Source organism: Cyrtonyx montezumae, unplaced genomic scaffold (genome assembly GCF_038088225.1).
Source record: "Cyrtonyx montezumae isolate F1298 unplaced genomic scaffold, pur_monq_1.0 scaffold_2, whole genome shotgun sequence".
NCBI classification, from domain to species: domain Eukaryota; kingdom Metazoa; phylum Chordata; class Aves; order Galliformes; family Odontophoridae; genus Cyrtonyx; species Cyrtonyx montezumae.
The window spans coordinates 61,861,598-61,933,686 of record NW_027071936.1 but is presented as its reverse complement, the minus strand read 5'-3'; the positions used below and the strand labels follow the sequence as shown (position 1 = coordinate 61,933,686).

General features: G+C 40.5%; 1 long non-coding RNA gene across 1 annotated transcript; it reads right to left on the bottom strand.

Moving 5' to 3' along the window:
- Window positions 1-30,775: 30,775 nt before the first annotated feature.
- Window positions 30,776-65,790, bottom strand: LOC136048518 (uncharacterized). The gene is made up of 3 exons (XR_010622187.1): window positions 65,698-65,790; window positions 45,201-45,291; window positions 30,776-31,240 (listed from the first exon to the last, which is right to left on the bottom strand). It is a non-coding gene; the product is annotated as an uncharacterized LOC136048518 (long non-coding RNA).
- Window positions 65,791-72,089: the final 6,299 nt, after the last annotated feature.

The following is a 72,089-nucleotide window of genomic DNA, read 5'->3' as shown; positions in this document are numbered from 1 at the left end:
AGACAGAATAAACTACATTCAAGGCAAGACAGGCTTTCTGTGCAGTTATTCTTCAAGGAACTTTGCTAGGTTCACTTACATGTACCCTTTGCTTAGGAAATGAGAGGAAAGGAGCACCTAACAAATGAATGTGTGTAGCTCAGCAGCTCCAGCTGGCCCAGCTCCCAATATATTTTGTTTGATAAACAGCTAATCCCTGAGCATAGTGTGCCTCACATTCCTCCAAACTTATCATTAATCATGGAAAAACCCAAGTTGTCCTTGCACTGTGTTAGTGCCTATGAACAGCTCTTTTGATAAGAATGTTTTTACATGCCTGGAGGGATTTAGCTTTTTGGACCTCCATCCTACTAATAGGCAGACCTTCCATCGTGTGTGAGTCTGCTTTCATTGCTGGGTTTCAACCCATAGAAACTTAGAAAGGATGTTTAAATGAGAAGCTGTACTGTGCTCGTGTTTCTCCCTTGTATTTGTGCTGTTTCATACCATTGTAGCATGGTATGGTATTATAACTATGCATTTTCAGCAGCCAGAGGGGCAACAGGGGAACAGAAAGAAAAGGAAATTTCCAAATGGATAAAGGACAACATTAAATACTAGCTTTCAAGTGGCAAAACATTTAGTCACACAATTATGTTTTTTGTTAATAGAAAAGATGAATAGATCAACACAATAACCTATTTACTGTGTTATAGCTGCCCAAACAATGGGAAAGACAGACAGCTGCAAGTCTTTTCCCCAAGTACATAACAGATGGATTGTCTTTGCAATAGGTAGAATTGGACATAGCCATGAAGTACAGTGTTTTTCTCTTCATAATGACAGTAGTTAACAGCACATACCTACACTGTCTATGACACACTTTCGAATACTCTGGACTGTGAGCCAGGCCTGACATTGGGCATAGGAAAGAAAAAAATTCTGTCTGTGTGATGGAGGGCCAGCAACTTTCAGCTGATATAGCACCTTGTGCCTTGTACAAAGGTGAGTCAGTCCTGATCTGAAATGAGAAAACTTTCACAATTTTAAATGTGCTCTTTATTAAACAAACAAACAAACAAAAAACCATGAAACTCATCCCTGTTTTGCATTGTTTTAACCTCAGCTTTCAGTCTGTTACCTAACCATGCCTGAAGCAAAGAGCTCTCAGCAAAGAGATAGTTTTACTTTCTTTACCTATCATCTTTCTTCATGTTAGACATTGCAGTTCAGATGAATGATTTACAATATACAACAGCAATAGGCAGTGATAGATCTGAAGAAAATACTCTTAAGAACTTTTGTAATACTCAGAATTTTTAATTTTTTGCCTTAATTTTGGGCAGATTTTGTTTTAAAGATACATACCAGTGTGAGAGAACTGGTGGGCCCATTGCCCAGCCTTTACTTACATGGATGAACTTCCATGCAAGGAAAACTACTGAGGCCACATCCCAGGAAAAGAAAGTTCAGGGCATGATCCCAGTGAACAACTGCCCCTCCCTGTGCCCTCACACATATGCACATACTCCTCCATGGGCTATTTTATTTGTGAGCCATGGAGATGAGACAAAACAGTTGTAGCTCCCAGCTCCATTCCCATAGTGAGCCAGGAGCAGGACAAGGGCATATCAAGTGAAGGACTGGTGTAACTTTATCCCTCATTGGAGAGTGAAGGAAGCAAACATGATACTGCAGTTCTCTGAGGTCCAAGAGCAAGAGCAGTTTCTGAGCAGTACGAATACAGGCTGGCCCTTTCACATGGTCATTCTCTAACAGCACCAGAGGTCTTGGCTGCAAATAGACTGTTAAATAAGAAAACAAGGATGCTGATTTGCATCTTTTGGAGTCAAAGCAACACAGTATAACGCAAGGGAATAGACAGTAAACAGAAAAAAGTCACTGAACAAAATAAACTTACTGTATTTCTACAATGTTTATTTCCATAAATAGAAATATTTGAAGATATTTTCCTTACTGCACTACTGCAATGAAATTAACATATAGTTTAATTTTTACTAGAGTCATAAATACCATCCTCTTATCTTTACCTCCTTCTGAATAACTGAAATATATTTTTATCTCACTTCTTTTAATTTGAGGAAAGAATGTGAAGGGCATCTTGTCAGGTGATGCATGGACAGACCAGGTAAATACTACTTTAGTGAAGCTAGAATGAAACAGTCTTTCTGAAAAGGGATATTGAATTGAAAGAAAAACGGATTTTTCAATGCAAAATTTCATGTGCTAACTGTAATGGATTTAGCCATTAAAATTGGAAGAAAAAAGATATAAAGTATTCAGAACATCACACTGTAATTTTGAAACATTTTCCAAACGATAACTCAGTTATAAAGAGAAGAAAGGTCTACAAAGGCTCTGGTGAAAGAGAAAGATGTCCATGTCTGGGCCGAACATCTCTCTGCTCATGAAGTTGATTTCCTCCACTCTTGACTCTCCTCCTGCCTGAGCAGAGTGATGGCTAATGATAGTTTCCTAAGATGCTGAACTTCAGGAGGACTTTTTTCTCTGATATTTGGTGGCACAAACAGAAATGTTTGAGACTATTCTTTAACTAATGTTTTCTAATTTGCAGAGCATAAGCCTGTATGCATGATAAGGGAATGCAAAACTTCACACTCTTTTGCTGCACCACACAGCAATGTAATTATTCCTTCATAAAACCAATGTAACTAACAGAGCTGCATCCTTTGCCATGAGAACCATCACTTGCATAAGAGTGACCTTGAAAAAAAATTCTCAACCAAGATGAAAGTTCACTTTGTGCACAACAGCAGGCAGATGTGGGCTAATCCCTGCTCTCAGTTTCATGGGTTTTGGGCAGTATTCTTTGGCCCTTTGGAATTAAGTGGACCAGAGTATGTATTTGTTCCTGGGTATCTTGGAAGGAAATAAAGGCATTCTCAGAAGTATCCATTTCCTCTGGATTAATTCCTGAACCTTGGTAGACTTCTGTCAGCCAGTTCCAGGTTGGAATGTCATTTCAATTTCTTGTTAATTTTAGAAAGTGCTGGAACCTGTGACTTGGAGGAAACCAGGCCATTGCTTTGATTTGATGTCCAGCAAGTTAACAAACTTGTTTGGTTACTTAACAGCTTACTGAGAATAGTTCAGGTACTGTTTGTGCTGCTGAAATGTGTGAGAAACAAATGGCATCTCCCACTACTCACAAGCCTCAAACTCTGCTCTGTGATGGACCAAGAATGAATATCAGAACAAATGAAGCCTCAAATCTGCTGTTGGTGAGCAACTGTCAAGAAATCATTATAATATACTGCTACTTTTTATCCCAGAGTTCCTCAGGAGAGACTACATCACTCCCAGCAGTGCAGAGGTATCTTTGGGGAAGGTTAAAGACTTCAAATCATTCGAGTTGATTGACATATCACTCTTTCCAAGGATAGCTTAAACAGTCTGGATGTGATTTTGTTGTGGTGAGGAAAAGTATTTTTCTTAGTGTTTTATCAAAGTGATTTCTTTTCCTATATATTTCTACACACATTCATTAATTTATATGCAGTTTTTTCGTAAGTGTGTACTCACACGTCTTTATGTATGCCTGGGGAGATGGTGCAGTTAATATTCCTGGAGGTGTTCAAGAAACATGGAGATGTGGTGCTGAAGGGCATGGTTAGTGGACGTGCTGGGGATAGGTAGGTGGTTGGACTAGATGATCCTAGAGGTCTTTTCCAACCTTACTGACTCTATGATATATGTGTACTACATTTGCTTATTGTATCCATGCTCATGTGTACATGTTCAGTTTGGCTTTCTTCTTAAATATTATCCCTTTAAAAGGTGTCATTGGAGATGGATCATATATGTAGAAAATTAAATAAATGCACATAAACTAGTAAAAATAAAAACAGAGCAAATTCTGACTTGGATACCATAATGGAAATGCAGGCTGCAGTTTTATTGATGTGTGCTAAATTAGTGCCCATGTTTCCAAACAGAAGCAGAAGGGAAGCTAATCAAAGCGAACTATGAAACAACTGCTTTAGAATGAATTTAATTTCATCATAAATAAATAAGTGTATGTTAAAATTAACTGCATTTACAGAATTTTGTCAGTATCTCATGTTAGAAGGAAATAAATACCAGAAAAAATCCCTAAGTATATCACTTAATGAACACTCATTTTCCAAATACTCTCACAAGTTCAGAAGCTTTGTGTTTATGCTCAGTATTCCAACTATCTACTGTGCATACAGCACATATTAAAATGTGGGACTTGTTGCCATAAGGCATAGCAGGAACCAAACAGTCTCCCAAAAAAAGATTATACGGCTGTACAGAGAAACATTCTTAAACTCAATGGATCAGCCTGTCCCCAGCTGAGGTGGCCTTAAATTCCCATCAACAGAAAATCACTGAGGGGGAGGAGGGTGGAGGTACTGGTGAATATTCAAAATATTTCAAATATACAATTATTTTTGAAAGTACTCTGACTAGCTTTTGTATTTGCACCTTTTTTTTTTCTCTCACTGCTAAATCAAATGGGTCTTTGTAGCATATTTTACTCTTGGCTCCTTATAGCCATCGGATGCTGTTGGAGAGATCCATGTTTACATCTTGTCTCCTACCTGTGTCTAAACTCATGATCAATATTTCATAAATAAATAAATAGCCATGATTGGAAGGTAAAATAAATAATTAATTAAATAAATAGTTGTCTAAATTAGGCTTCTAAACCTGAATGTTGGCACCCAGATAACTGGCCAGCTTTCCAAAAGCCAAGCCCCTGGAAATTTCCAGTAATCACAGTTGCCATACCAACGGCTGTCAGCACTCTTGCAAAAACAGGTCATGTATGTAGGTGCCAAAATGTAGCAAGAGGGGTCTAATTTCAGGTTTCTTTTTTTTTCCTACCCCTCAGAAGATCTGGCCAGGAGAGCTGATAATAACTGAGCACAATTTCACCTCTGCTGCCAGCATCCAGTTGGAGTCACACAAGTGCTGTGAGCTAAGATAGAGATACCCCCCAGTTTGATTTGAGGGCCAGTATCCAAAACAGTGCAGAAATCAGTGTAGGTTCATTTCTTCAGGCTCTTGCCTGAAGCTGGGTATGACTCAAAACCCTGGATGGGGAAAGGTTTGCTAGCTTTGTGTAGCAGCCGTTAGTATGGTGGAGCTGCCACTCAACTGGGCGTGCAGGTGAGTGTTCACCCCTACCTTCATCCAGTGCTGGACAATTCGCTCTTGCAATCCTTCCAGTTTGGTTGAGATCATGTACTGACCCACTGGCTGCTTGAAGTTCCTCTGCATAAGCACCACTCAACATACTTAAGATGGCAAGGAGATGTGTGTCCCCATTTGGCCCCTCGTCTCCCAGAGGCTTTGGGCACAGACTCTGTGCTCTTTCTGCCTCAAGCAAATCACTAAACCTCTCTGTCTTCAAGGGAGAATTAAAGATACTTCCTTCTGCCTGCATTTGTCTTATTCAGCTCAGGTGTAAGCTCCTAAGGGCAAGATTTGTCTCCTCAGCAAGTTAAATGCCTATCAAAACAGAGCCTTGATCTCAGCTGGGGGCTTGAGGCATGACTGTAGCACTATTATTATCATTAATAATGATAATAACATGCAATCAGATCAAAGACAGTGACTGTATGAGTCATTTGGGGGTAAAGCAGTCGTTCCAAAGACCAATAGGTATATGTAAACTTACCCAGTGCCAAGGTTTCTTCTTTTTCCCAGCATTTAAAAATTTGCTCTTGGGAGTATGGGTGAGCAATGTGATCCAAAAGGTCTCAGCCCTGCTGGTGTTTCCATGTGGATAGGTGCTTGTGCTCACATGTCGACAGTTGCAAGGTTAATGGTGTAACTTGGCTCTGTATAATTCAGCTACGTAAGTACCCTGTGTGGGATTTTTGGATCATAGGTGAAACTCCCTTTCATATCAAGCCTTCCCTAAACTCAGTGAAATCATAGAATCATAGAGTGGCCTGGATTGAAATGGACCTCAATGATCATCTAGTTTCAACCCCTCTGCCCCTGTGCCGTGGGCAGTCACAAGCCACTAGAGCAGGCTGCCCAGAGCCACATCCAGCCTTGCCTTGAATGCCTCCAGGGATGGGGCATCCACATCATCTCTGGGCAACCTGTTCCAGTGCATTGCCACCCTCTGAGTGAAAAACTTCCTTCTAATATCTAACCTCCTCTGTCTTAGTTTAAAACCACTCCCCCTTGTTCTATCACCATCAACCCATGTAAACAGTAGTTCCCCCTCCTGTTTGTATGCTCTCTTCAAGTATTGGAAGGCCACACTGAGGTCTCTCTGGAGCCTCTTCTCCAAGCTAAAAAGTTCAGTTCCCTCAACATTTCCTCACAGGAGAGGTACTACAGCCCTCTGGTCATTTCAGTTGCCCTCCTCTGGACCACTGGAAATATTTTTCATTTTTCCTCAGGAAATGTTTGTCATTGACTTTTTTCATCTGGAAATGGACCTCATGAAAATCAAGAAAATCATAGAAAATGCCATAATTATATATTTTTGTGTGATTTGATGAATTTTTTGGTTGTTTGATGTTTATTTTTAAATTTTCATTTTGATTTTAAGGCAATAAATTTGTCTTGAAAAAAAAAAAAGAACAATAAGAACGAGTTATTTATTAAAAGCATTTAAGAGATTTTTCACCTAAGAAGAAAGGCCTGCAGGCAAACAATAGTATTACACAGGTGCAAAATGGGACACAAGAGGGAGCTCACATAATAAATAATAGTGATTAAATAAATAACATTTTGAAAACAGTTAAAACCTATAGATAAATGGAACAATAATTTAATATATTCTACCTTTCTTCCTTCTATTGGTCTTCTCATTATCCCTGCAGCTATTATCACAGGCTACAGGAATATGGTCACACTGAAGGATCTCGGCACAACAGATTTTGACAAAAGAACACAACAGCAGTGCCTGGTACCAAGAACCTGGCCCAGATTGGGAGGAGCATAGAAGAGGGACAACCAGATAGAAAATTACCTGAGTTTAGAACAGTTCCAGTATTTATTATCATATATTCAGTGCACTTAGTCATTTTAAGATACATTTAAATATTTATATATGTTTGGCATTTTTGGTTCTTTGAGACCGACTGTTCGTATTCAAGAGATAATCAAGTCTACAGAAAACCAGGGGATTTGAAGCTGAATCTGCAATCTAACAGTTACATTTTATATGTGGGATCAGAAGGAGTTGTATTTCAATGCCTCCAACTTCAGTTCACTTCAGCAACTGAATTCCAGATTTCTCATAACTTAGATAAACTATTATCTTTTGATAAACTCATCTTCATTTTTAAGTCTAAATCAGATCTGTCAAAGCTTTTTGACTCATAAATTTCTTGTAAAAATAAGAAAATATGTATTAGTAGATATATTGACCTTGATGTGTTGTCAGAGATGCAAGCCCACAGGTGTTGCAATAGTGTCAAACTTTTTTTCTGCTGTGCTGGGTCCTAGTCCTTCCATCTTCCTGATACTGCAACTGCATGCCCTCAGAACCTTTCCAATAAACTGACATATAAGTAGAAGAGCTGGATGGCTGCCCATTAAATTAAGGCCTCCCTCTTGCAGCAGACGTGGGCATGCATCTTGAATACCAGCTGACAGGATGTCGGATAGTCAACAGTGGGTCACTAGTTTGTGAGGATCCATGCACATGTCTAGAAGATGGACATTATCCTCTGAAATGCATCACCCCTTGACAAGCAAGTGTACCTTTACCATTACACTGGAAGGGACGCAGTCCCTATGCTGGTTTTGGTAGAGATCATACCTATCTCAAGCATCTCCCTCCAAAAGTACAGAGGCAAGCTGTGTATTTTTGTCCAGTGTCCATAGACAGAGGTCCATAATTAACATAATTACAAAGAATGTGCCTTTCTTCACACTGCAACACTCTCTGGTCTTCAGTATCTGTAAAACAGCAGCAAGCCTTAAAGAATGGATGTCCAATCTTTTAGCTGCATATAAAATGTATAACATGGTAAATGTATGTAAGAAACAAAACTTTAAAATATTTTTTATTAAAACATACAAAACGAGCAGCAAATGATAAAAGTAGTGGAATATTTGACCTTGTTTTTGTGAAACTAATGAATCAGGCTGGTTCAGTGGAAGTAGTTGCAATTCTTACTGAGCACTCAAGGTGATTGTCAGAGATTTTTGATGACATTTTACTTTTCCTGTGTTTCATCCTTGAAAACAGTTGTTCACATTCATGTTCAAATGTACATGCTATCAAAAAGTGATGACACAGATAGGATGTGATTGTAAAGTTTCTTTGATAAAGAGAGGGCTTAAAAAAGTCTAGCAAAGAGATATGATCCAATTTTTGAGTTGAATATCTGATTGCAGCTCTATATACATTTGACAATGTGCAGGTCATGTATTAATGTTGACTGAAGTTGACTGAGTTGAAAATATACCAAAAAATTGATGATTTTTTCAGCAATCTTGAAACATATTCTCAAGTTCATTTATGAAAACAGAAAGCACAGCTGCATCCTTTACACAGTTCTCAGGACCACGTCTAGCCAATGTCTCAAAATGTATAAAATTAACTGCCATAACTTGAGTTAGCACTGCACTGCACCATCCCCATGTCCTGGTTTCAGCCCAGACAGTGCCAACTGCACACCAATATTTGGCGGTTGCTGAGTGATGGGTGCATGCCTGAGGCTGGGCTGGGCCTCAGTACAAGCTGAGCTGGGTCATGTGCAGTCAGAGGGCTGTGGGTAGGACTTACCTGCCTTAGAAGGAAAATCTATGCCCTTCAACCAAGGGAAGGGACAATTCTTATGCTATGACCTCTGAATTCGTGATATGAATGTATCCACCTACATCTTCAGTGGCTCACTTTCTTTCCTCTGCTCCTGTAGTACAAATAGGCTTTTGCAATTAATAGTGCCACTCATGGGGAACTTCGCAATGTGTTCAGTTCCTCACAGATGTTTGTCAAATTGCCCACTGAATAACTCAAGACCAACTGGCACTACTTGCAACACTGTGTTAGCCTTATGACCATGGAATGTTGTTGACATTACAGCGTGGTACTCCTCAGAGACCATCCAGATACCTGCATCAGGAGCACCGTAGATAAGGGGGGGCAAAAGTGAATGTCCAAGATCTGACAGTCGAGTGGTAGCCCTGTAAAAGTGTAGCTATTTGGAAGGGGCAATGTTATTGTAGGTTCCTACATCTACACAGACCCATTTTGCACACTGCAGAAGGGAGTAAAAGCTTCAGCAATCAAAATCAGCAGGTTGTACTGACAAATCTAAACCCTGAGATCTTTCGTAATCGTGAGAGTCCAACATATGGCCACCTTAATGCTGGTTAACCCTGGATCTCAACACTGTGAGTTACTCTTTCCATTCCTTAGAGCAACATTGATAAACTCTTCAGCAGGGAAGCTATTCTGCAGCCAGATTCCACAGCTGTGGGATTGTAGAAAACTGGGCCCTGGATCCTGGGCTGGCAGAGACCTTTCTCACAGTGGACTTGATGCATTTGATCTCTGGAGAGGAAGGAGTACATACCCAGCATGGCATCCTGGCCAGCTGGCTTGGGAGAAGCAGTACTGGCTTTGACTGTGCAAGCAGGTGCTTGCTTCCCTTCCCCAGATGTGGAGAGTGAAGGAACAGCTGTAAATGGAAATGGAGCAAGTTTTGTTGTTGTTGTTGTTTTAATGAAATACTGGAGCTTTTTTTTTTTTTCCAAAAAAAAAACCCAAAACTAACAAAACAAAAATTTCTTGTCTGTCTGGCACTGGAAGATCAACATGTTTTTTAGCTCAATTAAAGAGAAAGTTGTGCTAGTATTTCTGTAGCAAAACAATTGCCTAGTACCAGACCCACACATTTTTAAGAAGTGAGAATGAACCATATGTCTACCATAAAAACACATTGATACAGTTCAGCCTGTTCATTATGCTTTCTGGTATTTTTTTTACAGGCCATTCTTAAACCAAGCAATATTTTTTGTTTGTCAGAATATTTACAGTGCTATATTACCCTTCATCTCTACCAGTTTTCATTTGTTCTCGTTGACACATGGTAAAATAGCTTTAATTATCTCCAGGCTCAAGTACAAGGAGTTTTTATCATTAAGTTGGGCCTATTTCACTAACAGTATCTAAGCTGTCATAATGAAAATGTTACCCAAGATTTCTTCTTCAGTCCCCCCCACCCCTCCACTTTAGATCATAATGAAGACAGCTCACTTGAGTAAACAGTTCCTTTGAAATGTTAATCCACCTCAGATGTGATTTTTGTTAGATCAGCTGCACTGTTAAAATACTTTCTATTTTCCCATTAGGATAAATGCAGAATAACAGTTATTAGCCATATGGACACAAAGTAGCTCACTGATGAAGGTAAGTGAATTAAAGCCTCATGTTAAACAATGAATAAAATGTGATATAGAATGCAAAAACCACAGTTATACAAAACTGTGTAGTTTATCCCTCTCTTCCTCAACACAATCTTTCATTAAAAGAAGAAATGTATTCCAGACACTGTCCCCAGTGAAAGCTAAAATCCATACAAAGGCATAGAAAGGAAGGTGAATGTAATAACCTACAGCAAAGGGGCTTATTAAAACATTCTTATTGAACAAGTTGTTTTATGCTAGTCTTTATTTAGCAGTTGAAGAATGAAATCCCCAAAGAGCAAAACCTTTCTTTCAGAACAGCACGGGGAAACATCCTCACTGCAGAGCTGGCTTTGTGATTGCTCCCTGCCTTGGCTCAGGTGTGATCCAGCACAGTTTTTGACCACACTTGAGGCTGTTCCTTCCTCCATCCCTGCCCACATACAGAGGCAGATGAGCCACTGTGCTCCAATAAAGTGAGAAGGGCTGTGATAGTTCCTTAAGAAATTGTGGGATTATCTCTGGGGTGTAGATAGAAATTTAGTAGTATAATTGGCTTTCAAATATTACATTACTTGTGCAGGTTGTGTAAGGATAGTGGAGTGTAGGAAGAGGAGCCAAGGGATGCTAACTCAAACCTCCATGTAAATCAGGTGGCAAGGAAAAAAGTTCTGTTAGATTCAGGTGAGAAGAATCTGCTCTGGAGGATGTTTAGGATAACATCAGGTGAGAAACTCAGCTAGTATTTAGTGAAGGTATACCTACGTTCCAGTGGACTTCAGTAAATTTAGGTTCACATTGAAACTTTGCCTGTAATCTCAGAATTACAGAATCACTTAGGTTGGAAAGACCTCTAAGGTCATCCACTCCTACCACAAACCTACCTCTACCATGTCCACTGACCATGTCCCTCAGTGCCACTTCTCCACATTTCTTGACCACCTCCAGGGGTGGTGACCCCACCACTTCTCTCAGAGTCCTTGGAAAATTTTGAGTCCTAGGCTGCTGTGAGAGCTCAGCCCTTCTGAAAATACATCCCATATTACTGTTTCTTGATTTAAACAACGTGTCTGAACACGTACATACAATAATTAAGCAATAAAAGCAGGGGTGCATGAAGCATCAGTTTACATGTACAGCTTTCAGAGTTTCAGGAAGCTGGTACTATTTGCTTAACCAGAACAATGGATCAGTTGCAGCCAGTTGCTGTTCAGCTGGTGTTTCCATTGCTGGCATGGATGGGAGCATCCGCCTGCTCCCAGCCTCAACTGCACCCCTACCTGTGCCCTCCTTCTGGCACTCAAGGATGCCTTTAGCAGCATTCAGACAGATTTCCAGATTCCAGCAACTGACGGAGAGCAAATTTGCAAATGTGTGCTGTGCTAACATGATTAGGCCTGCAAACATGCAAATCCTTTAAATGAATTTTGGTTTTATGCAACTGACGTAAATAAAAAGGATCCTGTTTATGTACTGCCTAAACAGCCACTGTACAAACCAGACTGCCAGAGATGATTTCATTCACCTCTTTAGTGAAACATTCAGAGAACCACAGTGCTGATGACCCCAGGGTATAATTTTCATGATAATCAAAACACAGACACGCTATACAATAGTTTACAACCAGTACTGAAGGCAAATATGTAATTCCATGGAAGTAGGAAAGTTTTCATTTGTACAGAACATTGTAGATGCTTACCAGACCCTCACAGCTACTGCTAAAATAGAATTTTGGGGAGCAATAGAAGATCCTTTTCAGATAGATCCAACAGTACTTCAAACAGCACTGAGGCTGTGACTGAGTTTTGCACTCACACAACCAGGCATACATTGCACTTGATCTTGTGTTTTGGCTAGGATGTATGTATATTTGCTATTTGTTTGACCGATGCATTCTGCATGAGATTTTTCCTTTAGCATCCCATCATGCCTTAAATTTGGGAACAGTGTCCTGAGCAGAATGGCTCTTAGACAAACTTGTCCCTGAGAGCACCCCACAAATTGCCTTGCTTTGCAGCTTGCTGCAGTGGAAAATAACCAGAGCTTCATTCAGCAAAACCTCACACAGAGATCAATCAGGTTACTCTGGTTAATCCTGACTCTCTCACTTGGCAGTGGATTATAACCTCTCACAAGGTAATTTTTAATTCCTCCTGGAGAAGGTAAGGTAGATTCCAACCACGCTTTTGGCACTGGCAACAGTAGACTGAGGACAATCTGCTTGAGTTTTCTTCTGTAAGGCCAAAATTTTGTGCTGAAGGTATACTTGGTTATCACCGTTAGTGTGGACTTGTGACCATTTTAGCTAGGAAAAGAGAGTGGTGGAGAGGTGTCTTTGAGTGGATGGATACTATCAGGAATTATGCCATGTGTCTAGAAAGCCCTTGATTAGAAGACAAGATATTCAAAGAAGTCCTTGGGTTAGCAAGTATTAGCTGTTGATGCTGATAATGCAGTTATTTCTCAGATGCATTTAAGATAATCTGAGCTAAATTTTCATGGGAGAACAAAAAGCCTAACTTTTATTTGAAAACCAAGATATCATTAAAACTGGGAGAGGTTTATGCCACCAGGATTTTTCAACAAAACCTAAAAACGTTCACATTCTTACAGTTTACTTTTTCCCCTTATCGTTTTTATTTCCCTCCTTCTTCTGTAGTAGTAGAATGAAAATAGAGGGGAAAAAAAAATGCTGGGGTGGGATTGAAAACCCACAGTTAGAATTTTCAGCAAGCAAAATGAAAGCAGGCCAGCTCACTTCTTTTAAATTATTTCTTCTCCCTTCTGTGCTTTCTGTGATTCTCAGGAGGAAGGTTGCATGTTTGCGTTGATACATCCAAATAAGCATAGCTGAGGTTCAAAGGGACCTGCTGGAGATTGTCTTCTCCAAATCTGACCTGTTCAGAGGAGGGTCAGCTGGAACAGATTGCTCCAACCTCTTTTTAAGTTCTCCTTCAGCTCCTTCTGACAATCCAGGCTTCCATCCCTGGAGGTGCTCGAGGCCAGGTTGGATGGGGCCTTGTGCAGTCTGATCTGATGATAGTCACCCAGGCTATGGCAGGGGTTGGAGCTGGGTGGACTTTAAGGTCCCTTTCAACCCAAACCATCCTGTGATTCTACAAACTTTAGCTGGCCTTCTTGTATTTAAAGTACTTTGGTTATCATGGCCAACAATATTATGTTCTTCATTAGTTCTACATTTTAAGGTAGAAAAGGCTGCTTTTCTTTTTGACTCTCCAAAGCAAAATACAGCTTTTAAATATCTCAGAATAGTCACTAGAATGTAATATCTAGAGCTTTCTCTCTGAGAGTTTAGCCATTTCTAAAGACAAACCTTCAATACTGAGCTAATTTAACTGTACAGTTCTTTTGTTGGTTCCAATGGGATATATTAAAATTTCCCTAATTTATACTTTAATGTACTAGGCATACTGGCCATTCTTTCAGTGGAGAATAAAGTAGTTATTGTTAATACATACATTCTGGGTAACAGCAAATGTTTCTGGAGTACTGAGCTTACTATAATGACATTAAATGAAGAAAAAAATAGGAGATGAAGTAATACTGATCTCTATGACAGCCTCTGTCTGCAAGACAAGGATTTAATTCAGAATTAAGCCACATTAGTGTTAAAGAAGCCATTACTTACTTGCAAATTCCTCCCCCCTCCCCCCTCCCCAACAAACCATTTCATTGCTCTGTGCAATAAGCTCGTACATTTATCCACAAACATTTGATGACTGATGCTTTATTTTGCCTTTGAATGTTTCTTTAATGAAATCTGGGTGCTTAAAAATATCCAGTAACACAGTTAACCATTCTGCTTTTACCTTAACAGAGCATTTATTCTATTGGCATTTCTCATTGACTTAGCTTTGAATTATGACCCCTTTAAATGGGAGGAAAAAATAGTCAGGTATCAACAGAGATAAAAATCTTCTTTAGAATTTTACTGAACATAAATAGCTGTGTTGTTTTGTGTAGCTTTTTTTGTCCTTTGTTAACAGGCATAGATTTACTTATGTTTTACATTAGCTACAGAAAACTTCCCTTGAGCTTTATCAAACTGTCTTGCTCTGAATATGGAGAAAATATCTTCCTTCCAAGTTTAGGGTATGCTTTGTTCTCTTTCAAAAGTTATGGTGTAAACTTGCTAAGGAATAGTTAGTCTAGTAATGCTGAGAGTCCAGCAAAACTATTTCTAGGCTGAATGGTGCTCCTGGTCTCCAAGGAGCTTCTGCAGCCTCCAGAAATACCTGGGACATGTGCACAACCCTTTTTCCCAGGCTGGGCTGTGTTCTAGACCCACAGTGTGTGCACGTGTCGATAAAAGAGAAGATTAATACTATACCATCTGAACATTGCCTAGCACCAACTGAACCTCTCTTGTTTGTGGGTATTAATGCAAGGCGAAACCACCCTAAGCAGTTCGATTTATGCACCAAACATTCTCAGCAGGCTCTTTCTGAGTTAAAAAGGAGGAAATTTTGCGTGCTGAGCTCCTTCCTTCTGCCCACCCCCAGAATGGGATCACACCTGTCTATCGGGGAGAAATCTGACATGAAGAAAGCTGGAAGAGAAGAAAGGTGCAAGAGAAGAGAGCTGCAGGGCTTTTCCCAGAGGAGCTGAGCAGGCTGATGGAGGGCGGCTGCCACCCGCAGCTCACCACAGTTGTGAGCTCCTACACCAATGCCTTTCATTACTGCCACCCTAGTTCTATTGCATTTGGAGTCCTAGGCCCCAAACCAGATTTTGTTTCCTTGATTGAAATTTCTCCTGAGTATAAGTAAGCCAGCAAGATGTATCTAAGGAAAAGGTTGCTGGTGTCTTTTAAAAACTATTTCCAACTGATTACTGTCTTCCTTTATAACACCCTCAGTATTTGTGAGCTTTCTCTCCTGCTGGCACTGAGCTATAGTTTAAGTCTCACCAAAAAGACAGTTAAGTTTCAGTCCTGGCTCAGCTTGATGTCAGGTATCCATCCTCTAGAATTAAACGTCAGAGACAGATTTTTGAGTCCTTCGCTACTTTAGCACTTGGAAATGGGCTCCAAGCACATTAGAGAATCTGGTTATCTAGATGGGTGTGTGAGAAATGCCATAGGATGGGCAAGATGAGTCATTCACAGGATTCTATTTTCTCAGAACAAGCCCTGGTGGAACAGCCACTTTAACCCGTACTTTTCCATTTCTTAAAGCTCTTCCCTTCCTTAAAGCCTTTTCGTTTCATTTCCCTTAAGAAGCCCTTTTGTTGTTTCCTTTCCATACACACCATCAGCTTGTGTTTGACTCATGCAGTTCCCTTTTGAGAAACTCTTTCTGGTTTTTAAGAGTTCTTTGCCCTTTTGCAGCAACTGTGCTCTCTCTGTTGACGTGAGCCCTGCGGAGAATTATCGCTTGGACATGCACATCGGTGCCAATTGGAGATAATGCCATTTTCTCAGACTGAAGCCTGCCTGTAGGAGTAATTTCAGTATGATTTTCACAGTCCTAACTGCAATTAATCTCATGCTTGGCCTACCCCCTTCTTTATATAATGTTTCAATAACTCTTTCAGGGTGGGAGAATGCTCAGGGTTTTGCAGTGTTGTGTTCACCTCCTTATTCATTTTTGCCATGTTGGGACTTTTGACCAAGGTCCACGTTAACAGGCAGCCCTACCACTTCTGTTACAGTGCAGGAAGTTATGTGACTTTTCCAGCTAAACAACACTGAGAGAAGGAGGAAACACTTTTTCAGAGCAAGCAGGAGGTGCCATGTAGCACAATGGTCAGTAAATATGTGGATGCAATTTAGAGGGTTTATTTTTAATCCAGGACCTACGTTGAGAGAATGACATAAATTGAGTGAATCAATCAGGCTGTTGCAAAGCAAGCTTGAAATGAAAGGGCAGTCAAGGAGGAAGCGGTAAATAACACATAGGACTGATTGCTCCTGGGCACAGTTAGGGCTTTGGGTTTAAAGAGTAATTACCTGGTTACACCTCACCTCTTGCTTGTGTGGGATGTGCAAACTACATGTGGAAAGCTTACAGACGTCAAGGAAGAGATTGCACTTGGCTTTGACTGCAATTATTTCCTTAGTAAGAGCCAGTTTGTGCCTGGTTTCAATGAAGAAAATGAAAGTATGCAAGTTCCCAAGTGTAGTTCATCTGTGACTTCTAGTCTCCTCGCACCAGCAGAGCCCACCTGCTTCAGATGAAATGAGGACACAAAGAGGAAGTGTCTGGAGAGGTAATGTTCTGCTCCCAGTTAAGCAGGCTCTGTCACAAAATCAAGATGCAGAAATGAATCCCTTACACCATTTGTGCCAGTTGGGAACTACATAGGACATGCACATAAAATCTCCCTTATATTTGAGGTGAAGAGCACATTAGGATATCCCAGTGGTACATCCTTTCCATCTGCTCTATGGGAGGTGATTCAACTCCTGCATTTGTAGATTTCTTTACTGATTTCCCCACTAAGGCTCAAGGTGTCCAATACAGACAAACTGATTCTACCCATAGTATTTATGGTGAGAAACCTGTGACATATGTCTCCCTTTGATAATTCTGGGTAAATGTAGGGTGAGTTTCACTCTCATATTAAAACTCTGTTACAGAGTGGTAAAACAGAACCTTTTCTACAGAGAAGGTAGAGCATACAAACAGAAATAGTTTGTATGCCACAGCATGCATAGTATTAAAAGGAGATCTGAAGTCAGATGAAGCAGTACCGTGGTTTCTTGCTTTCTTCGATCACTGCTAAACCTGAACATAGCTGGGAGATGAATGCGCTCATAGTTTGAGGCAGAGGGCTTCAGAGACAAGCCAGGAGAGCTGTGCTCTGGTTTTACCTTTCCTGTGGATTTTCTCTTTGTTGTCTATGATTTTCACATGAAGTTTCCTTTGGGAAATTTTCTGCTTGTTTGTGTGTTTCTAGCAGGCAATAGACATCAAAATCCCTGTCTCAAATCATCCACAGTGAGGACTTGCACCACCATGACTTTCCTCTGTTTCTTTTCCCTACAGTCTCATTATCTATAGACATTAGGATAGATACACATCTTAGAGATGGATGCTGCTTGGTCATCTTATGAATATCATCACCCTTGAGAACACAGTAAATTCTTTTCTTCACTTACTTCAATCTCCTTGTTTCAGTGATCATAGTACTAATACTTTATTTGGTATTCCTTCACACTCTGTTACAATTCTGCTCCTGGAATGTAATGCTGTTCAAGGGGAGCCACTTCGGTTGGGCCACATATGTGCACAGGAGGAGTTGTGCATCCAGCATTACCTCATCTTTAATGTACATAGTGATTCTGAATACCTGACTGCACATGGGGCCAAAAGTACTGGATGCCTTATAGAGTACTTGGTTTTACATGGGGGCATTTGCTTTCATCACACCCAACTGTTTCCAATCTCCTCTGCAAGGCAAGGGACAGGCTGGATGCACATGTCTCCTGGTCCACTGGTTGGGATCAAACTGTCCTCTGGGATGAAAAGCACATCACAACCACAGCCAGTGTCTTTTTTTCCTTTGTGTCTCGAAGGAAAAGAAAAATTGCAAGACAGTAGCATTTAAAGGTGAAAGAGAACCACGAAACAACACATGCTGGTGTGAAATAACCAAGGTATTGTGTGTACTGGGTATTCCGAGTACCCAACCTAGACCTTTCAGGCTTACTGCTTGTCCTGAAATGCCTAAAGGTGAAATACAGATTGACCTAAGTAAGCATCTCCTGAGGCCATGTAGCAATTATCAGACAGAATCAGTCTTGAGCACACAGTGAGTAAATGATAATTACACATCATCCACATATGTAAGTGACACGTGTCACATTCACATTGCCTCCAACTCCACTGGGGACTGGGATTTGTATTTGTATTAGGGTTCTCTACTCTGGTATTTGAATCAGTTTTCATCTGCTTGTAGTATCACATACCTGGCAAGTGGACTGCAAATGACCTGCACTTTAATTCCCCTGCACTGGCATGAGTCTTTCCATATAGAAGTTGACTCATGCCAATCAAGGTAAAGATGAAGTATACATGTTTTCTTAATAAATTCTCCAACTTTCCTTGAGCCCGAGCTAAACCTGCTTATCTAATATCAAGTAGTTTAAGCATTTTTAACATTCTAAAGACAAGTTAATCCTTCTGTAGGGAAAAAAACAGAAAATGGGCTTAGAATGACATTTTAACAATGTATATGGTATGTTAAGCCTATGAAAAATTTAACAGTGGTCTCAAAACATTTTTGGCTAAAACATTATTGTGATCTTAAAGCACAGGCAATTATAAGCATCATATCAAATTTCTAACTATTGGTCAGTGATATAAAATATTGCGCATTCTATACAAATTGGTTTTGTTTTTTTTTTTCCCAGTAACTTCAGTTCTCAGACAAGGTTTTAGTGATGTAACACATAGTATGACTAAATGTTTATATTGTCTTAGACTTGTGTCTGTTTTATTTTCTTGTGATCTCTCTACTTTTCCCAAGTAAGGTTTGCTGCCAAGTAATACTTGATTTCTATATGGTTTTAGAGCCTATATTTCCTTAATTTTTCTGGTTTTATCAGAGTGTGTGGATTTCATAGTTTTATGTAAAAGTTGTTGGACAGTACTGAGCTCCTCTGTTTGCACATATAGAAGAAATAATATTAGAAGTGTTGATTTATCCAACACATTCCTCAGAAAATACAAACTTATCTTTCAAGCCTTATTGGAGATGTTAATATAAGAAATGTTTCCTCATTTTCTATTACTACTTCTACTCAATGTCCAGAGAAGCATGTAGATTAATGTATTTAACAAAGCATGAAGCTCTTCAAAGGCTGGCAAACCGACCCACAGAGCTACCACAGTTTGAGAACAAAGCTGCCCTGGTCGTTGCTAAACCAGTCAAATGATCCAACTTTTATACATATCTGCTACTTAAACATCCACCAGCATGCATCTATTGTCTGCACTTGGGAACCACTTGTTTGTGAGAAGGCTGAGCCTATTCCCAAAAGCCCTCAAGCACCCACTGGATCATTACCCACACCCTGAGCACCTCTCCCAAAAGTGCACACCCTAGAGCTCTCTACACTTGAATCTTGGTTTGTTTGCTTTTTCCTAGTCTGGTTTGCTTTCTAACTCTATCAATGGAGGGAGTGTCCCCATGGAGGAATGCAAGAATGCAAATGCATATTCTTCTCTGTTCAGACTGAACACTACCTAAGATACCCTGAGCTACCTGAGATGGACACATGCCTACATCAGGACCTCTAGGAGAACTGTGCCCTCCTAGACACCCCCATGGGATCTTAGCTGGCTCCAGTGACCTGCCTTATGAAACTGAATGGAGCTCCCTGGCGTACAACTTGTGAGTGAAATCAAGCTGCCTGCATTCACTGGATGTAAATGGAAAATTGAGCTAATTCAGGTTTGTAAATGAGCAGCTAGCAGTTGGCCGGACTCAAATGCAGCCCATGTTACTGTCTGGGCACTGATCTTTGCTGTTTTTGAGAGCACAGTCTCTGACTTCATGGCACTGCAACTTGCAGTCATGGCTAACGTGATCACTGAAGCTAAAGAAACACTTTGGTACATGGGAGAAGCTTAGTAAACACAACTGTGTGCTTCCCACACTACTAATAGAATCATACAATCACAGAATCATTAAGACTGGAAAAGATCCCTAACATCATCTAGTCCAACCCCAAGCCATCCCCACTATACCCGTTGACCCATGGCACTCAGTGCCACATTTCTTGAGCACCTGAAGAGACAGTGACTCCACCACCTCCCAGGGCAGCCTGATCCGATGCCTCACCAGTCTTTCAGAGAAGTTTTTCCTAACTTCCAACCTGAATCACTCCTAGTGAGACCTAGCACATCACTCTCGAAACCCAAAAGAGGTGAGTAAAAAGGTGACTTAAGTTTGGAGCTACATGTTGCATCTATGAAACAGAAGTTCCAGTATCTATTCCTTGCTCAGCCAGACTCTTTCCGGCAAGAGCTACAGCAGAAGTAACTGAATATATTCCCATTTCAACCTGTCAGAAGAATTGCTTGCAATTCCTAATCCTGTGAGGGATCTGTGGAGAAAATGTCCTTTCATGATGGAGGGGGGGGTCAGATGCTGTGGGAAAGAGGCTTCTCAGATGTGCATTTCTTGCAGGGGCATCACCCTAGACTCTCATGCCTTAGTTTCATGATCAACACTTGAGTTCTGGTTTGTGGCATCACATTTTTCTTATTTTAAATCAAGCAGGCAGGTATTCCTAATTGTCAGTTGCAGAAGGGGCAAATACATGTCTTTTAACACCTTCTACATCACCCACAGGAAAAAGGCAAAAAAGCAGCATACTGCAACCCTTCTGCCCCATTCTGAAATAGCCTGCAACAATAACAGAAAAATAGCATAAGTTCAGTTTGTATCATAAATTGCCTTTGGTTTATAAATGATCCCCTCTTTACTGTCAAACATACTGGTAAAAAGTTTAAAGCTCAAATTCACCTCTCAGTCACTAAAATTTCAAAGGAGGGGCAGAAAATTGCAGCTATCTACTGAGACCTTTGGTGACTGGCAATGAAAAGCGTTTGATCTCCACCTGACAGTAGCTGAACAGAAGCCATACTCAGTCTGAACTGCTTAATGAAGGCAGAATTGCAGAGCTTTCATTCCCTCATGGTTCAAGATTAGTAGCAGTGAACAGCAATTTCTGTTTGTTTTAACAATAATATCCTGTTTTGTAATCCACAGGAAAAGGAATATGAAAGTCGCAGCCTTGGCAGGGAGTGGAGGCCAAGGGCCTGCTGCTGAAATCTCAAAGCTCAGGAACACAAAGGCTGGGAGGAATTTCCCCATACAGCAAATGCCAAATGGCAGAGAATATGTCATGACAATGAGTGTGGAATTACTTATTTACTTTGCTAATATCTCCTTTTTCCAATCATGTTTTTTTCTTCCATGATCAGTTGACAGGTGGTTACTTCTAACTGCTTTTAATTTAGCAACTCTGTGTTTAAGGACTTTTGTTATTTTCTTTTTCCCAAAGATGAAGCAATGTAATATATCAATAATAACAATAAAAAATGGGAGACTGTAATTTCCCTCCAAACGAATGAACAGCTGAAAAATCCATAGAACACTGTTAGCCAAGCAAAGAGTGATACTATTGAAAAGACTAATCTTCAACTTATCTGTTCAAGGTTTACATGAGATTATAAATTTTTTCACAAAAAGTAACAATGAGTAAACCTATCCTTGCAGTTCTGGTTCAAAGACTGGAAAGAAGAGCAAGTTAGGACTAGAGAAGGCAGTGACAAAAAGCCCATGTCTATCAGAGCACTGTTTCGAAGGGCTGTAAGCTAGAATAAATACTCACACAGTAAGGAAAAAATATACAACAATAGCAATTGTTCAGAATGGTAACAAGTCAGAAGCCAACAGATCAACACTGACCTAATTAACCTGGCCAGGGTCCAAGGCCCCAAATTTGAAGTTACTTTTGGACTTTGACTTCCTCTGATTTCAGTATGAACTAGAGACAGAAATCCCTTTGTGAATCCTGCTCTAAAATAGTTGTTTTCGACCTATTTCCCAATCTCAGCCCTTTCTGGTATGGCAAAGAGAAACTGAGCAATGAAGGAGACGAGACAGAAGATACAGAGTTACTCTGGCTCTGCTGTTAGGGCTCTGCATTCAAGTCCTTGACCTGCATTTGTTTTCTTCTAAGCTCCCTGCTCCTAATTATGTCCTTTCACGCTTTTCTGAATAGTGTCTGTTAGTTCTTTCTCTACTGTCTGATCGTTTTCCTCTAACAGTTCTCTGACCATCACCACCCAGGCAGCATGGAATGTGCTGTCCGAGCATGTCACTATGATGGTCTATGGTATTGCACAGTTTTTACCAGATAGAAATGTGGTCATATACAGACTCAAATGCTTGGCAAATATTTTCATTTCCGGTCATTCCCAACGTAATATCTAGCTGGTTTTCTTCAAATCATGTCTCTAGCTCTTCTCATTTTCAATTCTCATAAGCCCAATAAACTACTTAATTAGTCTTTGGAAATTATTTCAGCCACATTTCTTTGGAATTAAGGTTTCTGACCAAGTCCAAAGCAAAGAATGGTTCTTTCCTTTGCTGTTTATTTTTTTCTTACAAACTTGGTTGAAATTGAAAACTTTCAGTCTCTTCTCACACCTGTATTTCACTGCACTGACTTCATTGGTGCTACTCTTGATTCCCTGTTTGTTGCTGGGGATTCAGACTGGATGACCCTGAAGGGTCCCTTCTAACTCAAATGATTCCATGATTCTATGAGTATTTACACAGCCACATTCTCCAAAAGGATCTGGTGAATTTGCCTTGGAAGCAACTCAGTAAAGCCCACAAAATGTGTCCAGTTGCTGCTAACATCAAGAGATAAGAATAAGTTTTAATTTTTTTTTATTTATTTAAATAAAATGCAGATTATAATCCACTAATAATAATTATAATCCATATTAGCAATCTGGGCCTAAAATACAGTTACATCAATGGACTTTCACACTGACACTCATTTCAAATTAAGAATACTGTGGAAGAATGTTTTTAATAATTCTGCTATTTTTTCTTATACATTCAAGCAGTTTAATTCACTGAAACAATATTTTAATTCAAATTCGTTGATGTCCTTCTTGAGCAGTGAGGTCCTTTTAATTGTGCTCATTTAATAGGAGAGAGGAGGAGAAAGCATTTCAGATCGCTTTGATGCTTTTACTGCAAAGCCAAAATAGAAATAGTGGATTTGCTAAACGCTTTGGTAGCTGCTGAAAAAGGGAAGGTTCAAGAGCGATGGTATCACACAAATGCCTTTTTTACAGCTCAGAGGGGCAGTTCAAGCTAACTTACTAGGGCCATGTTCTCGTAAAAACTCACTTTTCCAAGGAAAGGTTAACGTATCAAAAACCTTGTGCCTTCTTTTTCTTGCTGTCTGTACTGATAAAGTTCTTTGAGTGAATTCTCAAAGTACCTCTACAGTCTCACTTTCAGAGATGGCTGGGACACTTCAGTGTTTGTTAAGGCCGTATCTACACTCTAACATTGTGCAAATAGATAAACCAGTGTACGTCCAACTTTTGCATGCAGTTACAGTGCTGGCAGATCAGCTTTATTTTAGAGGAAGAGGTAGCTGCAGTGAACATTTTTAGTATAAATTTACTCACTTCAGAGAATGGACTTTGCTGACTGAAAAACAAAATTAATGTTTTCCAGAACTGATGCTGCTATAACAAACCTTTGTGTAGATCTGACATCTATCCCATTGAAAATTGTTTCTGAGAACAGAACTCAGCAGCAGGTATTAGGTCCCTAAAGGTAAACACTGTCAGATGGGATCCTCAGAGGTGCTTTAGAAGTCATCCAGCAGTTAACCACAATCAGTGTCATTCAGCATGGAGGGTGCACTTCAAAATCAAGATTGCAATACATGGGAAAGCAGCAGAAAATAAACAGTGTTCAGGAAAAAGGGGACATTACATCTCTCTCTGTCACAGTGAATAAAGATGCCAGGTTGTTTTTTTTTTTCTTTTCCCTGATGTGTGCCTATCATGGTGTCAACTAGCCACAGTGTACATGTCAGAGCTGGGGTGAGAAAAATAGTGGGCCAGCAGCACCAGTGACATTTCAACAAAGCTACATTATACTGGGTTAGGCTTCTTATCTTTCACACTGCATTCCTTGTTCAAATGAGGAGGTACAAACACTGAAATTAAGGTTACTGATAGCCCTCCCTTCTGCCTTCTCAAACTGTTTTATCTCCTTACCTCTTCTGCCTCTCTACAGGGAGATCTCTGTAGACCAGACGCTGGAAATAAGGCCACAAGTAACTTTAATTCAAGGCAATTTTTATTTTTGACACAGGAACATGTCAAGGAATGGCAAAAAGATTCAAGTGAAAAAGGAGAGGAAAACATTGAATATCATGCAGAAAAGCAGAGGTGCAAATGAGAAGGATGACATGCAAAAGAAACACTACTGCTTAGAGCTGTGTTAAGAACCCTGACCACAAACACAACACGTGGGGAAAACAAGCTGGTTAACTTGTGTCACTGTAGTCATGTTACACCAGGAAGGCTTCCTCACGGGCAGGGCTGGACATGTAGGGTGTGTAGGGGTGTTTTACTTAGCAGGTCCCGCATGGGCCATCGATCTATGAAGCACAGACATTCAGCAAGGAGTGCCTAAGACTATCCTACTGCAATGGTTTGGAAAAGGGGGGTAGAGATTCAAGCAACAAGTCGTTACAGGTGTTCAGGCCCCATTGTACCTTCCAAGTTGTCCGGTCATTCCTCATTCTGCAATGACTCTTCTGAAAAACAGAACTTTAATTTGAAAGCAAAAATATTGATTTATGATTTTCCTGTTAGGTTCCTTTATTTGAAAATGTGGGGTTAAGTATTCACAAGAATACTCAAGGATTGGACTGTGTGGACAAGAAAGATGGGATCACATGTAGCATGGCTGAATACAGTCTAAAAAAACCCCTTCCAACTTTAAATATTATTGTTTTCCTAAATTAACTCTGGGAGATTTTAATCTAGATCTTGAGTCTTTGCCAGGGAACACACACCGCTCCCCACATCCCTGAGAACATTGCAGAGTCCTGTACAGTCAGCTGGCTCAATAATGTAATAGCAGGCAGTTAACTCTATCCCTTCTTCATAATGCTGTCTTCTCCATTGTATTCTTCCTGTAATTCATTGTAGTTTCCCAATTAGCACACCTTGCTGGGGGACACAAGCCATGAGTTGTCTTTTGAAGGATTTTAAGGGAGGTCACAATACTATTTAGAGAAACTAAAAGGAGGACTTAATACTTCTGATCACTTCCTAAAGTTCAAAGGATTATCCTTTTGATAATACTGATCAGCAACTCAGGCTGGATCAGGAAGGGTTGCTGGGATGTCTCAAGATACTGCCTAAAAAATACCCCCAGTGATGAAAGCAGCAGGGATTTATGGTGACTGGAAAGCTCTGAGAGCACATTGTTTGGGCCTGAATTCAAACAGAACCACGGTGAAAGAAGGCTGGCCAAACACGAAGCGAGTGGAGTGCAAACAAGATGCTCTTCAGGATATACTCTTGCACTGTATAAAACGAATCTTTGAGCTTCCTTTTTGTCCTGCCCAATTAAAGCAAATGGAGATGTTGCTCACTGCATATAGACCTCTGTTTTCAGTCCTTGTCAGGGAAAATTGCCCCAGTGAATCCCATAGGATATAACCTGAATAGAGGAGGGAAGGTAGAAAGCATGGAGTTTTGTTAGTGCCTGGGTTTATTTTCCAACGAGTCATTGCACCCATGTGGGGGAAGGCAGAGGAATCCCCCCACTTCATAATCAGTCTATCTGCATTGTAAAAGGAGAATATCATTCAGTAAATGCACTGTGCGTATCTGGCGCTCAGCCTCTTGTTCCTGCCAGCTGTCACTCTGATAGTGCGTTACAAATGATGGCACACCACGCAGACCGGGCTGCAAGCCCACGTGGTTGTATTGCATTATCAAAGAGACAACCAGAAAGAAAAAGAGCACAGGATACCGAATTGTTCCATAAGTGGATTTTGTGTTGCTGATATTAGTATTTATAAACAAAAATGGGACATGAACATTTTTAGTATTTTCCCAGCAGGAGCCATAACACTGTTATGGCTTCAAGTATGAAGAAATCCAGGGTAAGACACAACAGAAAACTTGTTTAAAATTTTGTTTTCATATACAAAAGCAAGCAAAACAATGATTGCTAATGACAGCTTACTCAAGTATATACTTATAATTTCACATTTGTAAGCATAGGAGTCTTAAGTGAAGTAAACCGGCATCATTCCCTCAGTGAATCCACTCCCACATTATCAAATGCCTTAGAGATACCCTCTATGATCTACAGATATTACACAACGCCCTGATTCAGGCAATAAAAGCATTTTCAGTATTTTCTGTGAAGTCTAAACATTATTACACTGACTCTTAGGAACTTTTGCAGTTTCTGAGTGTTTCACAAGATAATGCAGTCACAGTTTCTTCTGGGAGATATCTACAAGTACCAAAACTATGTGGCTTATATACAACTCTCACAACAGGCATTTCTGTATAAAGTTCAGAAAGCCTCAAAGACAAACTCAGAGGTCTTTATTGCTCTCTAATTCCTGTGATATGCGAAGTGTTTGTCCTGCTGATGAGGGATGGTAGAGGTGGACACATTAAAGAGAAAAAGCATAGGAGGCAACAATGATCTTAATCCACCCAGAAATGTATTAATGTAGGGTTCAAAACAGCTATGAGAACAACCAGATCACACTACAGAGAGTTCTAAAGGGTCTAATGTTAGATTAAGAAAAAAGGAGGAAAACAAGCCATGCGCTTTTGCCATGGATCAGAGCCATGAACATATTCAGCTTCAACAGTCTTCAAATAGAAATTTCTGCAAGCTGGAATGATATTTTCAGGAATTAACCCTGCTCATGTCTTTTGAGGTAATCACTCTATAGACAGTTGGAAACAATATTTCAAATGAAATTGATTGTAAGGTAGTTAAATGATGCAAATACATCAAGACATACAGACATATCATTGATGTAATTATACCAAAAAGGACATTTCTACTGAACAAAATTTAAGTAAATTGTAATGTATCTGTAAGAAGATTTCACAGAAGTTGTTCTAAGAATAAATACAACCTGCTTCATATCTTTATATGACAGTGTTGTTGTCAGACAATACACTCATTGCTTCTAGTCACTAGATTTGTACTGGGTACATGGTGTTGCTGTTACGAATTTGCACAAGAATGTTGTTCAGTCAGTGAATACAAATAGATTTAGAAATCTTTAGGGTCAGAAAGAGAGGTGATAATTTGTGTTACGTAATAACTGTAAAAAGTTATCTAGTTATTTTCACAGTGAAAACAATGACGCTTTCCTACATAATGCATATGAACTCTACTGAGACCACAGTCATAGAGGTGAGGTTGAATGAGAGGAGGGTTGGTACTGATTCATGTTAACAGCCAATGGTCATGGTTAATTCTGCTAGAAGTATAGTAGATGTCAGCAGTATCTATGTTTAGCTGTAAATGATGTGCTCTAGAAACCTTGCACTTGTATTAGAGAGCCAGTTGCAATAGGCCAACCTCACTGGGTGTGATCTCTCTGGGCTACAGATCTTCCAGCTACAGAAATACTGCTATGTTTAGCAGTGCTGTTATGAAACCTCCTTCCTCTATCCTTGCCATCCCATCCAAGTATCTTCCCTTTTGGGGGAACCATTCAAAATCCACTCAAAAGTATTAGACCAGACCTGAATGTTAGAAACAAACTTGTGGGGACGGAGAAAACAGAAGAAAAAGTTGAAGTGGAAGCAGGCAAAAGATTGTGTCTAACAGGTTTTCACATGATCCTCAGCAAGTCTTTGATGGTGACAGAGCTTGGGTTGCTACTGTAGTACAAGTGATAACAATATGCATTAGCTGACTTACACTGTAACTATGCACATGTTTTCTTGCAGAAAAACTGTTTAGTAAGTATCCCTAGAAGCTTTTATCAGGACACTTTTTGTCTAGCCAATATATTCCTCAAAGCAAAATGACAAACCTGTAGGTCTATAAATACAGTAGGTCTATAAATACTTAAATTAAGCTTCCCCATTCCCACCCAGCCCCTTATAGTGTCCGTGGTATGTACCATGGCTCATGAAGAATAAGATTAACACATTTGGTTTCAGATCTGTAATCTATTGATACTCATGCCATTTCCAGTTCTTGTTGAGGTATTTTTTTTTTTAACTTGATATTCAGAAAATTTACACTTGGCACCTAACCCGAACTTAACTCAAATTCAGTCAGCACTGATTTTGTGCTTCTTCTACAATGGCACTATTTATTATAACTATTCTTAATTCACCAAACAGAAGTCTCCTTTCATTGAGCCAGGCGCTTACTTGCTGTATCATTTCACTATAACACATAAGCATCCTTTCCCATCTGGTCTTCAGAGCCGACAAAATGGCTTGGGGGGGCTGGGAGATGCGGGGAGTTGCTGTGATCAAAGGACGCAAAGAGGTGCAAAGTGCTCCATTATGTTTCAGTGACACTTTTAGTGCCAAACCGTGCATCATTTACAAGTCACCTTGTTCTGATAATCATTACAGAGGCACTGTTCAAATCCTGAAGCAGTTGTGCAAGTTAAGCACTCCGTTTATCCTTAACAAGAAATGCTAACTGCTGTCCTTTAGGAATGTGGGTCTGAAAAAAGCACCAAAGAAAGACATTTAATATGGGAATTTGAGTGAAGATACAAATTCCACTTGATATATAATCATCAGTAGCATCCAGAAAAAACGGCGACTCAGTAAAAATAAAAGCACCTTGCTCTAGCTCTTCACATAGCATACTCCCGTCCTGTAGGCAACAGTTATCTGAAGGAGCTGAGGACTTCAACCTCTTCAGACTTCTCTAATGCACAGCCTATACAGCGACCATGTTGAGGGATACGGTTTAGTGAGAACTATTAGTGATAGGTGGACAGTTGGACTGGATGATCTTGTAGGTCTTTTGCAATCTTGGTGATTCTATGCTTTTGTATTATCAGATCAGCACATTGACTGCCAGACACGTCATTCATCTGGAAATTATTTTGCCCTAACTTGGCTGATTGGATTTTGCCTGAGGCTGTAAGGTAGAGGAGGTCAAAGAATATATAGATTTCCAAGATTGGAAAGACCACTAAGATCATCAAGTCCAACCATCAAACCATTACAACCACACCATTAAATCCTGTCACTAAGCATCACATCTCCATATTTCTTGAGCACCTTCTCATGGTGTAGAGGCTCTGATTTTCCCACCTTTCTGCCCTTACAACCATATTTGTTATCAACTTACTGTCACAGTAAATCCACTCTCTGATTTTAGGGACAATGTGTAAGTATCAAATGAAGTGAGAGTGTGTAAAGCGATTATTCAAGAGAATGTCTTTATAATCATGGAGACATCACTCCCAGCAATTAGCATGGACTAAAAAGTAGACTTAAACCAATAACACTCAGATGGAGAATATTTCTCCAGAACTAATGACTAGCTGGGAGGAATTTGTATGGCCAGAGACAAAGTAAAAACTATTAGCCTCTACCTGTCACTTAGAAAATATCCTTACCAAAGCTGTTATCACAATGTTATATTCTAAAAAATGAAAATAAATGTAAATAAAGTGGCTGTTATTTTTTGTAAGCAATGCGCTGTCAATTACTATGTTCACAGAAGTTTTACAGTATGTATGCTGAGGATTAATACTCAGGATACAGCCAACCCAAAGGCGAAATTACCTCTGAGAATTTGATTTGATCCATAGTAATTTCTCACTTGAGGTAGTATAGTGTATTGAGGAATGGTTTCCAGAAAGACTAACAATTTTCAGGTTCTTTATGCAGGGACAGTATTAAGTATATATGATGACATCTATGTGTCTCTTTACTAGCTGCAATCATGACAGATTATACTTCCTTCCCATCCTTCACCTTTGTGGCTGCTCTTGGACAGTTACTGGAGAGTTTAGTGCTTGTAAGTGGACAGACCTTTTGATATGGACAGCCCAACTCTGAAGGTCACCAAGGTCCTACCTAGAATGAGGGCTTTCAAGCTCTGGTTCCAACAAGACTACTTCACTGGATGGCTATGGGACTATGGCACAATGGTCTACCATATATAGCAAATACCTTTGCCAAGCTATAGCAAAGCCTTGGGACATTTTTACTCTCAGGATTTTTTTTTCCTCTCAGCTACATATCTCACTCCTTTCATCCTTAACAAGTTCCAAAGCTAAGTAGTTACTCAGAATTGAATCAGTTTCACAGTTCTAGAGTACCTACAGCCTCAGTTTATTTAACTGGGATGAACATTAGTGGTGCTGGACACTTTGAAAGATCACCTTTAGGGAAGAGAAGGTTTATGCCTTCTTATCTACAGATTTAAAGCACAGGCTCTTCTTAATGCATACATAAATTTGAAATAAATTTTTACACTTTCAATTTAGGCTGCTTTCCTTTTTCCTTCTATAGTTTTAGCCACACAGGTTTGAAAATATTAGCCTTAACTATAATCTAAACCCCCAATGGCCCAATGGCTTGATTTTTGACACTGAAGTGATTTTTTTCCTCTTAGAAACTACACAGTTGTCAGAGAGAAAGCTCTTTTTTTGTTGTTGTTTGTTTGTTTTTTGTGGGGTGGGAGGGAGGTAGTCTTTCTATCATCTCTGAAAACAATTTCAATGGAATTTTTTCTGCCAAGCTAATCATTTGTATGAGGTAACAAAGAATGAAAGGCATGCCTCTATATGGACATAGGCAAGCTATATAAATTCAGTTAACTTTGGAGTTTATTCTATAGTACATACTCTTTGATGCATAAAACCCTTATTAATTTGTTTGTTAAACAAAGGAGTAGCGTTTTCATTTTTATTGGTCACACTGATTTTTTTCCATGATCCCCAGATTACCAACTACAAACCTCATCTGATTTTTTTTCCAATTGCCTGGTGAAAGTTAGAAGCAGTATCATCTCTCTGTCTTTGCCTTTTCTTAGGCAGTGCCAGCATTTCTGATGCCTTTGGGAAAACAGTTGTGGTTCAGAGGAATACAAAATCTTCTGCATTTTGGGGACTGTAGAGCTGCAAGAGAAAAACTCTGGTGGTCTGTGCAGGCATCTACATACTGTGCTGATGATGGTAGAAAATCTCCTGACAATACTTGAAAATTTTACCTGTGGTTGGATGGCAGTCTCCATGCGTGTGGTTTACTGATGTTTGGCATCAGGCTTTGCAGGTTATATACACACATAGGAGGTCTAAAACCTAGAGAGAAGAGACAATCTGGGATATGTTACCTGAATAGAAACAATCAGAATGAAAAAAATATCTTGAGTCATCAAATTCAGTATCATAATAATATAATCTGATTTGGGTTAAAATCTAAGGAAAAGAAATACTAAACTTCCCCTCGGGACTACAGATAGTGAGATTATGAGTACTCAGCAAAAATGAGCAAAAGAGAAATCCTAGATAAGAACAGCAATGAGTTTTATAAGTAGCAGTAAACCATGTCTAGACCCATGATGCATGATTCAGACATTCACTGAACTCCTATGCCTTCACAGGGTGATTTTACTGTTTTCTCTGGGTCAGGCCACTGACTGAAGCAAATCAAAACTATGCACTTGCTTTAAAGAAAAATGTGGTTCTTACATAAAAGTCTGAGTAGGTTGGTGTGAACTGTCACACAGTACTTGCACACACTGCTTTTGCCAAGAGATTATAAGTTCATAGTAACAGCCAGTGCCTTTACAATTTTCCTGGGGCTTAGTGAGGCAAGTTACAGCTGCATTAAAAATTAAATGGAAAGAACATTTGTAACTTGTAGGCAAACACAATAAGCAACAGTAGGCTTGCCAAGTCTTCAAGGACATAAATCTTTCCATCTGAGGCAGCCGAAGGACTTTGTAACCATATGATTCGTGCCTGTGTTTTGGTTGTATTGGAATGCAGTTAAGGATGTTGTGGGTTCATGTCCACTTGCTGTAGGTGGTAAAAACCAGAAGGAGCTGGATCCTATGTGGCTCAGAAGCTCTTCTGATAACCACAAAATGGCGACCAGGTTCCTAAACCATTAGACAAGAGAGAAAAGGGGACACGGCTTATAGCTCGAGTGAAATGGCTCAAGAGAAATTCCATATCCACCAGGCCCTATTTGTAGATCTTTATGTATTCTTGATGTATAATATCCCCCAGCTCGCACTATGTCTCTTTCTTTCCTTTAAAATTGGTATGTTATGGATAAAGGTATCCCACCATAGCCAGCTTAGGTCCAGCCTGGCTGTAATACACTCAGGAAATCATGGACTGAGGAAAGCAGAACTGGTGTACATCTTGTTTGCTCTCCATGGCTCCAGCTCAATGGCCTGAAGACAACTCTGAACAACAATAGCAGTCAAGTTAATAAGATCATTGCTAAGACCTGAGGTGGTGAATGAGAAAGTTAGTACATTTCTCTTAGGAGACTTGTAACCAGTTCTTCCCTTGTTCCTTTAGTGACAAGGTGATTGGTATATCACTCAGTGGATGAATGAGACAGAGTTCTTATCCTTCTAAGGCACACAATTAGTTTAATTTTCAAGTCCTTTAAGATCTAGAAATCTCCCTATATAAGCATGGACAAACTGTGGCCATTTTCTAGATTAAATTTTCTATGGAGTAAGATATTATCTGCTACCAACAGAAATTCACAACTAACAGCTAAAAAGCTGTAAGTGTTAAGAAAGTGTATAAACTTAAAAATTAATATTTTGATCAATAGCAGCTGGGTGGTATACAACAGGTCATAGCTATCTTCACACTCTAGGGTAGTAACATATTTTTTCAAGACTACTTATTGGTGTTTGTGAAATTAGTGTAAGAAAATTTTAACTAATCAGTGGGAAAATACTAACTCTTCACATCTATCCCCCATTAAAACCACAGTTGAAAGATGTGGTAAGAGAATCAGTAGGGAGTGTGCAACAGCCAAAGCTGTAAGAACAGCAGTGAGCTCATTTCATCTAGAAGCTTCTGTCTCATTTACTTTCCATAATGCTCCTGGGCATTAGATAACTTGGGGTGCCAAACTGTATGTGTCCAGACTCATTTGAGACTACAGATGTTTTCGTGCCCAAAGCTTGTCTGAAATAAACGTGGTAAGACCAGCAGTGCTCAAGGTACATGAGCTTCATAGCCCACAGCCCAAAAGGAAGTGCTGGAGCTGGCATCACCCTAGACTGCCTATATCTTCCTATCTTGAAGATACATATTTATATAGTGGGTGTCTGGAATAAGGCTCAAACTCAGTGTTAAACTGTATTTACACACAACTCTTATGGGAACCTTTTTTTCATTGAGAGAAATTGGAACTTTTGAGGGTAATGTTATCAGTTGCCTTACTCCAGTCTAATACAGGAAAATATTTTTCCATTAGTCCCTTCATTGTAATAGGTGAAGAGATTCTAAAACATTATCTCTCCAAGAGTGAGGAGACATGGAAATTTTATTCAGCTCTTTATTTATATACGATATACTATCTTTATTTGATAGTGCCATCCTGATTGGTCTGCCCAATCTGTCACCCTCAAACCTCAGCACCACTCCCTACAAGAATCTCTGCCAAGACTCTGATGTCCAGTATTTCACTAGGTACAGAAAAAATATAGGTTGACATCATAAATTTCTCCAACTCTCTTAATGCTGAAAACCCATCCCATTATATCTGCAGTTGCACGAGAGAGAACTGCAAATGACTGTTGGAGTTCCTTGTTGACTGCATAGCATTCAGACAATGGCAGAAACCAGCCACCTTATCTTCTGAGCTTCAGTGGCTTGACCTCTGGCAGTGGCCTTTATAACCTGGTTATGATTACATCTGCTTTCTTTCCTCTTTTCCTATAATATAATGCAGTCTCTCCCATGGACTCTGAGTCTGAACTCAGGTTCAGAAGCACTTACTCTCCCTGGAAACATGGGCTCAGGCATCAGCATATGCAACTTACATTTTTTTTTAACATTCATCTGACCTCCACACCTTCTGAGAATCATAGAGTCATCTGAGTTGGAAGGGACCATTAAAGGCCAGCTAATCCCATTCCCCTGTAATGAACAGGGACACCCACAGCTGAAAGTGCACTCAAATTCTCATCCAGCCTGACCTTGAATGTCTCCTGAGAGGGCCCCACAGCAAGGAGAGACCAGGATTTACCTCACAACCTGTCCTTCCCATATAATAAAAGGTATCTAATTCCCTATGCCTTTTGTCTGTGGCATGCCCATTCATCCTCCATGGGCAGTACAGCCATATGGGGCTGCAGTCTCAACTTCTCCCATCCCAGCTCTCCAGGGATTAGCTCCGGGGGGTGATTAGGGAGCGTGAGTACTTCCTGGGTGTGGGGAGAGTCGTTGGGTTTGGTGTTTTCATGCAGGTGCTAGAAGGGAGATCCTTGTCTTCTTTTGAGCATAGTAGCTGCAGGCACAATGCAACCACTTGTGTGGGGGAACAGTGGGTGATGATCACACGGGCCCTTCACACAGGATGTCCTCTTTCAGTGCAAGCAAGTTAGAAGTCAGTTGCACATAGGGGTTTTCCCTGGCCCTATCAGGAACCATCCCCCTTCCCTTCCAGCTTTGCATGCCTCCTGCTGTGCTGCCTTTCATCCTCGAGCCTCCAGGTAGCTGGATTCCAGCGGTCTTGCCTCTGATGCATTCAGAGATGAGAGGATCTGTGAGATACCAAGGCTGATATCAGGATTCACTGCTTCTAGGGAGTCAGTCCAGGTACGGGCCGCTGTGTGAGACAGCAGAATAAGGTAACGCTGCTAAAAAGCTTGGGTAGAGAACATCAAGTTCTTGCAAACATCAAGTTCTTCAGGCAAAAACATTTTGCAAAAGAAAATCTTGCAGTTATGGTCCTCTCTGGCATGCTTTTGTTTCCTTTTTTATGTGGTACCTGTCAAAAAGTATTTCCAATGGGCTGCTACAACATGCCATTTTTTTTCATATCTGATGATATCTGATGATATAGTTTAACTATATTTATCTTGTTTACGAAAGCTGACAAGTGATACAGCCATAACAATGCCAGCAGAAATTGCACAGCAATTTTACTCTGGCTCTTTTCAAGTCAGTGGAACTGTTAAATGAGATTAACACAGTAGAAGGGTTTATTGCTGCCATGAGAAACCAGATAGACACATATCACAGAGAACCAGCAATAGACTAAGAGGATCACGTACAGAGACATTGTGCCAAGGGGGGGATTGGCAGGATAACATGAGTGCATCTTTTAGCTCTGCGGAGCTGAGTCTTAATGTATTTCTGATATGGTTCCCCACTCATCCCAACAGCTGTCATATCCCTCTCCAACTCTTTGTGCATCTTTCTGTACCTTATTCTAACACTGATCCTTGTAGTTTGGTAAGGTTTGTTAGGAGCTCGAGGGAGCTGGGAAGAACAGCCCCTACATTCTTCTTAGAGTAGCCCTGGAAAACCTGTTTTGGTGGCTACTGTTTTATTTGTAACTTTCCCCTGTGAAGTGCTGTTGTTACCTATGTTACAACACATATTTTTAATGCATATGTTGTTGGATACACAAGTCCATGTGGCCACCATCGGGGACTGAACCAGAGACCTCTGGAGCAAAGAGCATTTTGTTCATACTTGCAAGCTTAGCAGCAGATGGAAACATAAGCTCCCATTCTCTCTGGAGCGGACATAACTAACATAAGATCACATAAGGAATCATTGAGATGTTGCTATGCAGTTCCAGCAGGGATGAAGTGCTTTTGTCCCAAACTGGGTATGAGCCCAGCTCCTGCTCAGCATATTTCCTAAAAGCCACTTCCTATGTGAATAGCCTTTCACGACACATTTTATCCCTGGCAAGAAGCAAAGAGCAAATCTAGAAGTGTGTCCAGCTACCAGGTGGTGCACTCAGCTATTCAGCAGCAGTGTACAGACCAATAGATCCCACAATGAAGAAGTAAGGAAGGGAGGAGCAGCTGGGCAGTGGACAAGGCTGTGAGCTTTCCAGCTCTCTGGAACATGGCTTGAATTTGTTCCAGCCATTCAAGATGTTCTTTCACTTCTTGGCAGAAGCTCACAAAGTTCCTTAGCTAAGCAAAGAAAGCACAAGTCTTCATTGTGCATGGATAAGGACAGACACTGGTCGTTTGATTATTGTTGTTGAGAATATAAATGAATGCAATGTTGCAAATGCCACTGGAAGAAGTGAGAAGCTCCCTCATGAGGAGGCCTTGGATGCTATTTGTATCCAGAAGCATCCTGAGATGAAATCATAATTCTTTGGCTGAGTGACCATCCTCATGCTCCTTTGTGTTGTCTTTTAACTGCACTCTGAAGGCTACTGATGTAAGCTAAGCACTTCCTTACCTCCCTACCAATTTGTTTCTCTTCTCTACCATCAGAGTCTCCTTGTGGATATACACACTTTGCAATATCTTACAAACTTTTCTTTACAGACCTTAGGCAAGGTCTGCACCCACTCCTAATAAATTTGCTTTCCATATCTCAAATAGCTAACAAACCGAACAGAAGGGGGATTATCCTCCAAACTGTACAGATGGGGAACAGAAGCACAGATAAACTACACAACTTGCCTGTGGTTATTCTGGAAATCTGTAATAGAGCCAGGCCTTGAACCAAAATTTCTGGTGTCCCTGTGCCAGACTTCAACCTCAGCCTGATTTTTCTTTCTTACGTACGTATTTGTGGAGTTTTAAGGTCAGAGGAATGATCTCCTTATCTGGTCTGACCTCCTCAGTGTCAAGTACAAGAATTTCTTTGATCAAAGTATTACAGGACAGTATACAGTCTGAATTTGACACCAGGACATAGGGAATAATTTTACAACTTCCTTCTGTACTTTGTTCCAATGGTTAATCATCTTAGCTGCTAACTTATTTTTCATATGAATGAGTCTGGATTTAATCTGGTTCCTGTGATGTTTTTTTTTTTTTTCTGATAGATTAAAGGACCCTTCACTATCTGTGTTTTCTTCCTCTCCTTTTTTCATGTGTCTGGAAGAAATAGGCTGACAAGTTACTTGCTGCTGAATCCTGGGCATGTTTTTCTTTCACCTAGTGTCTGACTACGGTGTTTCCCATCTCCTTCCACAATACAATAGTCAGAAACCTTTAAAGAAAGCAGAGGAGTTGAATGGAAGACATAAGCAAGCAATATTCTCTCTTCTTACAGGTGTGATGTCAAAGCAACAGGATTGAGAGCACTGATGCCAAACAGTGTTCTCATTCATATTTAGAAACAAAGTCATAGAGTGGCTTGGCTTTGAGAAACCTTGAAAAGTCCCTAGTTTCAACTCTCTTCTGTGGGCAGACCACATTGATTTAGAGTGATACCATTTGAAATTTGCTTCAGTTTGGTATTGCTACCTGACATTAAATGGGAATCCCAGCAGTATACCTACTACAGGACACTGATTTTGTGAGACTCCAACCCCAGTTTTAAAAGCCAGTGTTGAAATGAAGCTTCCCTTCCTGAGGCTTAGAATATGTTATGGACTATTTTGGATAAGAAGAAAATCTCAAGACAAAATTCTCATCTTTTTACCATTTACTGAAGTCCAGATTTGACAACAAACCTTGAGTATTACATGATCAGCATTTTCTTGTGGGTGTGGTTGTGACCAGATAGGTGGCACTGGAATGGTTGGGAAAATGCACAGGAAGACCTGTGAGAGTAAAAAGTGTAGGAACTGAATCAAAAGTCATATCTTTGTTTATAAAGCATGTGCCTAAGTGTCTAGGGCATTAAAGGAACATATTTCCCAACATGAATGTTACCTAGGTTGAGATGATAATCTGTGGTTTGTGTCCACAGAGGTTAAGAACTTTTGCTCCATTCAGAAGTGGGTTCTGGTCTAGTCCCTCCAGTTCTGCTTCCCTTGTAATCCAGAGGCCACCAGTCTGTGTGTGAGAGCACATAGACCACTAATGCATACAAGGTGTGAATGCAGAGCACAGCAGTGAGAGATGAGTCAAAACTGATAGATTACAATTAAAAAAAAAAAGGAGAAAGAAAGAAAGAAAGAAAGAAAGAAAAGCCTGATGTCATCAAACTTTTAGAGGAAAACATCAGCAGACATGAAACACTGGTAACGTCCTGGTGGAGTAGAATATATGACCTTAATATTTAATGTCTTATGTGACCAGCTCCAGCAGCACTCCCCGCAGAGTTTGACTGCTTGCATTGGGTAGTTCTGTCTTGTTTGTCCTCTTCTGTTCCACCAAACTGCTTATAGAGCCCTGAAAAATCAGCCTTCTGCAGAGGGAGAATCACCAAGCACAGGAAGAAGAGTGTAGCCATGAAGGAGGCTAATGCTTTGACCTTGTGCCTGCTTAGTACATAGCTCCTCTTTAATCACACTTACATTTTCTCCACCATGATTAGCAGAAACATCAGTTACCATTAGTCTTCACTAGCAGTGTATTTCTAGCCTGCATTCAAGCCCACGAATGCAACTGTTTTCAGCCTCCACCAGCTAACTTATTTCCCCCAATGGATTGACTTCAGTTTGCTGAGTGCATAACCCAATACCATCTTCTCAAACTAAAGGATTTCATAGCAGCTACGCGTCAGCAATGAAAGGACACATAGAAGGGGTTGCAACTCAATGATCTTTAAGTTGCCTCCCAGTCTAAGCTGTTCTGTGACTCTATGAGAGAACAAGATGAAATACTTAGAAGAGTTTTCCTTATGTTCATTCATCTCCTTGATTTTGCTTCTCAACTGTTTGTGGTAGAGCCTGTTATTCAGTGTTAACAACCATCAAAGTTCAAGGCGATGTGCATGGTGAGTTTTATGCGCTGCACAAGAATGAGATAAAAATCTCTTTTAGGCTATTCAGAACGTTAGTGTATTTTATTTTCATCCTGCTGCACTTTCTGATCTCTTTGTTGTTTGCAGGTTGTGGCAAGGGGTGCGTACGTGGCAGTTATCAAGATTCAGACTGCCAAGCAGGTTTCTCAGAAGACATCTGCCCTGCATTACAGTTGAGAGTGCAGAAAGTAAGTCACTGAAAAAGTGGTCTTGAAAGCCAAATTAAGGCTTTTGCTTCTTCAAGGCAACAGCATAACTGTTGGCTACATCACAACAGCATTACTTCCGTGATTTCAGTTTGAAAACTTCAATGTTTTAACTTGCTACTTCATGGGACATCAGCTAATAAACATTCCAATTCAGATAAACCAACAAGTAAGCCTGTGATTCACTGTGCAAGAGCTTCTGCATTGCACGTGACTGCTACAAAAGTTGTCACTGTAATGCAACAGAAAGAACAGCAATGACAGCAGAGGTCTAGGCTGCAACAAGTGAAGATGCACTCAAACAACAGCAGCCATGGACACAGAACCAAATGAAAAAATAAAACCTGCTTATCCTTAGAAGGCCTTAGATAGGCAGACATCTCCAGGAATATACTCTTGCCTCCACTGCCAACCCTTAAATGAGGCCTGGGAAGGGTTGGATCCCAGCTCCAACCCTTCCAGTCACTCAGGTTCATTGCTTGTACCTGAGCTCACCTGGGTTGGCCCTGCCTTCCCACCAGGGATTCAATCACTGGTTCAAGCTGTGACTTAGAATTTCTGCTATAATCACCATTCAGTAATTGTTCTTCTTAAACACCAAACTCACTTCTTACTGGCTTAGGTCAGACTTTTCTTTGTGTACTTTTACAGAAAGGACATTTAGTATGCAGGCATTTCAAATGATACCCAACATCTTTTTCAAGCACTAAAACAGAAGACCTTCTGCAGAACATATGTTGCTGAGAAATCCTTCCATATGTTAAGAGACATTATTAATGCAGCTTTCTTTTTTTTACCCTACTCATTCTCAGAAACTTTTAAATCTAAATCAAACTTGTGTAAAAGTAAGAGTCAAAAGGGAAGATAAACAGAGTACCTTTAAATATTAATGTGAAAACAATGAACCTATCCATAGCTCCATAGTGTTCCCAAAGCCCTTAGTTTATTGTATTACAGAAGCACAGAATGACCTGGTTTGGAAGGGACCTCAAGGATCATGAATGTCCAACCCCCCGCCACAGGCAGGGCCACCAAACTCCCCATTTAATACTAGACCTGGCTGCTCAGGGCCCCATCCAATACGGCCTTGAACACCTCTAGGGATGGGGCATTCACAGCCTCTCCAGGCAGCTCATTCCAGCACCTCACCACTCTCATCATAAAGAACTTCCCCCTGACATCCAACCTTCCCTCCCTCAGCTTAAAACCATTTCCCCTTGTCCTGCAGTATTCTCTAGAAATGCTGTAACAAATATGAATTTTATTGGCTGAAAACGGGGAAAGAATGTCAAGAAGGTCATTATGCTGTTGGAAGAAATACAAAACAAAATTGAAAGGATACAGGAAAAGAATTCCACCGAAAAAGTATTTCTAATTCCATTTCTGCTTCTGTGGTTTTTGTGTTATCAGAGAGATGAAACCTATCATCTGAAGAAACCTGTTCATTCTTCAAGGGGGAAGCAGCTCTCTCTTGATCTGTGTTTTTCAGACATCAATTGGAAAATGCAGTAGGTGCTGCTGTCCTGCACAGGAAAACCAGAGCTGAAGACATTTCCAGTGTGCAAGAGGAGGCAAAGGCACAGGCGACTTTAGGCTTAGATTCAGCAAGATATGTCTTATATTTCACGTAGAACTTTGACTTCAGCGAGACAACCAATGTTTCATGCTAGACATAGATTTAAGGACCTCCCTGTGGGCACTGGAGCTACAGTTGTACAAAACTAGAATTTCAGTATGAAGGCCAAAGGTAAAAAATTAAGATTAAGATAAGATAGCTAGGTGTGCTGTTGCAGAAGAAACAGGCATTACTGGAGATGAGTTTAGGGTCCAATAATCCACATTCCTGTAACAAACTATGATCTCGTGCATTTCAGAACGTCTGTCAATACTGGAAATATTTTTTGAAACTAGATTTCACTAATCCCTATGAGGAGGAAAGCTTATGGCCACGACTTCAGAAATTATAGATTTCAGTGGAAGCAGAGGTCTAAGCATAGAGTTGCCAGGTAAAGTGTAATTTAAACTTTTGCTGATGCTGACAGAAGCTGTTTCCATTGGGACTTCTTTGGATGACACCAATTTGTTCATCCATAAGGAAACAGCAGGCAGGGAGGGGAATGCTTCACTGTAACTTATACAAGGGAAAGTGGAAAGATGTTTGAGTGTCATCATGGTGGTGAATTTATTATATATGTACACTTAAAATTTACCTATTTGTGGAACTCGTATCAGTGTCAGTTCTTCTGGATATGGAAGAAATTTACACAAAGAAGATGCTTCCTTCTATCACAAGTTCAGGCTCCTTTCAAAAACACTGCTTTCACTTCATGAAAGTAGATCAGAATTCACCATGTTAATCAAAAATGTATTAGAATCTGACCCACTATCTGCACTGAAGAAACACACAGTAATAGCCTGTGCAACAGCAGATTCTTAATTAGGCCTCTTTTCTTATTAATTGCTGTAGTTTTGCTGGGGAGCACAAAATCACATCACAAAATCCTCTAGATGAAAAAGCTTTGAAACTGTCTGAAGCAGGAAAAATGAGGTTACAGGAGGACACAGCAAAGCCAAAGGAGGTCGCAGGATGAGTCATTCTCAGTCTCAGGTATGTGCAGCTACCATTTCCTGGTTCCCATTACTAGACAACACTTGTCTTAGTACATTATTCCCAGGTTTCTAAGATTTTGTTTTAAAAACCAGAGCGCAGATTTTGGATGATCACAGGCTCTCAGAGGCAAAGACTCTCACAAGTTAGTGAGCTCACGCACACACACTCTGCCTCCATTCCTTCTCCTGACTATTAATATGAGTGTGACATGACACAATGTTAAATGAGATCAGAGTAACCACAGCCATGGGAGGTCAATAAATTTGTATAGTATATAATCAAATCTGTGCCTTGAGCAGGTAGATTCTCGCTTTATGAGATCGTGGGAGTTAACTTTCATTTAGCAGAAATAAGTATTCAGCCAACTGAGGCCCTTCTTTTTTACATACAGATAGGCTTCTCTGTTCATCTGCATTCTATAAAGCCCTGTTATTCTTCCGTGTTTATCAGATCTGTGATATCAGGGAGAACAGAAAACGTGTGTGATATCCGCCAGCTGGATTCCATCTGTCTTTTCTCTGTGGAGATGGAGTTTCAAAGGCTATATCCTATCTGCTGTCACACCCTCTCCCGACATGAGAAGCTAAGTGTAAAGTTTGGCCAAAGTGATGGAAAAAACAATATCTCTTTTGTACATCACAACTATTTCCCTACCTACACAAAAGTGGCATTCTTCTTGTTCTGGCATGCATGATGGATTGTTGCACTGTATCACAACCTTCCTATTAAATAAAAGGAATCTGGCCAAAAGGATTTCAGAGAAAGTAAGCTTTTTTTTTTTTAATTTAACTATGACTCTGTGCATCTTTGTTGGTTTGTGTACCAGAGCCAGTGCTGAGAAATTATGATTGACAAGTACAAAATACACTGTTTGATGACAATAGAGGATATGGCTCCATAGCACTTCTGGGAGGGGAAAAAAAAAAAAACACCTACCTGAATAAAAGACCAATTTTGTTTCTCTTGAAATGATTGAGGCTTTGCCATTCACCTCACCACAAGCCCTACGGGACTGTGGAATTTCAGTTTCTCAGGATAACACCCAGGATGGAGCAACATTGCAAATCAGCAAGACTCTTGTTTTCTTGCCCTAACATCTAGAGTTCTCTGTTCTTTGAGTCCAGCAGCTGTAACATTTCTGGTAAAGTGCAAACCACATCAGATGGGAGCATGAGACACACCAGTTTTCACCAAGGAGCTGGAGGTATTGCTCTGACATCCGTTCATTTCCCAGTGAGTAGCCCAGAGTAGCCACGTGTTTCCATTAGAGCCATGGAACACTGAAACATGCGAAAGGCTGGAGCTGCTTCCTGAGTCCTCCTTGAGCCTCTTCTTCCTCCCTGCTGTGAGGCAGAGGTACATACCTCACAGCTCACAGAGCAGGAAGGCAGCAGAAAGGGCCTGAATGGACATTTGTCTCCAGAACTCCCTGGTAACTCGTATTTCATCACCCTGGAGGGATTTCTAAATATTTTTGAAAAGCTTTTGTTAATTTACCTACCTACCTATCATGCTTTTATATACTTTAGGGATTAAGGTACTTGTCTTATGGTTTAGAGGTACAAGGAGTACTCTGACTTTGGTCAGCACATCCGTCTCATTTTAGTGGAAGAATTTCATCAGGTTATTCTGGGGGCACTTGCATTCTTTGACAATTAACCAGGTAGTATCAGGTACATGTCCAGACAAATCATGCAGGCAACCAGTGGACTACATAAAAACACAAAGGCCTCTAGTACCTGTGAGTTACTTATGCATCTATCGGCACTGTAAACTCTATGTCCTGGTCTGTAGCTATAGGAAAGTGTGATAACTGAAGATTGTGAGAAACTTTCATTGACTTTTCTACCAACAGCTGTGCCATTACAGGTTCTTATTGAAAAACCAGGCTTAATTACTAGTGTGAGTACAAACATAGACGTAGGACTTTGAAACATCAGATAAGTCAAAATTACTTTGGCTTTGTTGGGTACTGATTAGGAATTTCTATGTGTGCATTTCTGGATCCACATGCAGCTTTTGAAGAATACACAGGGCTTTCATAGCCTGCCCTCCTATAGTAAGAGTGGGACTGAAATCATTTCAGCCAAGTAGATCTGAACATATATTCCAAGTGAACTGCTGGACTTTATGGGTCCAGAAGAAGGCTATAGTAGTACCTTCAGAAGAAATTTCACCCAATCTTGTTACCCTTATGTGAGGGATCTATGTTTCTAGACTACTAGATAAGATGAGATGTCATTTAGATAGCAAGTGTTGAGCAAGTTAACTGGTTGGGGATAAGCTAACATCTGTAGCTAACTGCATGATGATTTAACTGGAGAGTTAGTTAAGCTTTATCAAAATGCTCCTCTGATCTCTTCTCTCCAGTCCTACTATAACATGGTGATATGACATTTGATATATCTCATGATGTTAGCCAGACAGCCTGAAGAAATTTTGCAATACTGAGAGAAACTAGAAGTTATTTACTTGTTACTGAGCTCGACTTGCTTCATGTGCATGGAAAGAACTTGCAATTCTTTAGGCAAATCATTTTTTGCTGTGACCTTCATGTAGTCCTATAGGCAAAGTGAACATGTCTTGAGAGCCTTTCATGGTCAAATGAGGTCTTAAACTCAAATGAGATGCTAAATTTGATGTAATTGTCTTCTCCAATATGGGACTTATCTAGTCCTCTGACACCTAAAAGTAAACTGTTTGATCCTGAAGTCGATTAGACTTGAACCATGTTGTCAAAAGCAAAGCTTTCTATAAATCTTTTATGGGGAGAAATAAGACAAAAGTCCCCAAAAAACATAAGGTGTTGATTCATGTTTTTGTGGTGGAGGATCAAATGACTTCTTTTGAGGGTTATGTGTTGGAAGTACAGGAGGTCAACATAGAGAGTTTGGGAAGGATTCCCACGGGACTTAGTCTTAGAGGCATAAAAATGCAAACAATCTTTGAAATAAAAGATGAGTCAGACAAGGATGGAAATCAAGCTGAGGAGCTCAGATACCTCATGAGTAGTTTAAGCACATGCCAGGCCCAGAGGCAACTCCTAAGTTGCCAGCACCGTTGCCTGCAGATTTTGCAATGGATCCTACATTTCAGGATGGCTAGAAATCTACCTTTGATTTGGATCCTATGAGAATTGCTACCAAAGGTGACTAGCTTACAGCAGTCTGAGGCATAGAAGTGGCATCCAGTCTCTATCTGAATTTGTTCTAAAGTAGATAAGCCCTGGCCTGCCAGCCCTAGAGCGTGGTATACAATATTTTGTGAACAGGTAGAGTGTGAGCATTGGTAAGGCAAGCTCCCCAACAATCTCCCCTTCTTTCCTTAAGGCAGCACTCCTCAGCATGACAAGTTTAGTTTTCCTGCTCACTCAAGCTTTGGCTATCCTCATTTCTCTGTTTGACAAAGGTTCTGGTTATGATGTCTATGAGCTGTTCCAACACACTCATTCCCCATAAGTTCCTCACCTGACAGTGGCCTTGTGATACCAGCCAACGCTCATCACAAAGATATTTCCTACCTCATAGACTTGACAAACACTATAGACAACACAAAAGCAACTTACCACAAGATTGGCAGATTCTATCCTAGCTTGTGCAGGAACTCTGCTGGACAGCTGTGAGAAGTGTCCAGAATTTCTGCATCCTTCACTTGCTCTTTGAACACAAACATTTTCAGTAAAATGAATTAAGCTTCACTAGCAAGGGTTATTAAGGGCTATTAAACAAGCAATTGGCCATTGAATATCAATCAAACAATGTTCTTCAGTCATTATGGGCCTGAATTAAATCTCTCATAACAAACGAGAATGGCTAACTGAAGATTGCAGATCTCAATAGGTGGGAAGTGCTGAAGTTTTCCCATGAAAGGCAGCGCTGTACTTCCTGAACTAACAAGGAATGGAGGCACAGACTGCCCCAGATGAATTCCCGAGTGTCTTTTCATAGTAGTATACAGTAGAAATTAGGTACAATGTCACGGCATTTAAATCTACCATGGGATCTCGATTTCTGAAAAAGGATAATCCTTAAAATACACAGACCATAACTGTCTTCTTTTTTATTTTTTATTTTTTTCTATATGTGTGTGTAAATACCTTCAAAACCTTAACCTTTAGGCTAGGGTGACTATAGCCACACAAGACACTTGCAATACAGCCTGCCATGGTGGCCTGTTCTTACAAGGTCTGTTGGAAGCCTGTTGGAACATATTTGTTTTTGAGATCAAGACAACACTTGTCCCACACTCAAACCCTGACAAAGCAATTTTCCTAAGGCAAACTGAATCTCAGCTGTATCCTTAGTTGCTTCTCTAATATAAATAACAATGACTTAAATTTCTAGTCTAGCTACAAGTTAATGGATTGAAGACCTGGGGAAAGACAACATCTTATTTATTCCATTATTGTCTTCAAACCACTTTTGTAAACAGTCATAAAACCTGCAATAAACAATTACCTTTAGATCCAGAGCCAAATGTTGCATCTTGTAACTCAAACACACCCAGCTCATACAAGCAGGCTCTCACAAATTCATGATGCTCTCATCTGACATGCAGAGCCCTTCACCCTGTGTTCATACGGCATTCACCACCCCCTCAGGTAGCACATGAGTCATTCTCAATGTCTTGGTTCAGTTCTAAATAAATTTTCTTTCCAAATATGTTGAGAAAGGATCATGTCACACCTCAGTCATGTCTTTCTGGGATCTTAGACCATGGTGAGTATCAGTTACTGTAGTGGGTATCATCATTCAACACACCTCAGGAAAAGATCTCGTAGAAACAGTCTACCTGTGTGAGAACAATCCCCTCCAGTTAAAATACCCTAATACAAAGAACCAACTTTTTCAGTTGTATTTAGTCTCACTTAAAATAAATGCATACACTGATTTGGTTAAGAGTCATCTTCCTCTTGCATTTTGAGGAGATATTTCCTGAGCTGTTTCTGTTTTCCATTTCTCATTTCCTTACCACTTTCATTTCATAATGCAGATCCAGTGTCGATCAATGTGATGTCCATAAAGGCGCGGGGTACAACATTCAACTCACAGTGGCCATTTTTCTGATATTCTCACACATTAAATTGCTGAGCTCTATCCAATTGTCCCCTAAACAGAAAGGATGTTGAGATAGATAGGTCCCAGACTTAGGTTACACTCTCCATACAAAATCAGTAATGGCAATATAATAATATCTGAATGGTTAATGGCAAATACGATCAGCGCATGAAAGAACATTAGGAGTTCAGGTCTGTCCTGTCTTTCCTCCGGAGTGATGTTGTCCTCTTATTGTTTAACTGGGAGGACCCAGAATCTTCCACTCCCTTTCTGTTACACTCTCCCACAAAGCATACTTTTCTCCCTCAAGTGATGATTCTCTTCTGAAAATCTGATTTTGCACTATGAAATCCATGGCCTGAACATCAGTGCATGGGTGCAGCCAGAAAAGTACTCCTCCAGAGTGCCTGGCATAGTACTGAGGTTGTTATCATGAGTTAATGTCTCTGTCACAGTATTTTAATTGCTGGTCTTAACCTGTGCAGTGTGGGTTAAACCAGGAGCAACAAGCCCACATCCCTTTTGTTGTGCTGACACTTGCCTAGGAGTCTTTCCAGGGTGTTAAACCATTAGGGCACTCCTCTTCCAAACAGGAATAATGAAAAGGAATACTAGCAGAGTTTGGACTGGAGTTTAATTCAGGATAAAGATGCAAATGTTGAAGCAGTGGGGCAGGCTGCCAAGGCTTCTTTTATAAATGGGTGGGTACAGTGATGTATGTGGGAAGAATGGCATGCCCCAGATGTAATGTAATGCAGAGCACATCCAGCGTGCTATTGGTATGGCAGTACCTTCTGGCTGACATTGTTCCCAGCTCCAGGGTCAGATACAGTCTCTGTCTTTAGCCCCAAAGAGTGGGCAATTTCGGGTGCAGATGTGCTCAGTTTGGGTCACTGTGTGTTGGAGTGTTGGTTGGCTGCCCTTTGATGTGACTGTCCAAGCAGGTGGCTGCAACGACTCCTGGCCTGTGTTCCTTGCTTCCTTCCTGCTCATAAATGTCCTCCATGACAAAACATTTCCATGCACAACAATTTGGGAGGGGAAAGGAAGAGGGAGAAAGTGTTTGGAGAATTACAGGGATGGCTATGGATCAGCTCTCCATGTGCTGGGTTATGACTTCACCTCCTGTTCAGCTGTAAACTACATGCTAAAGTGCCACATCAGGACGGTGGGGTTTGAATGGTGCAAAAATACGAAATTAGGGGATGGGGAAAATACTGTTTAAAGCCAGTGGAAAACCAGAGGGCTAAGACACTCACATGGGAAAGTTATTTTATACACAGTACAGGACACAATGATCCCTCATAAACCTATGGCCCACATTAGTATCTCTGTAACTTTCTTGATCCTTCCTGGCAAGAGACCTTGAACCTTGAACCTTCAAGCAAGCTCTCATTAGAAGTGACGCCTAGGATTTGCACGACAGTGAATTGAAAAGTATGGTTTAAGAAGGTCCAAATTACATGAAGTTAGAAGAATCAAACAGACATAAAGCTTATATAAGGAGAAAAATTATCCTTAACAGACAAAATAGACCTTTATGATTGCTTAGTATGACTTCCTTCACAAGCTATAGAATTTTACACAGTAATTTGTGAGGCCAGGGAACACTCTGATAACAAGGATCAGAACATTTCCAGGCCTGACAGCAGCAGGTGCCAAAGGAGAGCTAGGCACACCTTCTCCATAAACTTCTTCCCCAGTAAACAAGAATTATGGTGTCTCATAACCAAAAGTACAGCCTCTCAACACTCTACGGCTGTTTGTGGCAGAAATGGAAAGCTGGAATAGCAGTCTTGGATATAGCCTTCACATCTAAAGGTTGCTTCATCTCAGAGAAACAAGAAGCACATCTCAGAGCAACCCAGAGAGCAGTCACAAGTGTTCAGTGTGTGTGTTAGAGAAAATTCTGTTTTCACCTAGAAAAAGCAGCTTTGCTGGGAAGACTAAGACTCTGTGGCTAAAGCTAGGTCATGCCAGGACCCATCAGGGAGCAGCATGATTTTTTATTAGATTTCAAGTAAACTGGAGCCTAACATAAGAAACCACACCAGAATGGAACCCTTAGGGCCACAGGGTTCCCTTGCAATCTTGGGAAAGTAAGAAAGTCACACTATTGAAAATTCAAGGAGGGTCACAATGACCTTGTAGTGTAGAGTTACCATCAGTCAGAGTACTGCTGCTCCTCTGAGACATATTTGCATGGCTGGGGAGATCCTGGGTTTGGGGAACTGCTCTGGGGAGCAACACCTGTGTCTAACAGGTTACCCACACATTCTTCAGCCTCTGGGACTATCGCAGCTAAGTGTCAACCAGATTGCCTTTGAGCTAGGCTACATGATCTTGATTGATAGCAGAGAATGGAAGCTGGACTACCCATCTGGGACACCTATCACAAAGACTATCTACTTTAGACAACTCAATAAGCCTACAGCATGGCTCATGGCCCTTATTACACTATTTTACTAGCTTTATGTACAGTATTTTTATGAGCATTTCAGCTTTGTGCTATTTAGAAAGAAAGATTTACTCTGCCTTCCACCCATTTAAGTCTGATTTCCCACGTAGACTGTTAATCTGTGATAGAGGAGTACATAGACTTTCATGCAATGTCAAAGATCTGAGCTCAAAATGAGACATCTTCAAATTAAAGAGAGGGGAAGTGTGGGGATAAGAAAATCCCCTTGGGTTTTTGAGCTTAGACAGTTTAAGAGAGGTTAACTATACGAAACCTGCCTACCAAAATGCACCATACAAAATCTGTATTCCATCTTTAATTACAATGTCCTGCTGTATTAGTTCTAATTTATTTATGCTCATTTGTTATAAGTAATGCAGTGTCTCTTTACTTGCACTGTTTGAAATAAATGAAACAAAGTGTTCATCCGGAAATGGAACTCAAATAGCAAAATTAACCTCATAGGCACTGCGAGCTGTAGGGAGAACAGTTTGAATCAAAAAAGCACCAGAAACTCCTGGGTTGGGGCATGAGAATGGCCCACTGAATGTTGCTACTGATAATTTCCTCTTTGAAAGTTATTGTTTCCATCAAAATACGTTTTAGTAAGTTTTGTGTGTGCTTCAAATGAGGCAGAATAAGTTACCCTCCTCTGTTGCAGTCTAAGTGGATTTGACACTTGTGGGAGGGGGTTCATCTGTCACTTTTAAAACTTTCAGTCTCCCCTGATTATAAATTAAAAATAATACTTCTCCCCTCCCTCCTCTTTTCCTTGAGTATCCCATGCATGTCTCTTTCACCATGTCTGATTTTTGTCATTTGGTGGCTTTCTATGTTGTCAGTAACATTTCACTCCATGTACATTCAAACAGGTCTAATAATACTGGAGGGTGTTGTGTCTGCTTTTGAATGCTTTCTTCCCCTCTAAAAGGCCCCGTCTCTGCCTGGTCACTGTGTTTAGGCAAGAGCTCAGCACTGTGGGAGTGTGACAGTCTTGAGACATTTCCACAGCACCCCAGGGCAGTAAATTAATGCTGACATGACCCAGCAAGCACATGGCAGCTCCATTGTCAGAGCTCGTTTAACAGGAGAGATTGAATTTCACACTGCTTTTGATATTAAATCTCTCCATGCACAAGCTGACCTGAACAGATATCCAAGGATCGGCAGTGAGAGCCTCAGCAAGGGAAGGTGCTAAATATCAGCTGCCCTCATTTGAAGCGTTGCACTGCAATCACTGCCTGATCTCTGTGCACAGCAGATATTATGACTATGTCTGCCCTGTCCTTTGCAACCATCCCACAGCAAAAACAGCAGCTCTACCATGTCCGTTATCACGTTCCAACTCTTCTCACTGCCATCTGCATGCTCCTGGGATACCTCCAGCTCCACCAGCCCAAATCTGATCTCTGGTGTTTCCTTGCCTTCTACAATCTCCCATTTGTTTTATTTGTTGCTAAGCCAGGAGAAGCACACGCTGTTTTTCTGGACATCCCAGGCTACATGGTCAGCCAGATGATGTCTGTGAGAGTTCACCTTTGTCTTGAATAAACAGTCTAAAATAAATAAGTTATTCAAAGTCTTCACTGATAATACAGAAAATACTCTTTGGAGTGGATCAGGAGAGTCTTCTTATAAACCTATAAAACTCAGTGCTCAAAACATTAGACTAATATCATCCCTTGCAAAACAGAAAGGAAAAACTAGATTGAAACCGTCCAACCAGGAATCAATAGAAAACAAATACATGCACATTAATTCACCTTTGCATTCTCCTTTACAGTCCTCACAAAGGATGCTCTGTAGCCTCTAAGATCTCTTGTTAGAAATCCAGAGCTTGATTAGCAGGTTACCCAAATTACATTTGATTAGTAGTTGCTTGATTAGTGGTTTACACTGGATATCAATCAGTGATTACATCTGAAGATGTGGGGAGCCAGGACACTCGGAATGCATTTGATGGGTAGATGTAGAGTTTCTAGTTCCACTGAACCTGGTGTGCTCTGGCAAGCCAGAAAGCAAATCAATCTTTTTATAGACAACTGCTCCTATCTGGAGATGTGAATGTGCATTTAGATTCCTTCATGGTCTGTGCCACTGTCTACGATGATGAAATTTGGGAAAATGAGGTAGCCCAAAATGTTCAGACTGGGAACTCAAATGCCTCATCCTGAAATAGCACAAGGTACAATTTTGCTCATAATCTATTAAGGTAAAAAAGTGATCTGATACTGGATAAAGAATTTTTGTTTGTACAATACTAAATATACCTTTTTTTTTTTTTCTCAGAAAGGCCATCAACTCTCATCTGAAGACAATACGGGATGTAGAAATGGCTGTTTCTCTTGACAGTTTTTATTTGAAAGGTTAAAACTCATATTTCCTTTTCCAGTTTGAAATTGTCTGGCTATTCTCCACAAGTTGAAAGAATATTTTTGAAGCCAGCATTTTCTCCATGTGGTGGTATGTAGATGTTGTACCTATTCATTCAAGTCATTTCCTCTGGATTGGCTGGACACACAGAACTATTTTCTGGAAAGGCTCTGCTTCACTACAGCTTATAGATGTCTGGGACCTTCTTTTCCTTGGGTAACAAAAGCAGTCTCTGGTCTATTCACCCCAGACCACCTGGCAAAGCACCGAGGAAAGGAACCTGCAGGTGTTCCATCCCTCTACAGTCTAAGACCTGTCTGCTCAGATAGCAAATCAATTTCACAGAAGGATAAAATTAGTTGTATATATGGTTTATATGACCAAAATAACTGCACTTAAGTATTAAGAGAAAGAGAAGTGCACATACAAGTATATACATAGTCTGGCTTAATTCTTTCCTTAAGGGATGTTGTCTCCTGATTAATTGCCAAATAAAGGCTGTGCTATTTAATGATTCATTTTTCTACATTTGCAAGTCATAATTTAGTCTGAATATCCCCAAGGGTCATAAGCACTGGATCACTCACATTTGCTCAGACAGCAGAAAGTCTTTAGCACACGCAGCACAAGAGAACAGAAATATCATGCTGAACTGAGGGACCAGAAACATTTTCAAAAGCTTCCACACTGGGAAGACCAGTGTAACAAAATAGTTAAATTTGCTTAAAGCTGGTGGAAGAAACTGCTTGTCATATCTTCAGCTGACAGAAATCTGTGCAGCTTTGTTGACTTGCAGTAGCTGTCTTCAAATTAATTATGCTGACCGAGTGGAGATCTGATCTCTCAAAATAAGAAGTAAAGATGATTTTGTTTCTAGATTTTTCATATAACAGCTTAGTGGCTGTTTGGTATACTGCAGATCTCAAAGCATGGTATTGTCTACAGTACAGGTGCAACTCTGACTAGAGATGTAACAGCAAAAACTATGCTTTTTCCAACTACTAATGCTCAGAGATAGCTTAAAAAACCTATCAGTGAGTAGAGAATCAGGCAGCTCTGTTACATATGAAGGTAGGTCTGCCATATCACTTTCAGGTTCTCAGTTCACCTGACTGTCAGTAATCCTCTCTGTAAAAAAGTACTGATTTCAAACAACCAATAGCAGAGTAATACAGCCATTACCAGTATCAGTAATGGGAATATGTTTGCCTGTAAATGCAGTAGGAAGTCTTTGGCTACCTGAATTGATGTGTTTCATTATCTTTCTTGAACAATTTCGAGGACAGTGAATAAAAAAATTAAAAATCAAGTCTACTAAGCACTGCTGAGACATCCTTTGCTTCTCATCTGTAAATTACATCTCCATAAATGAAAAATAAATGTCATGAAGCTCTGAAAAAGAAGAAAAAAAGCATGAAGAAAAAAGGAAAGAGAAGCTCTTGAGCTAAGAAATATAGGTTGAGAAATCCAACATTGCAAGAACAAAAAGTGCTTGGATGAGCATTTTAGTTCAAGTCAAAGCTGACATGCCAGGTCTAGACTGAGACTAAATTCAGACATTAGTTATTAGTAATGCCAGTATTCAGGGATGCTAGAATCAGCGTTTTGCTGAGATTTCATTCACAGAAATACATTTCAAAGTAAGTACCCATACAGTGTTCTGCTGAAAATCAGTGGGCCCAGTGTAGATTTTTCACTGAAAGAAGTGCATAGCAAAGTACCTGGACAATGTGCTGATGAAAATTATTAGATGCAATGCAGTTTATATGAAGTGTCTGACCAAAAAGGAATATTACTGGCAGGACAAAGTCTTTTTATTTCTAACTAGACTCCCTCAGATTGGCAGCTCTGGCTGGCTGAGCTTCATGCAGGTGTTTTTCCACTTCTGGCTGCTGTTTTCCCCATGAAGATGAGGGCCAAAGCTCCTCAGCATCCCTGGGCACAAGGTCAGATCTGGGGGAGCACATGAGGATGCAGGGGGAGACTTTTATGTAGCCAAGCAAATTTCTGGCCTCCAGTTCTTGAAAAAAAGTTTCCATGTTCTGCCAAGCCCTCTAAACTGCCCAAACACTTCGGAAATTACAACATCTCATTTTGCTGCCAATTGGGAAATCTGCTTCACTGCATCAGCTGGCAGAAAACAAAACACACCTTTTGAGAGGAAGAATATTTTTGCCTCATTATCACAAAAAGAGCAGTATGTGTCTCTTAGTGGCTCACTTATGTTCCAAAATGGAGCACAGACACCATGATTATCACATAGGCGTGGTGTGTTGAGGACAAGGAAATTGCTTTTTCTACTATTGTTGAAGTAGCCATTGAGCATGGGTGTGTGGCGTTCCACTTAGGATTCCTCATGAGGGTCAAATACCCAGAGGCAGTACAGACACACTTCTGTATTTTTGTCTAGGCTGAACACCTATACTTATATCAGTTGTAGGGCCCTGGATTGTATCTCCCACCCAAAGCTGCCATTTCTCCCTGACTGGTGTTCTCCTACCAGGGTTATTAAGGCAGTCACATCAGGACAGCTGGTTGTCCCATGGCCTGGAGGGCCCTTACGCATCCCGGAAGTAAAGCCTTGCAGGCAATAAAATAGTCAGGACCTAAGGGATTTCTTGGAAATGTGCTGTGAATGAGCAAACAGAAAAGAAATTAATGCTGTGTTGATCCTCTTGGCTCTAAGTTCACCTTTGGTTCATTAAAAACCAGCATGAACTAATGGGAAGTTAAACCAGCTATTAAAACTCGTGTCACATAATTTCTAATAATATATCCAAGGCTATTGTCACAACCAGTTACTGCCACAGTGAGCATTCTAAGGAGGAAAAGAATTGTCACAGCTACACTAAAGTCACATTTGAAGGACATGAAAGACCCATTCTAAGGGAGCAAACAATTAAAAACATTGTTGTTACATGCTGGCTCTATAGCAAGGGCAGAATGATGGTCAAAATATTTGGACATTAATAAAACCATTAATAAAAACTTCCCTCCTAAGAGGGACTGCATGGAGAAGATCACAGATATGCATGCCAAAGATAAGAACCAGCTCTCTGGTCTGGATTCATCTGGTCTTGGCTTTGGTGTAGGAAATTCATATCAGAATGCATATCCCTGTACGAAGCTATATTCCGAACAAAGCAAAACTTTCTCCCTGTAGATGATAGTTCAGGTCACAAAGATCTGTGTCATATATTTGCCTCTAACTCCCTTTATGGTAAAGAGACCCTTATGGCAATATTTTCCCTAACTTACTCATTAGCAAGGTGCTAGTGTTTATATGGGCATGTATACGGGATGAAATATGTTTGGACTACAGCCATGAAAGAGGTAGGAACAGACTCTTATGTGGTCAGTCATGTAACATATAACTGTTTATCTTGTTCTGAAGAGCTGTCCAGCAACAATGAAGGTCCCTGTCACAAGTTGCAGTTTTCTAAAGGAACTACAATATCTTTTTCCTAAGATGACTCCCTAAATGTAGAGCCGTAACCTTAGTCTTGCTTAAATCATTAACAAAATGTAGAGGTTACCTTCTTGGAGACTACACGATGACTGTAAGCTGCTATGCACAGCAGGGATCTCCTAGGACACAGTCTCAATTCAATCATTTCTACTCCTTGGTTCACAAGTGCTGTTAAGCTCAGAGCAGTCTTTAACAAGCTGACACCTCTGAATGCACATTCCTGCTTCCTTTGCCAAGTGACTGCTCCCTGTCCTTTGGTCCTGTGAAGATAACTTGAGAAACGTGGAGGAAATGGGAGAGAACATCTAGGCCCTGAATATACTGGTGGATATTTATGTCCTATCCAGGCTCTCCTGGACCATCTATACCTCTGCCTATGGTCCAGGAACCCATTTCATCTCAGCTTGGTGCCATCAGACTCAGCCCCAGATGCACTGAAGGTAGTTCTATCTCCAGTCTTATCTCCTTTTGCTCCTGACCAAGCTTTTGAGTGCACAGTGGACCTTGGTCCTCCCAGGCCCCCTCTCCCCAAATGGAGAAGGTGCTTATTTCACTCCAAGTACAGGTAAATGCTGGCAGATCAAGGTGTGACTCTACAGTTCTAAGTTAAGAGACTTCTAGGATTATAACAGGTTACCTAAAATCTGAAATGACTTTGTTTAATTACATTTTGATTTGTTTCTGGGTTTTGGCCCTTGTATCACTGAAGGACAGAGTAGCAAGAAATTTCTGCTTAGAAATCACCTTCAAGAGAAATAATTCAACAGATAGAGGAAAGACAGATGGGGCTGGACTCAATCTGTTCCTAAAATTTAGGGATAATGTTGATGTTATGACTGATTCAATGCATGGGATCTGTACCAAGATCTGCTGCTGGGTTTTATTCTGCTTGCTTATTTGCATGTGCAGGAAGCATTGCTTCTGGGTTGTATAGGTGAACAAGTATGGGGTGTAACATTCTCTAGGAGCAATGATCACAGTATCATCCAGGTACTCAGCCTCTCCCTGATCTGCACTTCCTTACAGCTGTGTTATTTGCAGAGAAAAGGAGAAAAATTCCAAGTTAAGGCAGCAGCTGGATTCCAGAAGGCAATGGAGAGAAGGCTAAAATATGATACCCAGCTCAAACCCCATGTCTGTTCTATGAATAATACCATAATATGTCTATGAACTACTGACTGGGCTGTGCAGCCTCAAGAGATACTAACACCTCCCACTATACCATGACCACATCCAAATATTTCCTGTAATTTCTCAGTGTCAGCAGTAAAGTATCTACTCTACACCACCTGAGGTGATTAAACGTGCCTTATAAATGTCAAAACACTTTCCAGCATAAATCTTCAAAGGTCTGCATGAACCCTTGTTTAAAACTGGCTCCCCTCTCTTTTTGCCTGTTGCAGCAAGAAAGGAAAATGGCAGTAGATATTAGAGAATTTCAGGCTTTTATTTCCACAAATGGTAGAGTACAAAACTATGCTGAGGTCCTATTTCGATGAATCAAATATTAGTTTCTAATCAGCTCTTGCACATTTATCTGTTCATAATGACTACCCAGGTAAAAACATCCTGTGACCTCTGTCTACCTGGAAAATCTGTCTTACATCTTAAGTCAATTGGAAATTGTATCTGGAAATTGGAAAACTTTGGATGAATTAATCTTAAGGTAATATTTTTCTGCATAGTAATAGTCCATCTAGGAAAATATTATACTCTCCATAGGATCATTTTCTCCTACATGTATGAAATATAAATCATTCTTTCATGGGAACAATAGCTTCTAGAAATGTGGATGATTTAAGGGTGATGCCTACAACTTCAGGCTTGAACATATTTACAAGTGTGAAAAGGCCTTGGACTCATATGAGAGTAGTGTGTAATTAAAATAAAACATATCAAGTCATATCAAGTCAGCTGTACATGTCTTGTACATGCAACCCCACCAGCACTGCCTTGTCCTACCCAAGTAACCCACAGAAGTTTTCATCCTCAGAAAAGTTACCAAGCACCAAGCTGTTTGTGCTGACCCATAATCTAGACTAAATTACTCTGCTTTATCTTCCTCATCTTTTCGTGCTCTTACACTCCGTAATACCCACATAAGAAAAGTCTAGCTTAAATTTTAAGGCTCTTCATTGTTTTTCAAAGCTGAGTAACTTGGTTTTATTTGAAGCCGTTTTGCAAATTTAGTTGCAGGCAACTCCTCCCACTCGGACAACCCTTTCCCAGACCAAAGACAAACATTTGGGACTGTTGGTTGAGATGTACCTCAGAGGTACCCCTGGCACTGGGGCTGTATATGCTGTGGAAATGCGTGTGGAATGGGATCAAACACCATACATTGAGTTGCAGTGAGAGTGAGCCAGTTTCCAATTCATTTCCCATGAAATGTAGATATAGCACATACTGAGAGGGAAAAAAACTGTGCTATTTGAGATCTAAACTGTCTTTGGCCGTGGTTCTCGACAATATGTGCTACAGGATAAAAACACAAGCAGCTTTAAGAAGGTCTCAAAATAAGTGGTTTCCAGGTGCAACCAAACACAGAGTGGCTTCATTTGTACTTTGCAGCTCTAAGCACATGCAGAAATGATCAAAGAGTGAACACATAACTCCACAATGAGAGAGACCAAGAAACTCGCTTCCCCCTTCTTCAGGAGTTCACCTTTGGATAAGTTAAAAACTTCAATCCACCATCAAAGACTTCAGGGCTTTCCAACAGCCTCAGTATTCACAATTGCAAACAGCACCAAACAAGCCTTGCCTTGAGTATGTGGTTTGTGTTTCAGTGGGTTCATTCTATAGATGCACCTATATCCAGTTTACTTTCCATTGGGATGCTGTTGCAACCCTTCAATCATAAAGCATTTGGTGGGCCTGTACAGAAACCTGCTTCATATAATCAGGAACTGTAAGGAGAGTGAGCTCCACTTCATCACTCTCTGCCTAAATGTATAAATAATCAGAAATCTGAAGTGTATGTTGGACAGCACCCTCGGGCTATCATTTTACACCCAGCTGTTATTCTCAGAGGTTTCTCAGTAAATCCAGGAATAGACCCAGCCAGGAGTCAGGAACAGGCTCAGAGGAGAATGTCACCATATGGCAGCTCCTGACTGTTGCATAAATATATTGATTAACTGAACCAGCTTCAGGATGTCTCTATTGAGGACAGAAAACACAAGAAGAGATATAAATTATCAGAAAGATGAAAAAGTATGTGAATTGGCCATTCTTTTAAATATTTTGTCCGAACTGTGACACCAATCGCTTGAGAAAATCAGCAATTTCAGTTTAAATATGAAGACTGAATTCAATTCCTGAATAAAAATTGAACAGAATAATCATATATTATTGCTATGACAACCTGGAATAGCACATTAGCAATCCAAATGACAATATTCTTCCTACCATTACACTGACATCGACAAGAAAAGAAATAACACTGTAGTTTTTAATATGTATTTTCAGAAGGGAAAGACATGATCATATATTAAAACCCACCTTGAAGGCAGAAATCCTTGAAGACCATTTTCTTTACATCTTTAAGCAGCTAGTGAGTGGGTCTTGAACTCACTACATTAAAGCTGAGGGGAAATTGTAATAACTGTTCTCCCATTTACTTGCTGTGTGACCTATAGCAAATCATTTTAACCTCACTGCCTTCAGCATCAGCCCAAAGAGGAAGGAAGCTGAAGACTTCAGCTTTGTCTGGGACCCAGAGGGCCTTGTTGTGGCCATTCTGGTAGCAGGTGGCACACCTGAAGCAGTGGGTGACACTAGGGGAGGGCTGTGATGGATCAGATGATAGGGAAAGGGCACTGGGGCAAGAGCATGAGGATCCTCCAGCAGCGTCCTGCATCTTTGTACCTTGAAAGGACCTCACTGTGCTCTGACAGCAGCACCTGATCATATGCTGGTCAGGGTGTGAAAAACAGTTGCCAGACAATGAAAGCCAATTGCTTAGAGTGGAATTTGTCAGGAGTGGGATGGAAGAGAGGCAAGAAGGAAAGATAGTTCATTATTTAAAAAATAAAACAAACACGAGGCTTTAAGCATTCCTCATCCTCTACTAACACAACAGCCTTTCTCAAAAGGAAGAAGTGCACTAATTCTTACTGCTGTTCCTACCTGATCTGAGTGTATGAGTCCTGAGGGCATTGTGCAAACATGAATTTATCCCTCTGCATTCACAGAGGCAGAGACAAAACACTCCACATGTCGATAGCCATATACCAAGCCTTGGCATAAGCCACACTCTACAGGAAAGCTTTAGTATGGTGCACAGTAATGTGCTCACTCAGCTCCCCAGTAACAGCAAAAGGATATGTTTTTTCTCCATTTCCAGTATGCCCGGATGGTTTGCTCTTGATAATTTTCTGTCTGTGATGCAGGAGGAGAATCTAAGTTGTTTTTAAGGGTCAGTTTGGGTTGGCCTTCCTTTTTCTGGTGAACCAAATGAATATTACAGCATGGCACTAGGGAGCTCTATGGTGTGGTCAACAACATGCTCCAGATGAGGAGAAAACACAGATGAAAACCCAGGCTTTCAATAGCTGGTTGCTTTTGTTGTTTTGCACTTCTGAAAAGACTGAAGCTGTTTACCATGAGACAAAGCCTAATTTATAGCTGGATGACAAGTGAAAAAGGATAAAACAGCAAACAAACTCATCCTGAAAAGTTTTCTGTACTGCTTTTTTGGGTTCAAAATGTTTGCTAAGAAAGTTCTGTTAGTTTAGAGTGGTGTTGGCCAAAATGGATACATTTTCCAAGGAAGTCAGCCAGTTTTTAAAGGAGGCCAAATCTGTTTCCACATGGAAATTGGCTCATTTTTTTTAGTATACATGAGTTCTGCATAAAAATATATTAAATTCCTTGCCCCACCCCAAACTGTGTACACTTTCATATATCTTGATGGGAGAACTGCTGATCCATCAGCAACAGAAAACTGTAATTTGAACAATTGCAATATTATTAAATTAAAATGACAGCCATGTCAATATAGATGAGACAGGGAAAAAACCTAAAATAAAAAAATAATTATCCATTCCAGTCAGTTCTTGGAAATGTCTTTTCAATCTAAGCACTCCTAGAAGCTGCACATGGGACAAGATAGCTTCCAATTTTTTGTTTAAAAAGAAGATAATAATCAAATATTAAATAAGAGAATATAGAGTACAAAAGCATAAAATAACTACTAACAAATAAATGATGTATCTTGACATTAATTAACAATAGGTCAATTATACAGTTTGGCCAATTGTATTAATCTTCATCGTGAGTGTATTTGGTTAGCAAGTTTGCTCCAAGGAGCAAAAAAGACCATAAAAGGACCAAAGAAGACCATAAAGCTCCTCTCCCTCCTCAAAAAGTGTTGTGGAAAAAAGAGAAATGTTTTTTAATACATAATGTACTGAAGAACCGAGATGTGTCAAAAAACACATGGCATGTACCATTGCCTCTCTCTGAAGTGTCTGCCATTTGGAATACTGTAATTTAAATACTTTGCCTGTTTAGTCTATTTTGAATGGCTTCATTATAGAACTGGTGGGAAGTTCTCCAATGAAACTGAAAAAAAATGTGTTTTGGAAATCATTTCAGATTCAAGATTGTCCAAATACCCCTGTTTAACCTTTTGGATGGAAGAGGAAAATGATGCTCTACTTTCTAACACTATTTCTTTCTGCAACCTGTGATTACTAAAATACACAGTAAATACACAGAATATGTGCGAATATGCATTCTACAGCATGCCTCCATCAGATACATGCAAATTAATTAAGATTCTTAGAAATAATAAAAGTAGAAGATTTGAAGCAGTGTCCTTTAAATGCTAGAGAAGGAGTTCAAGTCAAAAAATGTCAAAATCTTGGCAGTTTGCATGGGCTGGAAAGCTAAGCCTGGCCCTCCTGTAATATTACACATCCCAGATCAGTGGTATCTTTAGTAAAGGACATCCTTGTGCTGTCTGTAACTGATTGACAGGGGGGCTTTGACACTACAAGGATGTGTAACCATGCCCCTTGTGACCAGGCTGGATATCTGGAAGAAAACTGTGCGCACATGTAGGAATCTTAGTTCAGTTGCCAGCTCATCTCTTATGGAGAAAGGTCATCGTTTCATTCAGGTATTTGCTAAATATAGGAAATGCTCAGGAAGCTGAACGCTTTGATCTTGAAATACTTGTAAGCTTGGTGTGATGAAAGGATGAGGGAAACATTTAAAATGGATCGAGGGAAACAGATGTTTGGCTTCTTCCATCCGCTACCACTAAATCAGTCACTGACCCAAACTTGTATTTAGCACAGGTGATTTTCCACAAAGCTAATCCTGCTTTCATTCATGACATTCTTCTTCCAATAAAAATCCATCTGCTTGCATAACTTCAGAGACCAGCATAAACCGAAACTCACCCAAACAGGTTTTGCAAGGGGGTCCCTGCACCAAATCTGAGAGCCACATGTTTCTTGCTGAGAAATAGCAGAGCTTCTCTCATCTTGGGCTTTGTGAGTCCACCAGCTGATGAGAAACTGACAGTTTTCTTGATTTTTCCTGCTCTTTTTTAAAGCAAAATTTAAAAAACAAACAAACCCTACAGGCAAGTAAACCATTTTTTTTCATTTCATAGGTACCCCCCCCAGTCATGCTTAAATACAACATAAAATCCATTTTCTCCTGGATTCTTTTTTTTCATTTATTTCCTGCCTGCCTCATTTTGTGTTTTTTGGTGTTTTTTTCCACACACATTAGCATCATCTTCTCCTCTTGTGGATGGGCTGTGAGCACTTAGCTCATCCCCTACAACACCCACAGCAGAGGGCTGTCAATTTATTGCATGCCTCAGCAGTAGCACCCACAGACCCCTGGCCAATGAGAAGCCACAGCAAGGTGGCTTAAAGGAGGGTGACAGCAGGAGGCTTGGCTCATGAAGTTTCAGAGCAAAGGCATGATTGGAAATTAAATCAACCTGGTGATAGAATCATAGAATCATTTGATTTGGAAGGGACCACTAACAGCCACATAGTCCAGCTCCTCTGGAATGGCCAGGGATGCCTACAGCTCCATCAGGAGCTCAGAGGCCCATCCAGCCTGACCTTGAGTGTCTCCAGGGACAGGACACCATCTCCCTAGGCAACCTGTGTCAGTGCCTCACCACCCTCATCATAAGAAAGCTTTTCCTTATATGCAAGGTCCTCAGCTTGCAAACTCAGCCCTAAGTCGGTGCTCAGTGAAACCTTCTTTGGTCGGTCCATGCTGAGTCCCATTTTCATGGCTTACAGCAGTTTCCTGTTCCTTGTTTTCTCAGCAGTTTTGCATCTGGCTGGTAAAGCCCAGCAAGCAGTAGAAGCAGATGTTTACAGACCAGTTAATAAGCACAGATAATTGCTTGAACCTCTTAACTCCATGCAACTGTCCAGACAATTATCTGCTTATGTATTTACATCATTCTTATTAACATTATGTTTCATCAGCGTTTTATCCTCTTCATTTTATCCTCAGCAAAACCCCTGCAAGTGCGTACCATTTTAGAACAATAAGTAAAGCTTAAGTTAACATTTGATCCTCATTTCCTTATAAGTGCCAGGTTCTTCTTGTCATCAAAATAGTTCTTATCTTGAAAATGCTGAAAAAAAACCAAACAATCGTACTGTCAACCAAAGCAAGTCTACACTGGAAAGTTTACAAGTTCAACAAAAGTAATTCTGCTGCTTAACAAAACTGTGATTGCAAAAGAAATCAAAACATTTATTCTGCCATGAGTGTAATTTATGGCTATTTCATTTTTATGCAGCCTTTTACAGACAAAACGTTCCACCCTGTGCATCACATCAACCTTCACACTGCAAAATCTAATGAGGGATAAGCAGTCATGAACACTTAAGTTGCTGAACAGCTGTTTTACAAATAAATGAATACTTACATAGAGATAGACTTCTGTAACATTTTAGTCATGTTTTTCTCAATATGTTGTAAGATGTAACAGCAACAGAATATAAGGCAACTCTTAAAATCATGAAATTCACATCTAAGCCTTTTTACCCATACATCATAAAGTAAATATATACTACAGCAAATTAAGCAATATGAAAACGGAATCTTGGACTTGGTGTTTCATTTCACAATTTTGAGTTAAACCCAGATTTTTGTGGCAACTTAAGGCATTTCTTGTATGTGAGGAACCAATGTGGAGCATAGACTTCTGCAAGCTCAGTTTATCAAAGCTTTGTCACATTGAGAACCTTCACGGATGTTTCACTTCTATCTAATTCTGAGAGAATTGGTAGAGACTTAAGTCCCCCCTCAGATGAGAAAATATGTCCAATTCAGAGATTTTCACAGCCCCCAGTCAAAAAAAAAAATCTCAGGGGTCTATAAAATAGTTATTTTTGAAATAAATGACTAAATAAAAATCAGCATTGTGATATATGACTGGAACCCAAACGCCTTCTCAGGTTTGGCTTTCCTTTAGGAAATTCTCTGTTATGTGATCAGTGGCAAAATCAACTGAGATCTTTTCCTTTGCCTTATGAATAATACGTGCTGTTCTGTTCCTGGCCTTATGGACTGAAATTGGAGGTGAAAGCTGTTATGGGTAGCAGGAGTATAGGGCTGATATATTGCTTCCATTTATTATTTGATCTCATTCTGTTATGTGTTTCCTTATGGCACACTCAATAGGCTGTAATCATGGGGAACAAGATAGAAAGGGTAGGGCAAGTATTTTATTTCCTGCCTTGGCTGGTGCATAATTTTCATTACAGTTTATTTTGAATCACAACTTTGAGCTAAGTATCAAGCAAGAAGGATTAAGAATACGGGGTTCTAGGGTTAAACCTCCACATTTGGGTGTGTGTGTGTTTGTAAGCAATGTAAAGAGTTAACACAGTGTCTGCATTTTTATAGTTGAAATATGTTGAGATTTTGTTTTTAAAAAAAATAGGAAATGGTACAGTAGTGTTTAAAAAATTGTTTTTCCAGCTCGTTTGGTACAACAATTGTTTGATATAAACTTGCATGACACTGAGAGCTTCCTCTCTCTAATAGCCTAGGCGTTCTTTTTCCAGCATGAGGAAAATGATTGTGTCCAGGATGAGATCATGCCAACTGCCCCATTGCAAGCAGCCCCACCATGGTGCCAAGGCAGGGCTGAAATGCACACCCAGATGAGGGCTGCTGACAGAGGCAGAGCCAGCAAGAAGCATGGGGACGGGAATCCCTGCTTCATTCCCAAGAAACACTGTTCCCACTGCAGAGCCGGACACCCCAGACACAGACATCCCACCCCTGGCCCTGAGGCTGGGCAAGGCAGAGGGCTGCATACCCCAGCAATAGGTTCCCAGAGGCCAGACTCACGCTTTGATCAAGGTGTCTGTGTTGACTTTTGGGAATTAAGCCTGAGGAAGTGAAATAAAACTTTCAGTACAGCCACATGGCTCTTGAAATAATAGAAACCACTTGAGAAGTTGCAGGTTGGGACAGGTCTGAAGATTTCAGAAGTTTTCAGTGAAATCTTCAACTGCTTATTGAGGTAGCTTGTTGAATTGGAGATCTTGCCAGGCTGTTACTCACTGAAAGAGCTGAAAGATCCCAGAAAAAATTCTTGCTTAGGAAAGCAGGTTGTATAAACTCAGTCCACCCAACAGCCTCACAGCTTCATCCGATTGGACTGGGTGGGTCTATTACTAGGCCTTGGCTGTACCCTTTACATGAGCAACATCATAAGAACAACATAATGAACCCAAATTCAAACAAAACATGGGTCTCTCCAAGTGCTGTGATCCAACAGTGCAAGCTCAGGTGGCAACAGGTGTCCTTGCCATCATGAGGACACCAGCAAGTACTTTGCCTGCAAGATCCCTTTGCCAATCTCATACACTTAATGGCAACCCTGCAGCAGGCTCCTCAGGACCCAGTGTTACAGCCCTGAGCTCCCTGAGAGCAGTCCCCAAGCAGGGCACTGAAGAGCTCTGACCGGACAGACCGAAGCTCCCTGCCTTTCTCCATGGAGGCACACCAGCGCTTACCACACCTCACAAAGGCCCTACAAAACCCTGATTTGCCTTCAGTTAACCACCCCCTGGATTTCTCACTGTGGGTCTTATTTAAGACATTTGAAATTTTGCATGCTTCGTCTCAGGCCTTTTGCTTCAGTAGCCCTCCACGGGCCTGATGGGATGGCATAGACATTCCAAGAGTACCATGCCAGAAAGTGCTGAAGCTCTTCCACACCAGTTGTGCAGCAGTTAATGTGGATGGCGAGAAGCTGACTGTGTCCTGTTCCTGTGTCCTGTCCAAGAGGCAATGACATTTTCTGATTGCAAACATGATCCTGCGCACCTCAGAGATTATTTTAGTCACAGACTGAATTGTATAAATCTGCTTTCATGGAAGATAAAATCTTCCTTTGTACTTTTTTTTTCCATTGCTCAATTAACTATTGTTTTGCTCGGCATGTTTTAATCATAAGTAAGATCATTAATAGATGTGCTCTTTGGAGCCATGAGGGACTCTGTAATATGATGGCATTAATATTTTTGAATAACATCATTAATATCATTTATCCTAAAAGGCACCCACAGTGGCCTCCAGGCAATTATAAAACTTTGTTTCATGGTACTGAATGAGCTCATCCAACTAAAATGACTACAAATGCATGTCTGCATAATGTTGCTGCTAGTTGCAGCAGTTTACTTATGAGGCTCACCAGCCACTATGAGAATTTGTTGTGAGCATATTTGTCCTTTCACTGTAAAGTCACCATCTCAGCTGGCTCCATCTACTTGAATCTCCAGAGAGCTGTCCTACAGAACAATCAAGAAGGAATGAGAAGTTCCCCTAAGTTAGGAAGTTTTGGTGATGGTCTCCAAAGCAAGCTAGGGGTTGTTCCACAGCTAATGTCTGGTCTGACTGGAAAGCTTCCCACTGAGTTCAACAGGGATAGAGATGTTGTTGAACCTCACTAACATGCTTATCATCCTTCTGAAACCAAGTTTCTGGGTGAACAGGCAGTATCTAGGTAACTGAAGTTGCAGCATCTCCACTCAGTGAGAGGCTGGGCCATGTCTGTTAAAGATCCCATCTCTGGACATACATGAACACATATCTTCATATTCTCCTTAGAGCTACTTACCTCCTTCCATTCTGGAGTCAAGTTATAAAGAATTTGAGTTTACTTTCTGATCATCTTACTTCCACTTAAGTAAGAGAGAGACAGCTCTTCTCTCCTTTATAAAGCAGGCTTAGAATTCTAGACAAAAGTTCCTATACAGAGGTGAGATACCTCGCTGTCTCCATGAGTGCACAGGATAGCTGCTGTGTGCCTTGAGCAGAGCAGCAAAGTCTGTGGGTTTGTTTTATTTATTCTGTCCATATTTGGATGGGAAGCGGCATGGGCAGGAGATGAAAATGGTTGGTATAACAAAACTGGGTTTGGATGAAGCTCAGTAGAATATTACTGTTTTATTTTAGTATTCCTGAAATAGTGAAGCCTTGACAGATTCAGTCCCAGGGGAGAACAGCAGACAGATTTTGGTTTCAACTTGTGCCATGTAGTTGCACTTAGCCATGTTTGCTCACATTATTGCACATATGTGAGGAGGAAAAGGGGAAGGATTTCCCTGTTTCTAAGCTGTAGAACAACTTTCATCACCTCGGTTCCACACTGAAGCAGCAACAAATCATGGCTGGTCACAGTGCAAGGCAATTACATGAGTACAGGTACTCTATCTGCAAATATGGCAAACCAAAATGTGGATCCAGCTCAAATTTAAACAGGAGAAATTAGAATTTTCTTCTTAAATTCCCACTTGTTTTGGAAAGGAAAGAGGAAGGGAAGGGAAGGGAAGGGAAGGGAAGGGAAGGGAAGGGAAGGGAAGGGAAGGGAAGGGAAGGGAAGGGAAGGGAAGGGAAGGGAAGGGAAGGGAAGGGAAGGGAAGGGAAGGGAAGGGAAGGGAAGGGAAGGGAAGGGAAGGGAAGGGAAGGGAAGGGAAGGGAAGGGAAGGGAAGGGAAGGGAAGGGAAGGGAAGGGAAGGGAAGGGAAGGGAAGGGAAGGGAAGGGAAGGAAAAAGAACAACTTTTCCTGGGAAAAATGCCCCCTCTGTTAAGAGGGAACAACATTTTCTTTCTCCCACACCAGGACTGTCCAATCTACTTAGCCATTTGGGCTGGATTTCATCTGGCTGCAGCTCTGCAGATAAGTGAGCCTGGTGGGAGCTCTGACCTCGGCCAGGGCCTCCAGGCACAACAACAGCACAACTAAGGAGCAGCCGTGAATTCACATGCTGTGCTCCCAAACAGCTCTCCTAGGGGTAGTTACAGAGTGGTCAGGGTCGAGGATGCTGCTGGACCAGCAAAAGGAGGATGAATTGGGATTGCATTGTGCCTCTTTCCTTGCACATCACATGGAATATTACAGAAATAATCCCTCTGCTGCATCTCGGAGCAAACTGCTGACTGCAGACTTGTTGCAGAAGAAGTTAACTCCTGACTCTTGAACAGCACATCTGCTTTAAACCTACTTTCTGTGCCATCATCTAAAACTTCCTGCCAAAGCACAGCTCATTCTGCATATCCGACTCCTCTGTTCCCTCCATCTTCCTTCCCGCAGCCGTGGGAACGCGCTTCATCACTTGACAAAAATGCCCCGCTCATACCCCCTGCTGCTGCTTGAAGCAGACAAAAAAAAATTAAAGTCTTTTGAGCAGAGAATCTTTGTCAGGGCAAGAAATAATACTGACCTCAGAGAAGATGGCATGTGCCGCCAGAGAGGTGGTTCAGGCTGTGTTCCACAACCAGCTGTCTGCCTGACTACAATGCAGAGTAGAGTATATGGAATATAATTTCCCTCTCCATTTGCATTTAATACAATGGCTTTGGACCACACATTATTTAAAAAAAAAAAAAAAGAAGTCCAAGCACTTGGCTTTCACTAATGGCTTGTCTCAAGCACTGTCTGTTCAGTGCAGAATGACAGTGAGATTTGCATCTCTCCCAAAGCTTCCCCTTGCCTTCCTCCCCATCCTGCCTGAAATTTGCTATTTTTAATAATAATAATATCTCTATGTAATGGTGGGAGGACTGGACTCACATGGGTGGTCTCTTATAATGAAGATAAGGTATCTGGGAACAATATTTTAATGTATTTTGCTTTTAATTGAGTTTTTCCAGTGTTTGGGATAATTATTTCTACCAATTAGCCCACTGGTATTGTTTGCTGGAGGCAACCAGTTCTCCTTCAGGCCTCTGACAGAGGTTTACAGTATGCACAATGGTGCATAGTCCCATTTATGAGAAAAAAATTGCCCCTCTGCTCCCAAAACTATGGGAAAGGACTCCATTGTAAGACAAATATTTCCCATGGAAATTGTCCTGAGAAGCCTGACGAGGGTTCATGTTTCAGATAAAAGCAAGTGGCTGGGGATTCTAAAATGAGGCTTATAATGAATACAGGTTGGGGGAGGCAGCAGAGGACTGACCAGGCATTCGACAGCATTGGCCACACAGAGAAGCTAAGCACCATGCCTCCAAGACCAAAGCCGTCCCCAACAATGAAGGAGCAGATCAAATTTAGTGAGAGAAAATTCATCATTTGGAGTATACTTTAAGCCTTTCTTTGCAAACAAACTAGGTGTTAGATGTTCATTTTTTCCTAATAAATTCTGTCTGAATGGTGATGCAGTTGCACAAGGGCTGGAGCATGAGCATGTGGTGTGTTTGCCTTACATCAGCCTTGAGCAGGAGGGTTTGTAGCAGTGTGCAGCAGGAAGCTGATCATACTGGAGGGAGAGAGGACTGGTGAGACTTAAGTGGAAAGATCCTGTGGCAAAAATATGTAATTGTTATACAGGCAAAGAACAGTAAGGAGTAGGATTTGACCTGGTAGCACAACACTCTGAAATTATAAGCCAAGTCCTGCAGCACCAGAATCTCTGCCTGGGCAAAATTCAGTGAAGAGAACCAAGGATCTTTTCAAGTCAAAGATGAATGAGGCCTTTACATAGACCAAAATGCAAATGACTTGGTGATGGTGGCCATGTAAATATGAATTCTTACTTACACTAAAAAAAATCTCCCTAGCTTTTTAAGAAAGTAGAAGAGAAATTGTGATTATAGGGAAGGAATTTCTCAGTGAAATCCTTTCCATCAGAAAATGCTCATTCCTGTTTGCCACAGCAGATGAGCCTCGGCAGAAAAAGATTCAACATTCAGGATGAAGCTCATGGTCTGTCCAAGGTGTTTCACCCTAGGACACCCACAGTTTGCTGGAAACCTCTTATTTTAGGCACATTTTTCCACTGCCATTCCATGAATACCTCAAAAGCCCACTGCTGCATCTGAACAAGGTAGAACTGCTTCTCTCCAGTGCAGCCCCAGTGTGGGGTGGAACCAACAGAGCACTCAATGGTAGACATACCAAGGGGATATTTTGCCAGCTTAGGATCTGTCACTAATCATGCAACTGCAATCAATGATAACGTTTTACCAGTTTAGGATCATGGCCCCAATCATGCAACTGCACTCTAACAAAACTTACTGCAACATCTGCCGCTAGTAGGGGAAACGAGGAGAGGACACTGAAATTGTTATGAAATCCAGTCATTGGGAAGACTTCTACAAACATGAATGAAACACTTAATGCTCCTACACCAGAAAAGTAGGTACAGTGCAGTGAAATGGGATTTTGAAGATAAATACTCCAGAGACAAATCATTTTATGAGTTGTTTTTTTTTTATTTGCCTGTTATTTATAAATAAATTTTCACTTTTCTTTTTCCCTTTTTCCTCCCTTCCCAGCAAAGCTTCTCTGTGCTGGGATGGCCTCTGAATTGTTGGCAGCAGTTTCAGAGCTTCAGCAAAGAAGCAGAGAATCTATTACTGAGATGAAAATCCCAAACAACCTTTTTAGCATGTGCCAGAAGCCTTGGCAGTGAGTCCTGTACACAGTAAATACCTCCACACAGAGCTAGGAGGACTGAAACTTCAGGGAGGTCATTCACCTGATGGCTAGGGAGGTGAAGCACAGAGATTGCACTGACCTCCCTTAGGATTACACAGTCCATTCAAGAAGATAACAGAAACACAAATTGTCCACACCTACTGCCCTTACCATGGCACCTCTTACCTCACCGAATTTTTTATTAAAAAGCGTAAAAAATATATCTTAAAAGATTACCATCTCTGTTCTATAAAACTTGCAGTGAATGGAGATTCTGCCCTTGTTAATCATCTTTTCTTTTGACATGTGAGAAAGAAAGGGTGAGTATTGTTAAGGAAGAGCTGGAAAAAAAGGAGGTTTTTCTAACATGAAGAAAAAAAGTGATCATTCACTCTCATTGCCCCTTATCCCATACAGACCAACGCTATCTAGTTCTTGGATCTCAGTATTAACTACCTCTGACCAGCTTGTACTGGCTTTTATAAAAGATAAGCAAGTTCTACTATGACTCCAGGTAGGAAAGGTTTTTACCACACTGTAATAAATTGTCTGGTGTCTGTTCTAGCAGAGATTTAGTAACCTCGAAAGATGTAAAAAAGATTAAATCCCAACTACAAAATCTTGAAGCATTTCCTTAAGAAGAGAGGTCTGTCTCAGATTAGAAGAAAGTCCCACTGTGATTTTCCACAAGCTCCTACAGAGAGACTTAAAATAGTGAATCAGGCAGTAGTCAACAGGGACATCCTGGATCAGTCCTAATGCACATCCATGCATGCAAGACATTTTTTAACATATAAGCCAGCATCAGAAATCCATGCAGCTGTGGGATAATCTCCCTGCCAGGACAATTTCATCCTAAATCTTTATACTTAAAGACTTAAAACCTAAAGAATGAGTTTTGATAATATTTCCAAATCTCCAGTTTTGTTAGCTTTAGAATTATAGTTCCCTGTGCTCTTACTATCAATTTAAAATGTCCAATTCCTATTTGAACCTTGCTAAATCCTTTGCTTCAAAGAGACTTGGTTTCCACAGTCTATCTAGAATTTGTCAGTAAAGGGAAGGAAAAGGAAAAACTTTGCAAGTGCCTTGGATATCAGAACCAGCTCCAGGAGAATGTAACTCTGGGAAATATAAAGAAGCATAACTTCAAAGGGTCAGAGGACAAATGAATGAAACAGCAGAAGAAAAACCACCTCTCATCTCATTTAAGATAATTGGCAGAAGAAGAAAATAGTTTTGAAGGTTCCCTGCTTCTGCCATGCAAAAGCAGGTTTCCACTGGTAAACATGTTAAACCAAAGCTGTTTAAATATCACTTTTGCAGCAGATGTTGCCTACATTTGCACACAGGAACTTCAGGAAATGCTTAAGGTGAATGCAAAGAGTCATGAATGTAGGTACCTGGAAACACTTTATAAAGTACTGTAACTTTCCTGCAGGCAATGGAGCTCCACCAGTTGCACGAGACAAGGATCTGTCCCATTCATTAATGCTTTCAGATCTATAGGGAAAGAGGTAAGTACGTGTTTTGAGTTGGTCTTCACGGATTAAAATCCCAAAGAGACAGCAGCTGAATGGAGCAGTGCACCTGAAAATCCTCCAGGTAACAACAGGTCATAGCTCAGAGACATGGTTACAATAATATTCAGTACTATCAAGGATATCCTGTAAAGCGATCTAAATTTTGCACATCTTTTTATGAGGCAAAGAAGAGCACTGCCAATGATACACGGAAGCCCTGATTCTGCTACAGATGTGGAATCAAACCTAAATGTCTGGTTATAGCAGAAGTTGGTCTAAAGTAGTTTAAATTTTGTTTCAGGAGGTGCCACAATATTTTTAGATTAAATTAAATACAGTTATTCGTTTCTGACTCTGTACAGAAATTTCTGGACAAAAATATGGAGCAACACTAAAAGAGACTACCCTGAGCCAGGGCAAATTCCTCACTTAGCCCTATGCTCACCAGTATCAGTGCCTTATGGGAACAAAATAAAGCACATGTAGGGCACAGTATTTCTATGACATACACTCCCAACCAGCAGTCATCCAGGGATTTACACAGATGAAGAACATTATATTTCATAACCGTTCATGGACTCTTCATCCTTGAAAATGACTTTTTGAACTCATTTATAATTTCGGCCTCACATATAATTT